Source organism: Arvicola amphibius, chromosome 12 (genome assembly GCF_903992535.2).
Source record: "Arvicola amphibius chromosome 12, mArvAmp1.2, whole genome shotgun sequence".
NCBI lineage: Eukaryota > Metazoa > Chordata > Mammalia > Rodentia > Cricetidae > Arvicola > Arvicola amphibius.
The window spans coordinates 84,788,439-84,858,810 of NC_052058.2; the positions used below are offsets into that span (position 1 = coordinate 84,788,439).

A 70,372-nucleotide genomic window follows, 5' to 3' on the forward strand; every position below is an offset into this window, starting at 1 on the left:
CTCATTGTCCTGAGTTCAGAGCTGCATTATGGTGGCATGCACTTGGTAGGACAGACAGGAGGATCTCCAGAGCTCTTGCCAGCTAGTCTAGCCAGCTGATGAGAGATCCTGCCTATAAAATAAAGAAGGCTAGATGGCTCAGCAGGGCACAATGCTAGCCAGGCAAATTTGAGAATCCTAGTTTGCTTCCTGCAACACATAAACCAGATATGCACATCTGATAGAACAGGAGAATCATCCAGATGCTCTCAGATCAGCTCGCCTGAAATCTGCAGTCTAATAAAGAACAAGAAGTGCTGTCTCAACAAGGTTGAAGCCAAGAGCCAAATCCCCAAAGAAATGGAGAGCAGTCGAGGGCCCCAGATGTCAACCTCTGGCATCACGTAACTGCACAAATGTACAGACAAAATGAAAGCAAACATTGTTTTCAGTCTGTCAAACCTGTCACATCAGATGGCATGGAGCAGATTTTCTGTGTTAACATGGGGGAACCCCATCTTACCCATGGTTAGTGACTGTTTCTGGCTCTCATAAGAGTTCAGCAATTCCACCCCACAACTCACACGGGAAGGAAACACAGGATTAATATTAGTTGGTGTTGAAATCTGATATCTTTGCAGTGGGGAGGGTATGCAGTTCTCTTGTCTCAGCCTCACAGTTGCTGGGATTATAGGTCTGAGCCACCTGATACTTGATAAATGTTGAGTTAAAATATAGACAGATATGTCACTAGAGTGAGAAAGTATGAAGCTTTTAGTAGATATTTCAGTCAACGATGTAATAATAAATCTCCATGTAAACTCCACACAGTATAAAAAATTAAATATTCTGGACTGGCAAAACAGCTCAGCAGGTAAGACCACTCTGCCTCCAAGCTTGATGACCAGAGTTTGATTCCTGAAACACACATGGTAAAAGGAAGGACCAGCGCCCATGGGTTGACCTTTGACCTCCGAACACATGCCCTACATACACACACAACAAACGAGTCAGTTTAAAACAAATTTTTAAAAATACATATTAGAGTTGAATTTTTTATGCATAGCTTCTGAGTTTTTTAAAAAATTTATCTTTCATTAAGGGTTAACTATTATTCTGAATTTGATGTTTATCACTCACATGTATTAATATTTTTGTCAACTTGACATAAGCTAGAGTCATCAGAGAGGAGGAAGCCATACTTGAGAAAATGCCTGGTTTTGGTAATTCAACAGGACACTTCTTAATTAGTGGTTTATGGAGGAGGTCCCAGGCCACTGAGGGTGGTGCCATCACCAGGCTGGTAGTCCTTGGTTCTATAAGAAAGCAGGCTGAGCAAGCCATGAGAACCAACCAGTAAGCAGCTCCTCTCCAGGTCCCTGCTCTTCTCAAGTTCCTGTCCCGACTTCCTTCAGTGATGAGCAGCGGAATGGAAGTGTGAGCCTAACAAACCCTTTCCTCCCCAGGTTGCTTTGGTCTTGGTGTTTCATCAGCAATAGAGACCCTGACTAAGACAGTTGGTTACCAAGATAGTGGGGTGTTGCTGTGACAAACCTGGCCATGTTGTTTTGGGGAGGATTGTGGAAGGACTTTGGGAGTTTGTGCTAGAGAAGACAGTAGTGCTCGAGGCTCGGTGAGCTGTAGGAGCTTGGACAATAAGAATGCTGAGGGCAACGCGGAGGATGGAGGTCTGGCTAGGGAAGTTTCAAGGCTTTATCAGGGCCATTTGTTGTTTTGAATCAAGAATGGATGAGTCAACAGACAGTGATGGTGCGCACACCTTTAATCCCAGCACTCAGAAGGCAGAGACAGGCAGATCTCTGTGAGTTCAAAACCAGCCTGGTCTACAACACAGTGAGTTCCAGGACAGCTAGGGCTACTAAGAAAAACCCTATCTTAAACCCCCCTCTTACAAAAAGATTCTGAGGTTCTGGTTCGCCGGGGCTGAAGAATCAGCTATGATGAACAAGACACCAGAGCTACTGAAATGAAGCCTTTGCTTTGCTGGGACATAGATGCTGGTTGCTGGAGCTGAGAAGTTAGTGGTGACTGAGAAGAGACCAGCAAGGTGGGCAATGGTGGTGCACGCCTTTAATCCCAGGATTCGGGAGGCAGAGGGGATCTCTGTGAGTGTGAGGCCAGTTTGGTCTACAGAATGAGTTCCAGGACAGGCACCAAAGCTACACAGAGAAATCCCGTCTCGAAAAAACCAAAAAGAAAAAAAAAAAAAAAAGACCAGCAAGCCAGGCATGTTGGAGCATACCTTTAATCCCATTACTTGGGAGGCAAAGGCAAATGGATCTCTAAATTTGAGGCCAACCTGGTCTACAGAGTGAGTTCCAGGATTACACAGGGAACCCTGTCTCAAAAAACAACAACAAAAAACAAAAACAAACAAAACAAAACAAAAACAACAGAGAGAGAAACCAGCGTTGTTGTCTTCTAGGAAGTGTTCCCTAAAAGAACACTGAAGCTGTTTTGCAGAGTGACCAAGGTTGTGCCTTGCAGCCAAACTTGGTAGTGCAGGAATCATCCAGGTGGTACTGGTTTTGAAGGTGTGATGGGGCCATGGAGCACAGCTGAGGCCTGGCACTGTGAGAGGCCAGGAGAGGCCATTGGTGAAGGGCCAGACTCAATGGCAATCGAAAGCCCAGGACTGAAGGGCTCATGCAGAGAAGAGGCTTGCTACCATGAGGAGAGCCTGGGAGAGGCCATTGGTGAAGGGCCAGACTCAATGGCAATCGAAAGCCCAGGACTGAAGGGCTCATGCAGAGAAGAGGCTTGCTACCATGAGGAGAGCCTGGGAGAGGCCATTGGTGAAGGGCCAGACTCAATGGCAATCGAAAGCCCAGGACTGAAGGGCTCATGCAGAGAAGAGGCTTGCTACCATGAGGAGAGCCTGGAAGAGCTATTGGTGAAAGCGCAGCCCAGTTGCAGCAGAAGCCCTTGGCATTTTGGAGATGCAGTACCACGGGATGACCACCACCAAGATCAGCAGCAGGAGTGGAGTGGCGCCTGCCGGAACTTAGATACAAGCTGTGTGTGCTGCAGAGGCTGGAGCTGAAGAAGTGACCCAAGCCCTTCGGAGGAGCCCAGAAGATCCCGAGTGAATCCCAGACATTGAATGTGGAGTTATTTGTACAATTGGAGCTTGTTTTGCTTCATTCAGGTTGTGACTCTGCTCCGGTTCTTCCCTCTTGAAGTGAGAAGGTGTTTAATTTATTTTTGATATTTACAGGAGCCCACAGCTGGAAGACTTGGAATGTTTTTCTTTTTAGACTTGGAACTTTTAATAGAGATTTTGTATTTTTAGAGAGATTGGATATTTTGAAGAGACTGAAGGGTTTTTTGTTTGTTTGTTTGTTTGTTTGTTTTAAGAAACTAATTTATTTCTCAGAATCTAAAACCCTCTTGAGCAGCTTCCCCAGTGTGCACTAAGGTCCAGCTTCTTAGACCTCAAATTCAAAGTACTGTGGGTCAAAGTCATGGATGCGGATGCGGTCATAGCCGTCTTCACCACCGCTCCTGTAGCTCTTGCCATCAGGATGGAAGGCAACACTGTTGATGGGTCCAAAGTGGCCCTTGACTCTCCCAAACTCCTCTTCAAAAGCCAGATGGAAGAAGCTGGCTTCAAACTTGCCAGTCCTGGTGGAGGTTGTGGTTACATCCATGGCTTCCTGGCTACCTCCCAGCACCACATGGTCATAGTTGGGAGAGAGGGCAGCTGAGTTGACAGGACTTTCTGTTCGGAAAGTCTTCTGATGTTCAAGACTCGCGGAGTCAAAGAGCTTAGCTGTGTTGTCCTTGGATGCAGTGACAAACATGGTCACGTCTCTAGACAACTGGATGTCATTGATCTGCCGGGAATGTTCCTTAACATTCACCAACACCTCCCCAGACTTGGCACTGTACTGATTGAGCTCTCTCCACTCTCATGGCCTACGACGGTGCACTCCCCCAAGGATCCCCAAACGGCACAGGTTATCTTGGAGTCATTGCAGGGGATCTTCATGTAGGGCTCATTGCTGTCGATCTGGCTTGGATCCCATAGATCAAAGAAGCTCATGACACACTGGTACCCCATCTGCTTGTCTGTGGAGAACATGATAATGTCGCCCCCAAAGTCAAAGCCACAGGTACGGACAGCTGAGTTGGTCTTCAGTAGAGCCAGCGGCTTCCCTGTTTCACAGTCCCAGAGACGCCAGCTGTTGCCAGCTGAGCCAGTACGGACATGCTTGGTGCCCCAGTGAGCATCCACACACCACATGGCTCCAGTATGGCCCGTGCAGGTGCCCAGCCTCTTGCCATTCACAGAGTACTACACAGTGACGATAGGGTCTTTGGCCACGGTGAAGAGGAGGTCTCCTTCGCGTGATTAGACTTGAGCAGCATGATGGACCGCTCATAGCCCTGCAGTAGAATGGGCTTCATCCCAGTCATGACGCAAGGAGAGGCAATGAGAGCAGGATCGGACCTGGACTCGAGACTGAAGTTTTAATGTGTTTGTGAGGACTGCGGTGTTTTTAAAGTTATTTATGTCTTATATTGTGATATTAATATCAATGTGCCATCTTGGAAATAAATGAGGAAGATTCTGATTAAGGAGTGATTTGTTTGTGTGTCACGTTGACAAGGGGTCAGTAGCTCTAAGAAAATAGTTTTGTTTTAGATAACTATAGACCTAAATGTTGTAAAGCTAAAAGTTTCTGGTTTATCTTTCATTCAAATTCAGTTATGTTAACATCTTATTTAACCATAAAGCTTCAAAACCAAAATTCACATTATAGTTATTAAACTATGGACTTTTTTATTTTTCGTAATATTTTTTCCTGTTTCAAAATTAAATGCAGGACCCCAAATTCCATTAATTCATGTCGTGGTCCCTTAGTCTGTTTCTTAGTCTTTCTTTGTCTTTTGTGACCTTGACGCCTTGAAAAAAAAGTTTTTAAAGACAAAGTTGTTTTATTTTACTTGTCTGGTTTGCCTGCACATATGTATGTGTTCCATGTACTTACCTAGTACCCTCAGAGGCCAGAAGAGGGTGTCATCTGTGACCCCTTAGAACAGGAGTTACACTTGTGAGCGACCATGTGGGTGCTGGGAACTGAACCTAGGCCCCCTGAAAAGACAATGGATGCTTATCCTCTGAGTTATCTCTCCAGTTCTGAGGCTTTAAAATTTTTTTTTAAAAAAATGTATGTGTGTGTGTGTGCTTGCTTGCATGTATGTCTATGCACCATGTGCGTGCCTGATGTCTGCAGAGGCCAGAAAAGGATCTTGGATCCCCTGGAACTGGAATTACCCAGTTATGACTCACCATGAGGGTGCTGGAAACCACACCTCGACCATCTGTTAAGACGAGCAAATGCTCTTAATCCGTGAAACATTTCCCCAGCCCTGACCTTTATGCTCGTTTTATGTATTTATGTATTTAGATTTATTTGTTTGCTTGTTTGGGCAGGGTCTCTCTCTATGTAATCCTGGCTGTTCTAGAACTCACTATGTAGACCAGGAACTCCTACCTCTGCCTCCCAAGTGCTTGGATTAAAAACATGTGGTACCTTGCCCAGCTGCTTTATGCTTTGGGATTTTTTTCTTAGATTTATGTGTGCGAATGTTTTGCCTAAGTATATGTGTGTGCGCTACTATCTAGTGCCATCAGGAGAAGAAGGCAGGGTGTTAGATCCCTCGGAACTGTAGTTACGGATGGTTGTGAAGTATACTGTGCTAGGAACCGTGCCCTCAGAAGTACAAGGACTCTTGACCACGGCACCATCTCTCCAGCCCTGAACTTTATGCTTTGGAAGAACAGTAATCTGTTGTTCCAGAGCAATCTCTGCTTGGATTTGATATGTTGTTCTCAAGTCACGGAAGGGCCGTGCAGAGATGACACTCCTTTTCTCAGTGCGTGCTGATGGCAGTGATACCTGTGTTAATTGTTTGGCATAAGTTCTGTCTTCTCCCTTATAACTAATGACCGTAAGATTATTTGAGATGTGAGTATATTGTTTTTAACTTTTGCCTGTTAACTTTGATATGTGCTGTTATAAATACAGTTTTCTATTTATTTCATTCCTTCTACATGCACTAATTAGAATTATCTTTTAAGGAAGAATTGGTACCCATTTACTTTCTCATTTTTACCTGTATAAACTCGTGGAGATTTATTTCACTTGGGGTCTATATTTCAATACTATCATTATTTATTTGTGCAGGTTGTTCTAACTTTGGCTGTCGGAAACTCCTTTTGGTTGACTCTTTTTGAGGGTTGCTTTTTTGCCGGGGGGGGGGGCATTGGTTTTGGTTTCTTGAGACAGGGTTCCTCAGTATAACAACCCTGGCTGTTCTAGAACTTACTTCATAGACCAGACTGACCTCATACTCAGATATCTGCCTACCTCTGACTCCCAGTTGCTGGGATTAAAGGTATGTGCCACCACCATCCGGCCTGGTTGACTCTTCTTAAAGCATTGTTAGAATTTTTTATGTGTAGGTTCTGGGCATAGGGGGTGAGGATGGAGGTCAGAGGACAACGTGAGAGAGTCAGTCTCTTCTGCTGCCAGGTGTATTCCTAGGACCAAAGTCAGGCTGTCAGACTCAGCAGCAATATCTGCCCCTGGCTGGCTCTTACAGCCTTTCATCGTGACTGCGTTTCTTCTGTTTTTTGAGAAAGTGTTTTTTAACAAAATCTCAATCATTTGATTTTACCAATAAAGACTTGGGGTAAAAACCTGCTAGCTCAGAGAGGAGAGAAAGCACCCAGCTGACCTCCCTCCTCTGCCATTGCCATTGTCCCCAAAGCCTCTCTTCTCTCCTGTCCCAACCAAACCAGTCTCCTCAAACTCAATGTCCCTCCCTTCTACTTCCTCTGTGTCTCTCTATCCATCCTTCTGATTCCTTCTTACGCTCTATGTTTTTTTCCTTAATAATCTTATGTTCATTTCCTGTCAGCTTGCTTGCTCTGTTGCTTGCTCTTCCTCTTGACCTATGGTTGACTTTATTTAACCCTGTTTACAGTATTGTATTACAATACAAGCTGAATATTTTTGGATTTAAAGGCCTATGCTATGATTGAGCCACACCACAACTAGAAACAGATTTTTTTTTCAGTAAATAATACAATCTCAGGATTCACAGTGTGATCAGATATCCTGCAACAAGAAAGGGTTTCTCTGTGTAGCCCTAGCTGTCCTGGGACTTGCTCTATAGCAGGCTGGTCTTAAACTCAGAGATCTACCTGCTTCTGCCTCCTGACAATACACCACCATGCCTGGTTTAACATAATTTTTCCCCCAGTGATGGGGCTTGAATTTAAGACTTCACGCATAAGTAGATAAGGACTCACCTAGCTGTATTCTCAGCCACTCTGCTATTTCTGTGAAGAAACACAGTGACCAAGGCAATTCTTTTAAGAAAAAAGCATTTAATTGGAGACCTGCTCACAGTTTCAGAGGTTTAGTTCATTATCAACATGGTGGGCAACATAGTGGATACATGACAATCATTGTGTTGGAGAAGTAGCCTAGAGTTCTGTAATGATTGTTCTGTCTCTTTAAGGGACAAGCCACGCCCACTCCCTCCGCATCATGGTGGGGAGCATGGTGGCACATGGCAGTCAAGGTGCTGGAGAAGCAGCTGAGAGTTCTACATCCTGATCCAGCAGAAAGGGACACACTGAGCTTGGCATGAGATTTTGAAATCTCAAAGCACAAACCAGCAACACACAACACACCCAATCCTTCTAATCCTTTCAAAGCATCCAAATATATGGGCCTGTGGGGGCCATTTTTATTCATACGGCCTCACCAGCCCTCAGTTTTTCCATTCTTTTGGTTTTTAGCTTTCTTACTTTCACAACCACAAGATGCTCTAGGACAGTGGTTCTCAACCATCCTAATGCTGTGGCCTTTTAATACAGTTCCTCATGTTGTGTGACCCCCAACCATAAAATTATTTCATTGCTATTTCATAACTATCTTGATACTGCTATTCATCATAATGTAACTGCGTTTTCTGCTGTTCTTAGGTGACCCCTGTGCAAAGGTCACTCAACCCTCAGAGGAGTCTCGACCCACAGGTTGAGAGCACTGCTCTAGGATCATTTTGTATATTCCCTGACCCAACCCCTAGAATCAGTCTCTAATAAAAGCACTAGGGCCTTTTATTGGGGGAATAAGTAACAGGATGCAACGTCTAGGTGCCTATTGTTCTATGCAGTCCGGAGAATCAGGGTGGCCATGCTCTGTTTCGGATGCATGAGTTTAGCAGGCATGCAGCAAGCAGAGTGAGAGAACCAATATCAGGGAGCAGATGGACAGCGGATCATCGTCAGATCGGGCACTTAGAAATCCGCCGCTGGAGTAGTGGGGTCGGAAAGCAGTGGTAACATCAAATGAGAGCTTACAGACACAGAGCAGGAGCTGACTGGGGAGGTCAGGAGTCAGCTGGAGTTCCTGACCTAGCTGCTTTTCCTGGATAAGTTTCACCACCCTTCCTTAGGAATTTTTATCAGATGGGATAAACAATAGTAATTTTTGTTGGAATAGCTTACCTTTAGGCTGTATAAGTACTTGGTGTTTTTAGTACCCTTAACTGCTTGCAGTTTTTCCTTCTCCCCTTTACTTAGTTAGGGATAGGGCGGGGCAGCGGCCGCCTGACCCAGGACAGGGGAAGTTTGGAGGACATTTTGAACATGTTTGGATTGGAGGTGGAGGGGCCATGTCTCCTGAGCCAGCTTCTTCTTGGTAAGCTTTACTGATAGCATAATACACAGGTGCTCTGTTGTCACTGGGAAGTCCCTGCTACTTGGGCCTTTCGCTACATTAAGTTAGGAAAAAGATCCCAGCATGTAAGACGTGAATCACGGCCATCAAGAGGCAGAGGCAGATGCATCTCTGAGCATGGCCTGCTGGTCCACATGGAGAGAGGTCTAGGTCAGCCAGGGCTGCATTAGTAAGACCTTGTCTCAAAGGAGGAAGGAGGGGGCTTGGGAGTATAGTTCAGTAGTAAATCATCTGCCTAGCACGTGTGAGTCTCTAGGTTCCATCTCAGGTGCCGGAGATAACTGACTTCCTAGCTATTGTTTTACTTTTCCTGCGGAGACACAGTAAGCGCACTGTGGACTGACCAAAGAAATTTACCCACAGCTCTACAGGAGTATCCTCTCCCTAACATGGTTACTGCTTCTTTTCTTTTTTATTTAATTAATTAATTTATTAATTATTGGTTTTTCAAGGCAGGATTTCTCTGTATAACAGCTCTGGCTGTCTTGGAACTCACTCTGTAGACCAGGTTGGCCTTGAACTCACAGAGATCTACCTGCCTCGACCTTCCTAGTGCTGGGATCAAAGTTGTGTGCCACTACCATCTGGCTCCTATTTTATAACCTTGTGAACCCTGCCAATTTGAGCTGTGGCACCTGCACCACATCGGGCAAGGGTCTGGGGATTAAAAAACACACAGAGACATGGGTCACTCTTGAAATAAGAATGCCAATTTTATTGTGTTCCAGGACATCTTATATAGAGCTCTCCTTGACTAATGGCCACACCCTAGCTCTTGGGATTTTTCAGACGCAAGCCCACCAAAAACCACTCCCCTGCCATCAGGAACTCCTGAGGGTCTCATGCTCAGAGCAGCTGCAAGCATGGGAAAATAAATTGTTTACTCCGGCAGGCAAGGGGTCATAGAAAATTCAGGGTCTGAGGGTCTGCAGGTCTGCAGGCTCTAACACCAAGCTACCTAAGTTGTATGACCTTCTCTCTTCCTCTATGCCCGAATGTTTCCATCTCTAGGGAATGGCTACACATCCCTTCCTCTGTGGCTTGTGAAGTGGTTCAGTCAATAAACTGACACACACAAGGAAAGTTCAAGTGACATCTAATGAGCTCCAAGCTTATAGTGCTTGGAGGATGAGAGCATAGCTCAATGTCAGCCTTCAATACATAAGACCCTGGATTTGATCCAACGTGGATAAATACATATTATCAAAGAGTGGTGTATTCCCAGAACTCCTCAGGCTGATGCAGTATTGCCAATTTGAGAACACCTTGGGCTACATAGTAAGATTTAAAAAAAAAAGTTACATATTATTTCAATAGCTAGTGAGACCTAACTAGCCAAGCCTTAATGAACTCATTTATATTTAAAAAAAAATAGAAACTTTAGGGGCTGGGGAGATGGCTCAGAGGTTAAGAGCACTGACTGCTCTTCCAGAAGACCTGAGTTTAATTCCCAAAACCACATGGTGGGTGGCTCACAACTATCTGTAATGAAATCGGGTGCCCTCTTCTGGCCTGTAGGTGCACATGCAGACAGAACTGTACACATAAATAATTTTTCTTAAATGAACTCATTTAAAAATAGAAACTTTAGGAACTGGAGAGATGAACTCAGTGGTTAAGAGCACTGGCTGTGCTTTCAGAGGGCCAGGGTTCAATTCCCAGCACCCACATGGCAGTTCACAACTGTCTGTAACAACTGTAACTCCAGTTCAGGCGTTCTGACACCAATGCACGTAAAGTTAAATACACACACACACACACACACACACACACACACACACACTCGAGGGTAAGGAGTGGTTAAGAGCACTTGGTGAGTATCTGGTTTGGTTCCCAGCACCCAAATGGCGATTTACAAGGCCTGTAACTCCAGTTCCAGGAGATCTGGCTCCCTCTTCTGGCCTCTGCAGGTACTAGGCACACATACACGCCGGCAAAACACCCAAAACATATAAAAACTTAAAAACAGTAACAAGCAAACCATAAAGTAGGTAGGAATATATAGATATAACAGAACAACAGAAAAGACCCTGCTCCAGGCACAAAACTAAAGATCAGCGTGTGTCAAATCACAGAGGAATGGGTGACTGTTTATTAGGCGACAGAGAAACCGCATTACAACTCCTGTATTACAGGCAATTTGTCCAAGATGTCACACATAGTCTAATAACTGGCCCAGTGGAGAGAGTGAGATTTCAGACACAGATCCTTCCAGTCCAGGTTCTGTCCCCTCATCCTGCTGACTGCTCAGAGGATGGGGAATCCACAAGAGGAACCTGGGCAAAGGGTGACCTACCACGCCACCGTCCTCGGTAGCCAGGAGGCTTAGGAACCCGTGTGAACGAGGGGACATGCGCTGTTAGGGAGGGGGACAGCCGGTGTGGCCCAGATTTGCTAGGGGCGGCGGCCGCCCGCAATCCTCGGGGGGCGGGGCCCACGGTGGCGCGTCGCCTCGAGGCGGAGCCTGCTGGGGCCCGCGGAGCCGCTCGTCTTCCCGGCGGGTGAGCAACTAACCGCTCAGGAGCCATGGAGAGCAGTGGGCCCGGCAGCCGCGGCGGCGTGGCCCGGCGGCCGCTGCACTCGGCGCAGGCGGTGGACGTGGCTTCGGCCTCCAGCTTCCGCGCCTTCGAGATCCTGCACCTGCACCTGGACCTGCGGGCCGAGTTCGGGCCTCCGGGCCCGGGCCCGGGCAGCCGCGGCTTGAACGGCACGGTGGTGCTGGAGCTGCGCTGCTTGCTGCCCGAGGGCGCCTCGGAGCTGCGGCTGGACTCACACAGCTGCCTGCTGGTGACGGCGGCGACGCTGCGGCGGGGGCAGCCGGGAGACCAGCAGCCGCTCGCGGAGCCCGTGCCGTTCCACACGCAGCCCTTCTCGCACTATGGTCAGGCTCTGTGCGTGGCCTTCCCGCAGCCCTGCCGCGCCGGCGAGCGCTTCCAGCTGGAGCTCACCTACCGCGTCGGGGAGGGACCCGGGGTGAGTGCGCGCCGTGCGCCAGGGCCACAGGCCTTTCCCAGCCCTCGAGCAGGACACCTGGCCCTGCTTCTGCAGCTTCCGCAGGAGATTCCCCAGGCGCCGACGCTGCTTCCTCCCCAGTGCCGGCTCTGGATTCTGCTCCCGGGTCCCCACTCTGGGCTGGGACCTCTCCATCTGGTGCTGTGTTCCTCCTGGTGCTCCTTCCTGCCTCCCCTGGTCTGTGGATTTGTCTTAGATTGCTCTGTCACACACGTGCTAAACCACTTCTCCGCTATCCTGCGTATCTTCTCTGGATGAGACACTTCATACACAAAATCTATGTTTGTTTTTTATATATAATTATCCTTGATGGCGTCTGGACAGTGTTGGTTAGTTAGCTAGCTGCTGACACAGTCCTTTTTTTATCCTGCCATTCTGGTTGCACAGGTTAAAACAACCCTGAAGCCTAGATCATTAATTTTGCTTCCTCCTTTGAAATCCTCCTTTTGAGCCGGGTGGTGGTTGTACCATGCCTTTAATCCCAGAACTCGAGCGGCAGAGGCAGGCAGATCTCTGTGAGTTCGTTGTCTAGGCTTTGTATAATTTGGTCTTCTCTGTTGATCAGTTAAGTCTTAAGGTTTTCAGAGTAAGACAAATATCGCAAATTAAGGGTACCACACGCAGCGAACATTTATGAGAGTGACAGCCTTAGGCTGGATTACAAGGTTCACCAAAGCTTCCTGTGACTATTGGAACTTGCTATCAGTTGTTCTTTGAGATGTCCCAAAGAGCAGTTCCTCTTCCTCCTTCTAAGGCTGAAGGAATAAATGAGTCTTGCAATAGAACTTGTTAGGGAAACTGAAAGTCAAAATCATAGGGTACAACCTAGCCCCAAAGGCAAAGGAAAGTCTTCTTCGGTGCCTGGAGGGAAGTTTGGCATCAGGAAATATCTTAGGGTCCTCTGCTACATCTTTTTTTCTTAAAAAAAAAAAAGATTTATTTATTATGTTCTGCCTGCTTGCAGGCCTGCACGGCAGAAGAGGGAACCCGATCTCATTTCAGATGGTTGTGAGCCACCATGTGGTTGTTGGGAATTGATCTCAGGACCTCTGTGCTCTAAACTCTGAGCCATCTCTCCAGCCCTCCATCTTTAGTTCCTCTGCTATATCTTAATTCCTAATTTTCAGTGGGAGCTAAAAATTAAGCAGGATGGGAAAACTGAACCCTTGCTAAATCAGGTGGCACCTAAAGCTAAACAGCCATCATGGATGAGGCTGCTCTTTGCCCTTTGGGCTGTGAAGGACTTCGCTAAGGCATTAGTGTGCTTTCCTGTCCTTTGCAACCATCCTGATGAGAGTTCTTAGCCAAGCACTGCAGCGCCTCCTCTCAGAATCCACATGGTCTGTAGTGCCCGTACTCTCAGGCTTCTTCATTGTATCATTCTGTTTTCTGATACCAGCCAGGCGGGATGGCACATGCCAGGAGTCCCAGTACTCGGAAAGCTGCGGCAGGAGGACTGCAAGTTCAAAATAGCAACGAAAGGCAGAGTAGCAGCGCACCTGAGCAGATAGCACCCATGCCCTGCAGTTTCCACACCCCCATTAGCTCAGTTGAGTCAGTACCCATGCGCACTAGCTGACGCTGCTACCATGGCAACACAGGCTTGGGGGGAGGAATCTAGGTTTTTTTTTTTAACCTATTTCTTTTTCTTCTTCCTGATCTCAGCCAAAGCAGCACATTGTAGCTAGTTGCACATCCTTTTTTGTTGTTGGGAGTGGGGGTTGACCAGTTTTGAGACAGTGTTTCTCTATTCTGGTCTCAAACTCAGATATCCACCTGCCTCTGTGTCCCGAGTGCTGTGATTAAAGGCGTGTCACTATGCTTGGCTAGCTGTGCATCTTTGGATTTCTCTGTGACAGTTTCTCAGACTTTGTTTTTGTTTTGTTTTGTTTTGTTGTTGTTTTTTAATAACTTAACGATTTGGAGGGGTGCTGTTCAGATGTATTATAGGCTGCCCTAAAAAAATACCCTTCTATTGGAATTTTTCAGACACTTTCCCCGTGAGTAGATGAGAACTGTGCACTGTAGAGGGGAGATTCAGAGGTAACGTGTCACTTTGATCACACTGTATTGAGTCTGTATTCATGTGCCTTCTGACTGTGTTGACCTCAGTCACCTACATTGGTATGTCAGCTTTTTCTACTGTGTCACCTCCGGCCTTCCACACCGCACTGTATTTATTGGAAGGCCAATTAGATTTTTTACACTTGGACAAAGAAACAAAAACGCAATGTCCAATGTGTCTTTCTTCTGCACCTTTAAAATGTCGCAGATCCTTATTTTCAAAGCCCTTTCTCCTGCCTGCTCAGACCCACCTCCTACCAGCCTATCCAGAGCCTATGCAGCTCCCAGAGCCTGCATCCAGGCCTGCCTCCCCACCCACCTGCTGGAGAAGGGCTTCTCTTCCCTTTCAACATCTGACTCTTGCTTGTCCTTAAAGGTCTAATCAGACTTTACTTCACTTGTGAAACCTCCCCGGAATAGTGTCACCCATTCAATCTCAAATGGACACACACACACAAACACACACGGACAGTTTTATCTATGTTGTATATAATTTCCTTTTGCTAGGGGCAAAAGTTAGGTTTGTCTCTTTTCATGACAAAGCCTCAGCTTTCCTAACTAAGAGACTGCCACATCCGTTATAAGCTTCGGTACTCAAAAAGGAGGTCTGGAGTAACCAAGGAAACTCATTTGTGCCTTGGAAACTGTCTCCTTATGGTCAGAATGCCAGTCTGTGATTGAATACCCTTGCGCTGCCGATGGGTTGTCCTGCTGTATCAGATGCTAAGGTACCCGGATGTCTTACCATGCCTGTACTAAGGAAAGTTTGCATCCCACTTCTGGGGTTTTCTAAAGGGGCACTGGAAGATTTCTTAAAGGGGAGAGCCAGTCTACCCAGATTTGGGGGCGAATCGGAGTTGCCTTACTACACGATGAGCTGCCTGCCTCAGAAGTATTCCTAGAAAAGAAAGCTGGGCATGGCGTGTGCTGCATGAAGACCCTGTCAGAACAAAAACAGAGGAGCTGCAACAAAAAAACAACCCCTGACTCCTACTGGTTCTGCTCTTCTGTCAGAACTGCAAAATACTGGTTAGATGGGAAACTCGTACAGTGAGAAGGGACACAGAGGAGGACGCAATCCAGTGAGAGGCCCTGATGGGATTCCTGAGATGCCACGGGGTACCCTGGGCAATGCAGTGTCCGCCCTGTGATGTGGGCATGAGACCATGGCTTATTCCAGGGTAGATTAAATACACAATAGGAAAGGACATTCCCATCAGGGACAGCGTGGCTGGCAGGAAGATCTTAAGGATTACCCGAAAATGTCTTGAGTTCAGCCCGCTCCTTTCTCTGTTCGTGATCTGTCTGTTCTGAAACGCCCCTCTCTTCTCTTAGGTTTGCTGGTTGGCTCCTGAGCAGACAGCAGGAAAGAAGAAACCTTTTGTGTACACCCAGGGTCAGGCGGTGTTAAACCGAGCCTTTTTCCCTTGCTTTGACACTCCTGCAGTGAAGTGCACGTATTCGGCTCTTGTTGAGGTAAGGTGACTTAGCTTAGTGTGTCCGCCCTTGTGCTTACTAATGAGAGACGGCTCAACAGTTAAGAGCACTTTCTGCTCCTCCAGAGGACTCTGGTTCCTTAGCACCAACATCCAGTGACTTACAACTGTATGATTCTGTTTCCAGGGGATCCAGTACCTCTGGCCTCCACGGGTACCTTCATCTATAAGCAGGTGCCCACATGCAGACACACACATACCTACGTATAATTAAAACATAATAAAATAGGGGCTAGAGAAATGGCTCAGTGGTTAAGAGCATTGGGTGTTTCCTCTAGAGAACCCAGGTTCATTTCCCAGCATCCACATGGTAGCTCACAACTGTCTGTAACTCCAGTTTCAAGGAATTCTTAGCACCAGGCATACACATGATGCACATATATATGCATGCAGGCAAAATACCCATACACTAAAATAAAACAAATAAATCTTTAAAAAAAAGGGGGGGGGGGCAACAAGGGCTGGGGCATTGGCTCAGAAGTTAAGAACACTGGCTGCTCTTCCAAGAGGTCCTGAGTTCAATTCCCTATAACCACATGGTGACTCACAACTGTCTGTAGTGAGATCTGGTGTCCTCTTCTGCATGTAGGCATACGTGCATACAGAACACTGTGTACATAATAAATAAATCTTTTAAACTAAACAACATAAGAAAATAAATGTTTTGGTTTTTTTATGTAAAAAAAAAAAAAAGGCCAGACATGGTAACACATGCCTGTAATCCCAGCCTTTGGGAGGCAAAGGCATAAGAATCATGAGTTCATGCCAGGTGGTGGTGGTGCACACCATTGATCCAAGCACTCGGAGGGAAAAGGCAAGCAGATCTCTTGTGAGCTCAAGGCTAGCCTGGTCTATGTAGTGAGGTCCAGCACAACCAGGACTACACAGAAAAACCCTGTCTCAAAAAGAAAAGCCATGAGTTCAATGTCAGCCTTGGCCACCTAGTCAGACCCTGTCTCAAAGAAAGAAAGAGACAGAGAATATAATTTTAGAAGTATCAGGGTCTCATTTTGGTTGATAAATTTTTACATTGATCCAATGTATCTGAAATTCAGAATCTGGAAAATTCTTCCCTGTGTAGCTTTCCATCTGCAGACTTTGTTGAGACAGCATCTTACCATGTATCCCTGTCTGGCCTGGGGTTCACTGTGTAGACCTGGTTGGCTCAGACCCGAGTGCTGGTATCAAAGCCATGTTCTACCACGCCTGGTTCATTGACAGAAATTCTGCACCGTCCAAATGCCATCAGTGTACGTTTTTCGCAGCTTTCCTGTTCTCCAGGATGAACTTGGAGATGTTACCATCACTATTCAGTTTCTGATTCTACTGTTCTTCAAGTCAGTCAAAAAGATATCTTTTTGGCCAGGCGGTGGTGGCGCACGCCTTTAATCCCAGCACTTGGGAGGCAGAGGCAGGTGGATCTCTGTGAGTTTGAGGCCAGCCTGATCTACAAGAGCTAGCTCCAGGACAGGCTCTAAAGCTACAGAGAAACCCTGTTTCATAAAAAAACAAAACAACAACAACAAAAAGATACCTTTTTGCCAGGCATGGTGGTACATATATGTAATTCAAACACTCAGAAGGTGTGTCGGGGTAGGACACAACACAACATGGGACACCATCAAACATTCCATGGCTTTGTAGCAAAAATTTGCCTTGAAAAGAGCAAAGCAGTAGACAAAGACTTTCCAAGTGAGGCTTCGTACACTTTCTCTGTCGCCAGGTCCCAGATGGCTTCACAGCTGTGATGAGTGCAAGCACTTGGGAGAAGAGAGATTCGAATAAGTTCTTCTTCCGGATGTGCCAGCCCATCCCCTCCTACCTGATAGCTCTGGCCATCGGAGATCTGGCTTCAGCTGAGGTTGGACCCAGGTAAGAAACACCTGATAGGCCACCTTGGATTTGACCCCAGGGGCAGTGCCGAATCCTGTCTCTGTTGTCTTCAGGTCCTAAGGAGGCTGGTGGAGGTTCTTGGTTTTCTCTCCTCTTCCTCCCCACCCCTCCTTTTCCCCTCCCTCCATGTCTAAGCCTGTTGTCTGCCCTGAGACCACCGGTCCTGCTAGTGTAGCAGCAGCTGCAGAAACTGCAGCTGAGGAGCATGGATGTAGGCAGCTGTTCAGCCAAGTGGTGCTAGTGCCCAGGTGGTAGTTCCAGAAGACTGATTTTGACTAGTACTTTAAGTGCTAAGTGCCCTTCTAGCCACTGTAGTAGATCCCTGCGTCAAAGCCCTCTTTTCTCTAGCACTGATTTCTAGAAGTAAACTTTGATCGATCTCTCTCTCTCTCTCTCTCTCTCTCTCTCTCTCTCTCTCTCTCTCTCTCTCTCTCTCTCTCTCTCTCTCTCTCTCTCGGTGTTTCAAATCCTGGAACGTGCTTTGTAGACCAGGCTGACCTCGAACTCACAGAGATCCACCTGCCTCTGCCTCCTGAGTGCTGGGATTAAAGGCATGTGCCACTACCCAGCTTTTGTAGTTTCTTGAGACAAGAACTTCAGCCATGAGCTGGGTATAGTGGCACAAACCTGTAATCTCAGTGATGCTGAGACAGAAAGTCTCAAGTTCAAAGCCAGCCAGGACCGTATAGAATACTATAGCCTGTCTAAAACCTAGAGAATAGCCGGGCAGCAGTGGTGCACGCCTTTCATCCCAGCACTCGGTTGGCAAAGGCAGGTGGATCTCTGTGAGTTCGATACCAGCCTGGTCTACAAGACCTAGTTCCAGGACAGACTCCAAAGTTGCAGAGAAACCCTGTCTCAACCCTCTTATCTCCCCCCCCCAAAAAACCCCTAGAGAATAGGTTTTTCTGCTTTTCATACCATCTGCCTCTGCAGCTTAATCCTGCTGTGAAAGGGTCAAAGGTAGGACTGCAAAGCACAGGCCCCTCTCTTGACTTTCTTGTTCCTTAGCTCTGAAGATCGTGGTGTCTTCCCTAAGATTCATTACGAGCCTCACGTTTTATAGCAAGGCTCTGCAGAACTAGTGGTATCGTGAATTACATCAGCTCCTAGCTGTCAGGTAGAATAATACGCAGGATTCCATTGGTACCTGCTTCCAGCACACACATTCAAAACAGTGCTAATCCTGATTGTTGTTTTGGTGTGCTGGGGGTCAAACCCAGCACCTTAAGCATGCTAGAGACGGGTACTCTACCCCTGAGCTAACCCCATTACTACAATGGCAGTCTCAAAAGACAAAGTATGTGGTTTGAGGATGTGTTTGCCCTAACAAATATTCTGTTTACCAAAGAACGAAGTAGGCAATTGTGAGTTTGAGGCCATCCAGACCTACACAATGAGACCCTATCTTAAAAAAAAAAAAAAAAAAAAAAAAAAAAAAAGAGGAACTGGGCGTGGGGTGCACGCCCTTAATCCTAACACTCCTTGTGGCACAGGTAGGAGGGTCTCTGAATTTCAAGACCAGCCTGGTCCAGAGAGCTAATTCCAGGATAACCAGAGCAACACAGAGAGACCCTGTCTCAAAAGAGAAACAAACAGAACAAAAAGGCATATGAATGACTTACAATGGCAATGGAAATATGACAGGCTCTAAGCATATTATATAAATAATGATTCTTTTGAACCCTTTGTAATAAATTGACCCAAAAGCATATATCAAACAAGGTAACATGATCCATTTAACTAGTGATGACGATGGTTTGGGGATGTAGCTCAGCTAATAAAATGCTTGCCTTGCCTGCGTGAAGCCCTGAGTTTGAACCCCAACACTGCACAAGCCAGGTGTGGTGGCACAGCCCTGTAGTCACAGCACTTTCGGGGTGGAAGCAAGAGGATCCAAAGTGCAAGGTCCTCCTCAGCCACACAGTGAGTTGGAGGGCAGCCTGGGCTACATGAACCCCGTCTCAAAAAAAAAAAAAAAAAAAACGAACAAAAAGAAGTAAATTAGTGTTGATGACATCTTCCTTCTCCTGTCAGATGGACAGCCCTTGTTCTCATCCTAGGGTCCCATGCTGTATATCAGACATGAGGGTCTTGTCATCACATTCCTCCTATCCTAGGCTGGACCCCAAGGGCCCCTTTGTGTATGATCCCTCCTAGTCTTTACCCTGACTCAGTGGGGTTGATGATATCTGTATCCGCTTGTGGGTAGTCAAACTGAGGCTATGACTAAAGACTTATGCAAGGTTGAGGCACAGGCCTTGGCTTCAGGAATACTGGAGTTATAAACGGTCTTGGCCTAAGCCCTGGCCATCTCAGCCTTGACTTTGTTTGACTGTCTTCTTACTGGTACTGGTGTTTCTCCCTCTTCTCCTGTTTTCCTGCCTTTATTCTTTGGTTGGTTGCTCGAGACAGGGTCTTCCTGCATAGCCCAGCCTGGCCTCCAACTCTCAATCCTCCTGTCTCAGCCTCCCAAATGCTGGGATTACAAGGGCCAGTAAGATAGCTCGTTGGGTAAAGGTGCTTGCCACCACACCTGATAATCTGAGTTCAACCCTTGGGACCTACCTATCTACCCAGTAGAACTAGAGGACTCCCCTACCCACATTGTGCCGCGCACATGTGTGCATGGCACATACATATCATACAGTCACATAAATAAACACAATAAAAATTTAAATGCTAGTAGTATAGATGTATACCACCTCACTCTCTATATCTTATTTTTTTATGAAAAATTTGAATTATAGAAAGTTGAAGGGACCATATGTTAAACATTGTAAACACACCTGTTTTGCCATACTAGTTTTATTTATTTATACATGGGCTTGTTTTTGCTTATCCTAGACTTTTTTTTTTTTTTTTTTTTTTTTTTTTGGTGAGATAGGTCCATTGTGTAGCCCTGGCTGGCTGGCTGGCTTCCCTGGAACTCTCTATGTAGATCATGTTGGCCTGGAATTCACAGAGGTCCACCTCCCTCTGTCTCCCAAGTGCTGGGATTGAAGGGGTGCACCACCACCACACCCAGCTATTATCAGAACTCATCTATCCTATATTTAGGAAGAAGGAAGTGTGTCACATTATGAAGGCCTCTTATATTCTGTGTTTTTTAGTTGCTACTGTTTTGTTTTGTTTTGAAATAGGGACTCTCAGCAATCCTCCTGCCTCAGCCTCTTCAGTGCTGAGATTTTGGGCCCGAGTCATATGTTCTGCAGCACTGAGTTCAGTGTGGAAGCCATGAATTTCAAGTCTTGTCTGGAGGAAATGACTTGTACCTCCTCAAGGCGAGCTTAGATTCTCATACCCAGCTGTGATGAGCAGCCCTTGGGGCTGAGCGAAGAGTGATCTTGCCTCTCCCGGCTGAGTGACTGGTCACGTAGCCACATTGCATTGGCTCAGATATGGGACCAAGGATGGTGTTCTACAGGTGGTTCATGTAGCTGCAGCAGCATTTTCTAAGCATTCTTCTGCCTCTCTTTGCTTAGGAGCCGGGTGTGGGCAGAGCCCTGCCTAATTGAAGCTGCCAAGGAAGAGTACAATGGGGTGATAGAAGAATTTCTGGCAACGGGAGAGAAGCTTTTCGGACCCTATGTTTGGGGAAGGTGTGGTATCAACTAAACGATGTGTCTTATGAAACTGAGTTTCCACCTTCCTGGCGCTGCTTCCCTCCTGTCTCTTAGAACAAAGCTTCCCTGTAGCAGAACCCTGGATGGGGGGGGAGGGGCCAAAGAGGAAGGGATGAGCCAGGCTCTGAGTGGCTGCTAACGGGATCTGGGAGGAATGGTTTTTGAAGTGCTGCCAAGCTAGAGGTATGGAGAATGGAGAAACCCAGGGCCTTTGTGAGCATAGCTTTCCTCTTTGTGGGGGTTACTTCAACATCATCGAGCTGCAGGCTTGAAGATGCAAGCTGGTCTTCAGGACAAACACAAAGGCAGGGGAGCTTCCTGGGAAGGACCCAGAGATCCAGGGGAGCTTCCTGGGGAAGAACCCAGGGATCCAGGGGAGCTTCCTAGGGGAAGGGCTTCATTTTCAGCCCTGAACCTGAGTTATTCTCTTTAGTGGCTGCAGCCCTGGCTCTGAAGAAGAAAGGGATGTGAGGTCTGCTCTGAAGTATCAGGGCCTCCTGTGACCCCCGGTTTCTTTTTTTTCTATTTATTTATTTATTTATTTATTTATTTATTTATTTATTTATTATGTATATAGTGTTCTGGGCGTGAGCCATCATGTGGTTGCTGGGAATTGAACTCAGGACCTCCGGAACAGCAGTCAGTTCTCTTAACCTCTGAGCCACCTCTCCAGCCCCTGACCTCCGGTTTCTTGACAGGTACGATTTGCTCTTCATGCCACCATCCTTTCCATTTGGAGGAATGGAGAATCCTTGTCTGACTTTTGTCACCCCCTGCCTATTGGCAGGGGACCGCTCCTTAGCCGATGTCATCATCCATGAGATCTCCCACAGCTGGTTTGGGAACTTGGTCACCAATGCCAACTGGGGGGAGTTCTGGCTCAACGAAGGCTTCACCATGTATGCCCAGAGGAGGATCTCTACCATCCTGTTCGGTAAGGTGCTCTCCTTCTAAAGCACCTGGCCCCATTCTTAGTGCCATCTGTGTTTCACGGTGTAGGTAGGCATTGAAGGGAGGAGGAACTTAAGGCACAAATCTCAGGTGAAGGACCTTCAAGGGCTAAACCTACTTGGAACTTTTTTGTTTTTTAATTAGTTAATTTAATTTAATTAATTTAATTAGTTTTTAATTAGTTAATGTGTGGTATATATGTATATGATATTTATATATTTATATATAGATATTTATATATGATGTTTATATATTTAATGTATATGCGTGATCGTATGGTATATGTGTATATGATATCTATATATAAATATATTAATATATAATATTTATGTGTTTAATGTGTATGAGTGATCATATGATATGTGAGTACAACTTTATGCCAGAAGAGGGCACCAAAGCTGGGCCCTCTTCAGTCCCAACACTTGGGAGGCAGAGGTAGGAGCATCTTTGTGAGTTCGAGGCCAGCCTGGTCTACAAGAGCTGTTCAAGGACAACTAGGCTGTTACACAGAGAAACTCTGTCTTAAAAAACTTAAAAACAAAACAAAACAAAAAAAGGCCAGGCAGTGGTGGCTCATGCCTTTAATCCTAGCACTTGGGAGGCAGAGGCAGGCAGATCTCTGTGAGTTCGAGACCAGCCTGGTCTACAAGAGCTAGTTCCAGGACAGGCTTCAAAGCTACAGAGAAACTGTCTCAAACAAACAAACAAATAAACAAACAAAAAACCCAAAAGCTTGGCTGCTGTCTCATTAGTGAATTAATAAGAGGCTGCTGTCTATTATATGTTTAAGTAGTGGAACAATTACTATTATTTTAAAACAAGATGTTTGGCAAATGTAGAAAAATATAAACTTGTAATTTCAGCATTCAATGTAATCAAAAATAGTCTATTTACTTTTTTCTTTTTGATTTTTTGAGGCAGGGTTTCTCTGTGTAACAGTCCTAGCTGTCCTGGAACTAACTCTTGTAGACCATGCTGGCCTTGAACTCACTGAGATACACCTGCCCCTGTTTTGCAAATGCTGGGATTAAAAGCGTGTGCCACCATTGCCCAGCTTTGTTTTCTTTCTTTTTTTTTTTTAAAGATTTATTTGTTTATTATGTATATAACATTCCTTCCATGTATGCTTGCATGCCAGAAGAGAGCACCAGATCTCATTACAGATGGCTGTGAGCCACCATGTGGTTGCTGGGAATTGAACTCAGGACCTCTGGAAGAGCAGTCAGAGCTCTTAACCTCTGAGCCATCTCTCCAGCCCCGCCCCCCCAGCTTTGTTTTCTTTATTTTCTTTTTTTCTTTACTTATGTTTTAAAAACTGTATGTAGGGCTGTGTCTGCTTGTGGGTCAGTGTACTCGAGAACAAGTGCCCTTGGAGGTCAGAGGTATCTGCAGTAGACTCAGTTTGAGCTGCCTGACATGGGTGCTGGAAGTCAAACTTGAGTCCTCTAAAAGACCGGAAATCATCTCTCAACCCTTTTAATTTTTGTTTTGTTTTTATTGGTTTTTGTTATTTAAGACAACTCTCGCAGGGCTGGCCTGGAACTCACTGTGTAGACCAAGCTGACCTTGAATTCACATAGACCACATCTCTACCTGCCTTTGCCTCCTGAGTGCTGAGATGAGAGGTCTGAGCCATGACACCCAGGGCTTGGGACATTTTTGAGTCAGTTCTTGGGCTGAGGATACAGTTCATTTGTTTAGTTGGGAAAGGGCTTGCCAGGCATGCACAAAGCCCTGGGTTCAGTCTCCAGAATTGGGGAGCAGAGATCGCAGGCAAGGTCTTGCTGTGTAAGGCTCTTCTGGTCTGGAACTCACTATGTAGAAGAGGACAGACTCAGCTCTCCTACCTCGACCTCCCAACTGCTGGGACACAGCTATGTGCCGTTATGCCCAGGTCCGTTTCCATATGTAAATATGAAAGATTGAACATCTATGGGTCTTGTTTGTTTCTATTTTGCATCCTTGACTGGCTTGGAACTCACATAGAACAGAGATTCACCTGCCTCCACCTTCTGAGGGCTGGAATGAAAGGCATATGCTATATTATTCCTGGCTTACACCTATGGCTTTAAACCATGATAATATTTTTTAAATAATTCATACTGGGCATGGTGGTTCACACCTTTCAACCCAGCACTTGGGAGGCAGAGGCAGGCAGATCTCTGTGAGTCTGAGTCCAGCCCGGTCCACAAAGCAAGTTCCAGGACAACCAGAGCTGTTACACAGAAAAATTCTGTCTCAGAATAAAACAAAAATATTTTTAATTCTCAAAGAAATAAAATAAACAATATAAAACTAAAATAAAATAAAGAAAAAATTTAAAACATTAGTTAAACTAGGTTTTAGGCTTGTAATATAGCCCATTTGGTAGAGTGATTGCCTAGCATGCACAAGGCCTTGGGTTTGGTCCTCAGCACTGAGAGCAGGGGACTAGATATTAATCAGGTTTAATAGCTCAGTGGCTGGGTGCTTGCCTAAAGGAGTCTCTAGGTTCTGTCCCAGGCATAAAACTAGGCATGATTGTACATGCCTGTAATCTCTAGAAGGTTCAGAAGTCCAAGGCTAGTGAGGCCAGCCTGGGCTACACAAGACTCTGTCTCAAAAGAAAGAACAAAGAAGTATTTTGACAACCATTTTTTAAAAAAAGATTTATTTATTATGTGTACAGTATTCTCAGTATTCTGTCTGCATGTCTGCCTGCAGGCCAGAAGAGGGCACCAGATCTCATTACAGATGGTTGTGAGCCACCCATGTGGTTGCTGGCAATTGAACTCATGACCTCTGGAAACCTCTGAGCCATCTCTCCAGCCCCAGACCATTGTTTACCTACACATGTCGGTGCTCACCTCAGATGATCTCAGTAAGGATGACTTTGTTAGAAACGCCACCTCTGGGTCTGAGCATGGCAAAGACTTCCATGTTCTTTGTGTGACAGCACCGGTCATCTCGGTCAGTTTTGTAGATCAGGCTAGCCCCAAACTCAGAGAGATCCACCTGACTCTGCCTCCCAAGTGCTAGAAGAAAAGGCATAAAGACTTTTAGTATGTTTTATCTTTTGCTTCCCAAAAGGTTTGAACAGAGTTGTACTCTTATTCAAAGTACAAAGAGCAAGATTTGTTTGTGAATGTCTTTTTCAGCCACTAAGAATCCTGTGGCAGAGCCGGGCGGTGGTGGCGCACGCCTTTAATCCCAGCACTCGGGAGGCAGAGGCAGGCGGATCTCTGTGAGTTCGAGGCCAGCCTGGTCTACAAGAGCTAGCTCCAGGATAGGCTCTAAAAAAAAAAAAGCTGCAGAGAAACCCTGTCTCGAAAAACCAAAAAAAGAATCCTGTGGCAGGGCTGGAGAGATGGCTCCGGGGGTTAAGAGCACTGGCTGCTCTTCCAGAGCTCCTGAGTTCTGTTCCCAGCACCCACATGGCGGCTCCCAGCTGTGTGATGCTCTCCTCTGCTGTGCAGATGGGCAGGCAAACAAAGTAGCCATATACTCTTTCCAAAAAGAAAGAGACAAGCAAAAACGATCTGGACGTGGTGTCAGGTCTCTGACCTCAAGGCCAGAGGGGACTACAGAGTGGGTTTCGATCACCAGAGCTAAAGTACTAGAAAATAAAAGCACAACTTTTATTTTCCCATTATGCAGAAGAAAAAAACCGAGGCTTGGGGAGGCTCACTTATGTGGTGAAGGACAGCTCTCGGGAGTTACTTCTCTATCATATGAATCTCGGTGATTGGTTGTAGGTAACAGGGCTTGGTGACAGGCCCCTTTACCCACTGAGCCAAGTTACTCCTGGAACTCACCCTGTACACCAGGCTGGCTCCAAACTCAGAGAGACCCACCTGCCTCTGCCTCCCAAGTGCTGGGGTTAAAGGTGTGCACCACCACCCCACACTCACACTTCTTTTCTCACGGTGTAACCCTGGGTGTCCTGGAACTCACTATATAGACCAGCCTGGCCTAAACTCGCAGAGAGCTACCTGCCTCTGTCTCCCTGGAACTGGGTGAGAAAAGGCTTATGCCACCACACCCAGTTTAGATTCTTAAAGTTTGTGAAGGTGACAGTTTCTTTTGTGAGACAGGATCATCAGAGAAAAATATTTTGAGTTTCATAGAAACCAAGTTGTTACCTAAAAATAAAAATGAACCAAACCAGACAGTCAGTAGTGGCGCACGCCTTTAATCCCAACACTCGGGAGGCAGAGCGAGCGGATCTCCATGAGTTCGAGGACAGCCTGGTCTACAAGAGCTAGTTCCAGGACAGGCCCCAAAACTACAGAGAAACCCTGTCTTGAAAAACAAAACAAACAAACAACAACAACAACAAAAAATACATTCCTGTTGGCAAAGAAAGGTTCCCTATCCTTATGGGTCAGGTTAGCCAAACCTCTATAGCCCTAAGAAGCCGAGAGCTAGGGGCAAGTCACTTTGCTCTGTGTCACCCTGAAACATAACATCTTGTGCCTCAGACCCCGAGGGGACAGCACAGTACCTCTGTCAGGAAAATGCTGACATGGCGAACTTGGGGTCTGTGGTTTGTTTTTGTCCAGGAGCTGCTTACACGTGCCTAGAGGCCGCAACAGGGCGGGCGCTGCTCCGGCAGCACATGGACGTCTCCGGAGAGGAGAACCCACTCAACAAGCTGCGGGTGAAGATCGAACCAGGTCCAGAAGGCTCCTCTGTCTCCCCCCTCCAGTAAATTACACTCGGAGCCCCAAGTTAGTCTGAGCCACGTGTCGGAATGCTTTCTTTGAGAAGTGGGCCACTGGAGTGCCCTGGCCTGCCCAGCCCTTTCAGCCACTAAGTTCTTACTGGCGGTCATTGAGCTTGTGCAGGCACTTTCGCTCCGTTTCTCACCATCTCCTGAGTGAGGCTTCTGAAGAGCTCTAGCCTCATCTTACAGAGGACACGCCCAGAACTGGGCAATCCCGTGTCTTGCCCGGGGTCGTGCACCCCTCAGCTCAGAATTTCCTGCTTCCTTGCCTTTTCCTTTAGTCCCATGTGTGACTAACCTAAAACCCTCTTGTACAGTCGGAGCTCGTGTTCTTTGGTGCTACTGGCTTTAAAGCTAATTCCTTGTACCCTGGTAATTAGCTTTAGTCCAGGACAGTTGTAAAAACAATGTGTGGGAGGTTAACTGTGTAGGTGGTGACCACAGGCCTTGAAAAGTCTCAGCATGTCCAGCCTACGAGTTAGCTGAAGGTCCTGCCCAGGGGAATGTGCTAGCCCCTTTGAACCACTGGACTCCCTGGCCTTTTCTTAGATCCTTAGTTACTGGCCCTTTGCCCTTACCTTTGAAGTGCTATGGGAGGCCAGCGGCGACCTAGAAACCTTGACTGTACCGCATGCCATGTGAGCAGTTCCGACAGTCAGCTTGTAATCTAAAGCCGAGGAGCACAGTAAAGATGGGCGCTTACAGTCTGCCTGCTCTCTCCTCTGCCAGGCGTTGACCCCGATGACACCTACAACGAGACCCCCTACGAGAAAGGTTACTGCTTTGTCTCATACCTGGCCCACCTGGTGGGTGATCAGGATCAGTTTGACGAGTTTCTCAAGGTACAGTCAACTCTCCGCGAGGGGAGAAGGACGAGGAACAGATAAAGCGGCTGCGCCAGAGTGCAGGGGTAGGGGCAGGGGGCACAAGAGGTAAGGGGTCAGAGAGGGCCGGAGAGATAGGGGTGGCGCTCTGCTCCCCAGGATGGCCCGAGAAGGCTCCAACCACGTCCCTCCTTACAGGCCTATGTGGAAGAGTTTAAATTCCAAAGTATCTTAGCCGAGGATTTTCTGGAATTCTACCTGGAGTATTTCCCCGAGCTGAAGAAGAAGAGAGTGGACGCCATTCCAGGTAAGCAGGGAAACTGGACTGCTGGTTTCCAAGGAGCAGCAGAGAACGAGCATGGTGAGATGGGAAAATATCAAGTCATAGGTTCCTGTTTGAGCAGCGTTTGGAAAGCCAGCCCAGGACCCCAAGCTGCGTTCCACAGAGTGACGCGGGGGGGGGGGGGGGGGGCTGGGGAGGAGTTTCACAGTAGCGCACTTGCCTAGTGTGCCCAAGGCCCTGGGCTCAATCCCCAGAAAGAAAGGGTTGGCGGGGACTCTGACTTCCTGGGTTGACAGTGTTTGTTGCTCAGTTGGTAGAGCACTTGCTTGTCATGTATTGCGACCTGGGTTTGACCCTCAGCTCCGAAATACAAAAGCAAATGAAAAGCTAGTTTTTAAATTGAACTTAGGCCCGAGGCAGCCGATAGGCATAACTTTAAGTCCTGGCTTCCACGGCAAGTTCAAGTCAAAGCATAAAAAAATCAGAACCTTTGGGCATGAGTATGACCCCAGCTCTTGGGAGCCTGGGGGCCAGAGGATCACCCTTGGCTACAGTGAGTTCAAGGCCAGTGTGAGCTACTCGAGACCTTGTCTCAGGAGCAAAGAAAAACAGAGATAGGCTGACTTCTTGGCCTTTTCTGGAAGATTGCTGTAACCTCTGCTGCCCAAATCAGAAGCAGGACAGAAAGAGGGGCCATCACCTCTGCCCTGAGCTCACAGTGAGATCTCCTTAAGCCCTGTGAGCAAAGAAATCCTGGCAACTGCTCTGATGTCAGCAAGGGAGGCACTGCTTCCTCAAAGAACAGAGAGGATGTCCCTGCTGTGACCCAGACAGGCCATTAGACACACCCCTTGTCGGGGATGTGAACTCTGAATCACTCTGGTTGGTTTGGTGAAGTCAGTTTCAGCCTTGGTCGTGACGTACAGTTGGTTGGAGGCCCAAATTTCAAGGTCATGAGACTGTAGCGAACAATAGTTAATAATTACTGAGTGCTTACTATGCACCAGGTAGTACACTAAGCTTTTAATGTGTATTTGCTCATTTAATCTTCACAACTGTCAACTAAGGTGGGGCCTAGCACCTCCATTTTACAAACAATTGAGGCGCCAAGAAGTAAAATAACATGCTCGTGGCCTCCCAGACAGTTACAGCAGAGCTAGGATGGGCAGCCAGGCTTGGGGCCCTGGTACTTATGCACAGGGCTGCCGTGATGGAGAGACATGAACTTGACTGCAGCTAGGAGCCATCTATCACCTGGACAGGATGTTAATTTTAAAGTAAAAACCAGTTTCACGTAGAAGCAGGCATAGCTCAGTTCACTGTGGCAGCCTTCAGATGCCATCCTAGCTAGGAGCCTGCTGGAGCAAGCAGCACCAAGTGTGGGATGGTTTGGAATGGGGAGAGTACCAGCCCGGGGAATTGCTTGGGCGTGATGACTGGTGGGAGAGTCCTGATCGTGTCTTCTTTTCTTTTACCTGGAAGGTTTTGAGTTTGATCGATGGCTGAACACCCCTGGCTGGCCCCCCTACCTCCCCGACCTCTCCCCTGGGGACTCACTCATGAAGCCAGCTGAAGAGCTGGCTGAGCTGTGGGTGACCTCAGAGCTAGACATGCAAGCCATTGAAGCTGTATCCATCTCTACCTGGAAGACCTACCAGCTCGTCTACTTCCTCGATAAGATCCTGCAGAAGTCCCCTCTCCCACCCGGTAAGGACCGTGGGTTACCTCCTTAACCATGCTGAATCCAGGCTTCTTGGGTGCAGAGCTTCATGTCAGAGGCCAGAGCAATTCAGAAGCGATCCTGCCTCTTAGAGACTCTGGTGTAGAAGGGAGACTGGTTCCTCAGAGGAATATGTCATCAGAGTGGTACAGGTTACATACACAAAGCCTGGCATTCATGAAGACCCAGGTTCTGCAGAGTGCTCCGTACGCTGTTTCTGTTAGACCATTTAATCCTCATGGTTACTCTGTGATGGAGACCCGGTGATCTTAATCCCCAGGTGATAGAAACTACATCAGAAAAGCACCGCTGACCCACGCAACTGATAAGTGGTTGGGCTAGGATTTGAGCCTAGTCATCCAAACTCTTTTTTTTTTTAATTTAAAAATTATCTTAAAGGTTTATTTTTAGTCAAGAGTGTGTGTGTATATCTGTCCCGTGTGTGTGAGTACGCACAAAGGCCAGAAGAGGGTGTTAGGTGCCCTGGAGCTGTGGTTACAGGTGGTTGTGAACCTTCTGATGTGGATGCTGGTAACTGTACTCAGGTCCCTGGAAAAGCAACAGGCACTCTTAACCGCTAAACCATCTCTCCTGCCCCAGCATCTTACCCACCGGTGCCTTGCTGTTGCTCAGTCAGAGATAACAGTCATCAGGTCCCTGTGAGAGTCACCTTTTAGCACACTGGGGTTTGCATCCTCAGAATAATTAACTGAACACGCCCAGGTTTCAAAGCTGGATCCAAATTTATTACGGTAATGGTAGGAGAGGTTGTGGGAAGAGCAGAAAGTCTAGAGTAACATTAAGGGGCATCTTATGGGAGAGCCTTAGAAATTAAGGACTAGAGCATCCCCGTGCCAGATACATAATCAGGATGAACGATAGTAAAGGTAAGGGAACCTCCTTGGTGTTCTGGCCAGTGCTTTTTGAGAGCACTAGGTTAGACATTTAGTGACAAGGAGCCTTCTGGGAGCTGGGCGGTGGTGGCGCACACCCTCAGGAGGCAGAGACAGGGTGGACCTTCGAGTTCGAGGCCAGCCTTCTGGGCTCCTCAGCTGGCCATTAACAACCCATTGCTTTCTCTTTTCTAGGGAATGTGAAAAAACTTGGAGAGACATACCCAAAGATTTCAAATGCCCGGAACGCTGAGTTACGGCTAAGATGGGGCCAAATCATCCTTAAAAATGACCACCAAGAAGAGTTCTGGAAAGTGAAGGAATTCCTGCAGAGCCAGGTGGGTGACTGCATCTCCGGTCCCCTCACAGACTGTGGACCTTGTTATCATACGTGAGGTCTTCCTGTGGGTGTATGAGAGCCCAGTTGGTCTGCACTTCAGAGGAAGTGGGGTCTGGCCTCTGAAGGGCCCTCCTAATCACTCTGGTGTGGTGTGATTCCCTGAGGCTTTGTCCTGGGGGAAGAGAAGTTTTCAGGCGTGGGGAGCTCTGTGGAGATGAGCTGGTGAAGCCAAAGGGAATGAAACTGGGCAAAGGGCAATGCAAAAGGACAAATTAGGTGAGTGAAGGGTGAGGTCTCTGCTCTCTGGAGGAGTTCTGGGACTAGGTTCAAACACTGTGGATTCCCATGAGAGACGCCCTTTAGGGCACTGAGCATCCTCTGACTCCAGAGCAAGGAGGGGCTGATTGGATCCAAAGCAATGCCCAGGTGGCTTCCTCTGTAGTTCAGGCTGGATGAAGGGGGGACTGCAAGTCCATGGGAGGTTCTTTGAGCGCTCTGGCCAGGTCTTAGAAGCTTGCCATGCAGCTGCCATATAGTTATGTGAGCTTGACTCAGGGTTTGGCTTCATTGTAAGGTAGATGGACCTTACATGGCTCTGGTTTTTGATAAATAACTGCCTCCAGCTTTTTGCAGTCTCTTTGTGTCAACCCCTTTCATGTGTTTGTACTTGTAGATGGTTCTTTGTTACCATGAGTTGGGGTTCATTTCTCTCCCTAGGATCATTCTCTACCCCCTAGAATATGCCAAAATCAGCGGTTCTGGTAGAGAAGCGCTTCGTTCCAGCCCTGACCCCACACTGAGGATAGGTGTCTGTGCTTCTTACAGGGAAAGCAGAAGTACACCCTCCCACTGTATCATGCCATGATGAGTGGCAGCGAGGTGGCCCAGACCCTCGCTAGGGACACCTTTGCAGCCACTGCTTCCCAGCTCCACAGCAACGTGGTCAACTACATCCGGCAGATCCTGGTGCCCAAGGGCAGTTAGAGGCTCCTGTCGGTGGTCTCCACCTCTTCGGCTTCACGTGTTTCCTGAAGAATTGTTCCTTCCCAAATTCAAGTTCTCAAGCCAGTGTCTTGAAGCTTCTGTTCTCTTTCATCGCCTGTGTGTTCTCTGGGCTTACGTGTCTGTGACGCTGGGGTCTCTGCCTTGGCGGAAACTTCTTTCTGGTCCAGAGTCCTGAGATTAGAAGGCCCTCCATGCTCCCCCTAGCCCAGGCTGCAGAGAGTAAATTTTCATTCTTTCAAATAAACATTTTTAAGCAAAAAGTAGATAAATTGGAGTTATAGACTGAGTCATTTATTTCTGTATTTTTTTTGGGGGGGGTTGTTTGTTTTGTTTTGGTTTTTTTTTGTTTTGTTTTTTTTTCAAGGTAGGATTTCTCTGTAGCTTTGGAGCCTGTCCTGGAACTAGCTCTTATAGACCAGGCTGGCCTCGAACTCACAGAGATCCGCCTGCCTCTGCCTCTTGAGTGCTGGGATTAAAGGCGTGCACCACCACTGCCCGGCCTGTCTAGTTTTTTTTGTTTTTTTTTTTTAAAGAGGTGTTCTGTGTGTGCGTGTGTGTGTATGTGTGTGCGTGCACATGTGCTGTGATACACATTAAGAGGTCAGAGGACAACTTGTGGAAGTTGCTTATCTTGTGCTACCAGGTGAGTTCCAGGGATCAAGCTGAGTGACAAGTACCTCTATCCACTGAACCATCTCTCCAGCCCTGGGTTTTGTGTTTTTGATCAAAAAAAAAAAAAAAAAAAGACAAACAAGAAAACTATGTAGTCCTTTCTGGTCTGGAATTCACTATCTAGACCAGACTCAAACTTGTGGGGGATCCTCCTACATACTGAGTGCTGGGATATGATAGGCAGGAGACAAAGTCACTGTTAAATTTCTCCTACTGGGGTCCCCTTTGTGTCATATGTGCATGGTTGCCTACAGGCATAAGGGTGTTCTCAGGCATCCTCTGTCTTCCATCAGTCCCTGGAGCTTTGTGAGTCTCCCCTACCCCAGCGCATCAATAACTATTGTAATGGTTGTGGTTGGCAGGGTCTGCTGATTTCCTGACTTCAACACAGAGGCTGAAGCAGTTAGTTAGCATCTTGGGCTTGCGAGTAGGATAACCAGAGGGTTTGAACAAACGCTGAGATATATTTGTCTCTGCTAAACACAGGGACCTTTGAACCTGTCTCCAGCTTTAGCTTTGCCTTCCCTATACCACGGTGGAGAAAGCCAGGTGGTAAACAGGACAGTGTTCCTGACTCAGTGTGTCCAGCCTCACCAACAGCGGCAGCTGTGAGCTACAGGACAGGGATTTGAGGGCCCAGAAGATCAAGTAACGGGGTACTGGCAATCACTTATAAGCTGTTGCTGATTTTAGGACTGTCCCATTGCCCCCCTGACCCTCATCTTTTACATCTGTCCTGTCAGCCCTGAGACCTGTCAATATCTTTGTTTGTTTTGTCTGTTTGTTTTTGAGACAGGGTTTCTCTGTGTAGCTCTGGCTGTCCTGAAACTCACCTGTCCACCAGACTGGCCTTGTACTCAGAGATCCACCTGCCTCTGCCTCCCATTGCCGGGACCAAAGGTGTGCACCACCACCGCCCAGCTTCCACTCACGTTTCGTAGCATGAGCGTCAGGAGTCGTGTGTCCTGCCTCACTCACGTCTTGGCTCTGCTGGAGACCTGTGGGGTCTGCTTGTGCTCTTGCAGGACAGCAATGCTCTGTTACCCTCCCCTCCTGAAGATGAAGTTATGCCACTGAGGCCATGTTCAGCATATAGGCAGGCTGCTGTGCAGGCCCATTGCCTCCCCTGCTCCGTAGTTCTCACCGTAGTCTGGGAACCTTCCAAAGCACTGCCCTTAAATCTAATTCTTTCTCACTTTTCTTCTCCATTTGGCCAGTGAAGGAATTAATGCTCAGAGGGATGGGCTAGCTATAAGGTTTCCATAGCTCTGTTTCTCTGGGTAGAGGCCCCATGAAGGCAGGGGGGCTAGCTGATGGCCTCATTCTCTGCGTCTTCCTCCCCACTTTGCTCTGGAGACCCAACCAGGTGTTCTTGGGTGAAGGAGCACATGAACAGCCCTGAGGCTAAGAACTGGTTCTCCCACATTCCAGGGTGCTTGACTGGGTAGAGGGTGTGTCTGCCTCAGGCTGCTTGGGGGAGGTCCCCTGAAGGGCCAGGGAAAATCCTACTTGGAGCCCCTGGCTGTCCAGCAGCCCTGACCTGGTGGAAAGGAGCCTGTAGTTTTAAAGATGGATACTGTGGGGATGGGAGTGGGCTGTGGTCCTTGGATAATGGGGCACCTAGAAGCAAAAGGAATCACCTTTTGTTTGAGGACCATCTAAGGGGTTGATTGTCCATAAACAAGAGTGGAGAGGGGAGAAGACAGACGCTACCGTGTGTGTGTGTGTGTGTGTGTGTGTGTGTGTGTGTGTGTGTGTGTGTGTGTGTGTGTTTCCAGACAGGGTCTCTGTATAGCCCTGGCTATCCTGGAACTCACTTTGTAGATCAGCCTGGCCTCGAACTCAGAGATCCCTCTGCCTCCCAAGGGCTGGGATTAAGGGCACCACCCCTTCCCACCAGATCCTGGATTTTAGATGCAGAAGAAAACTGATGGTCTAATGTGGAGAACTTGCTGAATTCAGTGTCCTAGGTTGGCTCCTCAGACAACAAAAAACAGCTGGAGCTGGAAGAGATCTAAGGGATTATAGAGTCCCATACCCTCATTCTTTGCTAGTTTCTGTTTTTGATTTTGAGACAGAGTCCACTGTAGCCTAAGATAGCCTCAAACTCCATATGTAGCTGAGGCTGACCCTGAGCACAGGAATTTCAGAGGCCACCATGTGTATCTCTGTGTGATGCTGTGATGCTGGAGGTTATACCAGGGCTCTGTGCAAGCTAGGCAAGCACATCCCCAGCCCTACCCCTTTAAAAATTAAAGTGTTATCATTATTAGTATTTATTATTATTGGGGCACATTCTGTGGAGGTCAGAGAATAGCAGTGGAATCATTTCTTTCCTGTCTTTACATGGAGTCTAGAGACTGGATTTTTAGCCCATCAGGTTTATGCTGCAAATGCTTCTAGCCATTGAGCCAGCTTGCCAGCCCTTTGTTTTTGAGATAGTATTTAGTCTTACTAAGTAGCCCAGGCTACTCTGAAACTCAGCACGCCTACCTCAGCATTTTGAGTAGATAGGATTCAAGCACATGCCTCTGGTTGGGGCCCCTCCCTTGTACGGACATGCAGAAATTGACATGCTCTCTGACCACCCACATGCAGATGCTGAAATATGAATCTCCTACCTCGTCCTTGCTCCGCTGGTACTTCTACTCAGGGATTGCTAGCAGGGTCTGCCAAGCCGGTCCTTTGTATTTAAGTCCCCCAAGAGCTATTGATTACACAGGACTCAAGTTGGTGGTCAGAGGTACTGCATGTCGGACAAAGGCCCCAGCAACATTGTCATTTCCCTAATCCAGTGGGCCTGAGCAAATTATTTACGAAGACAACTGTGCATCGTTGTTCTTTCTATTTATTTATTTATTTGTTTGTTTAATGTAGACCAGGCTTGGCCTCAAACTCACAAGGTTCACTAACGCCGGGAGTGCTGCGACTAAAGGCATGCACCACCACGCATGCATGCACCACCACGCATGCATGCACCACCACGCATGTCCAACACTGCTTCTAAATATTTTAAAAATCATATTTATAGCCAGGTGTGGTGGCACACGCCTTTAATCCCAGCACTGAGGAGACAGAAGCAGGTGGATCTCTGAGAGTTGGAAGCTTGCCTGGTCTACATAGTGAGTTCCAGGATAGCCAGGACGCCAGGACTATATAGAGAGACCCTGTCTCCATGCATGTGTGTGTGTGTGTGTGTGTGTGTGTGTGTGTGTGTGTGCGTGTGTGTGTGTAGAGGGACCCACTGCAGAAGTCAGTTCTCGCCCTTTATCATGAATAGGACACAGGTCATCAGGTTTGGCAACAGGCACCCTAACATTATTGGATGTTTTTGTATTAAAATTGTTATGTTTAATACATTCCAGTGCTAGTTAGGGCAGTTTACATCTTTAATTCCAGCGCTAGGGCCTATCTCTTGAGTTTGAAACCCTATGTATAGACTGTATGTATAGACTCCTGATACATAGTGAGACACCGTCTCAAAAAACAAACTATTCTGGGAATATAACCCATCTGTAGAATGCTTGCCTAGGAAGCTCCGGGTTCAACTTCCAGCATCTCTTTTTTTTTTTTTGTTTTCAAGACAGGATTTCTCTGTATAGCCCTGTCTTACTGTAGACCAGGCTGGCCTCAAACTCACAGAGTGGCCTGCCTCTGCCTCCCGAAAGCAGAGTTTAAAGTCTTATTCCACGGGGCCTCCGGCCCTTTCTTTTTTAAGTGCCTGGTAAACAGTATATTAACACACACCGTCTCTTTTTGTCACTAATGACGCAAGTGTTAGGCTTTTGACCACTAGAGGGCAGCAGGCAGATACTCATGGACTGCTTCGAGAAAGGTTAAGCCTTAGCCATGTGAACTCCAGCACCTCCAGCTGACCTTAGACAGGGAGAGAGCCACAGGCACCATGTTAGACCTTTGCAGGTCTAGGTGCCCGGTGTTTCCCGCCGCAGCTACCATCGTGCTCGAGAGGACTCCAGACAGGCAAAGTGCTACCCGACGTTCTGTGGCTGGTTAGACTGGCCGACTGAAACCACGCTGGAGCGTGAATGTGGCCCAGTGTGATGCCTAATCGCTTTCAGCACCCCAGTTTCTGGATGCTGTGGAGAAAATCCTTGAGCCTCTGTAACTTTTACTAGGCCCTTTTGTTCCCAGACCTCTAGAGAGTTAGATGCAACCGTTCTGACCCAGCCACCGGCTCAGATTCCTCACCTTGCTTTCTCCTTCCTAGTCCAGCCCTGGCCAGGTCCCTACGAAGAGTTTCCCCGCCTAGACGGAGGCCTAAAAAAACAGATGCCCACCCCAGCAATGTTCCCGCCACCTGCCCAGTCCAGTACCCAGGGCCCAACCCCAGAGGGTGCGGAATGACAGACTCTGACAATCATTAAACAAGCCAGGCCTGATTTCCCAGCACCGCCTGCTAGGATCTGGGCCAAGTGGCACGGAATATGCAAATCACCTGGGACCGGGAGCCCAGTCTGAAGGAAATCCCCTGCATCCAATAAGCCACCAGCTCAGGTTACAACTGGGGACGCACACTGAAGACCTGGCGGGGAGGAGCTAGGCGCCACTCTATTTAGTGAGGGTGGGGGAGCGCGCTGGCCACACTCATCACTGCTACCTGGCTGAGCCTTTCAGCCGCCTAGATTTCTTTTCTTCCCGTGGCCTCAGAAGCCGGCTCACCCGCCTGCCACATCGAACCCTGACTCTCGGTAGGGTCACATTCCCTAACTCTGGTCCCGGGATCCGTCCAGTGGATTTACAGTTCTGAACTTAATTACTCCAACTTGGAGCTTCCTAGCCTGAGTGTTTTGGGGCTGTGGGGGTGTTCCGGGACTGGTCAGAGACCAGGTCAGTATCTTGGTGGCTTCTTTGATTCAAGGGCCTAGGTGATTTGTGGAGGGAGCCCCAGCAGAGTTTGTCTCGTGGTTCCATCCTGCTTGAGATTATTTTTATTTTAATTTTTTGTTGTTGTTGTTGGAGCGGAATCTCCCAGTTTGGCGCCCGGCTGGCCTGGCGCTTCTAGGCTCAAGAGATCATCCAGCCTCAGCTTCTCAAGTAACTGTTTCTTCAGGGGCTTTTTGAAAAGAGAATATGACTGTCTACAGCAACACCGAACTCCTTCCTGCCTCTTGGCTGTTGCTGCCCAGGCTTGGCCGCAACAGAACTGAGTAATGGAAGTGCTCTGACCAACTTGTCTCCTCTTCCCAGGGGGCCTCATGGCAGCCACCTGTGAGATCAGCAACGTTTTCAGTAACTACTTCAACGCCATGTACAGTTCTGAAGACCCCACCCTGGCTCCCGCTCCTCCGTCGACTACCTTTGGCGCCGAGGACTTGATGTTGACACTGAGCAACCCCCAGATGTCGCTGGGAGGTCCAGGTGAGTGCTGTGCAGCGGGGTCTCTTGAGAGACAGCGCACTAGTCTAAGAGGCTCTTGGCTCAATGGGTAGGGAGGAAGATCTCCAAGGGAACTCCCAGGCTTGAGGCTGGGGAGGATTTATTTATTTATTTATTTATTTATTTATTTATTTATTTAAGCGGTGCTGGGGCAAGAATCCAAGCAAGACCTTCTGCATGCTAGACTGTGCTCCCAGCCCCTGTGAGAAGCCTGTAATGGCTGAGGTGGTGGGGGATAGAGGGACTGTCACAAACGACAGAGGAAACCATTGAAACCGGGGGTATCGCGACTGTGACTATTAACCCCCTCCTTACACCGCTATGGGAGGGGAGGACCCCAGACAAGATCCCAAAGGGACATCAAACTGTGGCCTGTGTTGACCCTCTGACTGCGCTCCTCCTTTCAGAGAAGGCGAGTTGGTCAGGGGAGCAGCCCCAGTTCTGGTCGAAGAGCCAGGTTTTGGACTGGATCAGCTACCAAGTGGAGAAGAACAAGTACGACGCCAGTTCCATCGACTTCTCGCGATGCGATATGGACGGGGCCACCCTCTGCAGCTGTGCCCTTGAGGAGCTAAGACTGGTCTTTGGGCCTCTGGGAGACCAACTCTACGCCCAGCTTCGGGACCTCAGTAAGTCCAGGCCAGGGCAGTGAACAGGGAGGATGGGCCTCGGGAAGGACGGGCTCCTGGCTGGAGGGCACAGCCAGGGAGCCCTTGCCCGAAGTGGTGAGTGACCCCTTCCTGCCTCCGCCAGCCTCCTCCAGCTCGTCAGATGAACTCAGCTGGATCATCGAGCTGCTGGAGAAAGACGGCATGGCCTTCCAAGAAGGTCTAGGAGACTCGGGCCCCTTTGGTGAGAACCAATTTTCTTTCTTTCTTTTCTTTCTTTCTTTTCTTTCTTTCTTTCTTTCTTTCTTTCTTTCTTTCTTTCTTTCTTTCTTTCTTTCTTTCTTTTCTCCAGCTTGTCTTGTCCTATCTGCAACCCTTCCAGCGAGCTAGATATACACTCTCTTCAACTAGAAAAAACCTCCATAGCCAGTTCTCGGGGCCCCTGGGTGGTCTCACTTGTCTTTGCTGGTCCCCTGGTCCTCTCTAAGCTCCAACTTCTTCTTCCCAGATCAGGGCAGCCCTTTCGCCCAGGAGCTGCTGGACGATGGCCGTCAGGCCAGCCCCTACTATGGCAGTAGCTATGGCCCTGGAACGCCCTCCCCTGGTAGCTCTGATGTCTCTACTGCAGGTGAGCGTACTGGCCATGCCTCAGTCTCCCTTCTCCAAATGTCCCAGAGTGCACCTAGTTCCCAGAACGATTCCCTGAATCTGCAGACAGGGTAAGCTGGTCCCAGCACTCAAGTTGACTTCTCCACCCCTAGGAACCGCTACTCCCCAGAGCTCCCACTCCTCTGACTCCGGTGGAAGTGACTTGGACCTGGATCTCACTGATAGCAAGGTCTTCCCTAGAGGTGAGTTGAGGGTTGATCTTGCGGGGGTCCTGTTCCACAGCGTCCAGCCACTCTTTCCCGTCTTCCTTTCTGCTCTACTGTGGTTTCTATAGAAAGGTTCCCCGTTGACAACTTGCCCTCACCTTCTTTTGACCTTCCAACCCCTTCCCATAGGTGACTTTCCTGACTATAAGAAGGGGGAACCCAAGCATGGGAAGAGGAAACGGGGGCGCCCCAGAAAGCTGAGCAAAGAGTACTGGGACTGCCTAGAGGGCAAGAAGAGCAAGCATGGTAAGTTATAGGGGCTGATGGGACTGTGGGCGGAGCTTCCTCCCTCACTTTCTTACAGTTGTGAACAGTTGGGAGGCTCCCTGGCGTTAGCGATCACCTCATTACAGAGGCCTGCTTGGACTTAGAGAAGGACCCTAGGGGGAAGCTCACAGAGAAAAATCCAGGCTTCCTACACACACCCCTTGCTAACTTTTTATACTTGGCCCCCGTCTTGCTTGACGGAGCTTTCTGGTGGTGAGGAGGCAGCTGGTGGGCTCTCAGGCCCGCTCAGTCCAGTGGACTGGGCTGGCTGGGTCTCCAGGCACAGCCTGCGAAGGGGCCTCAGGCTTTGTGTGTTCCAGCTGCTCTGAACCACCTGGAGGTCACCCCAAAGGTCTTTTTTGCCGCCTCCTTCACAGGCCTGCACGTACGCAGTCTTGGCCTGCTTTCATTCTTGTCCTGAGGGGATGGTTTTTTTTTTTTTCTCCAGGAAGCTGTTCCTTGGTCCTAGGCTATAGCCAGCTCTCTGTCACCATGTGTGCCAAGTTCCCACCAACGTTGGTCCCCATTGATCCATGAGCCACTCAGAAAGTAGTGTGCCTGTCCATCTTAGCCAGATGTTTGAGCCTTAGAGAATTGTGTACTCTGTGCAGTCTGCCTAGCACACGGCATTTTGGAGCAAAGAAGGCAGCAGCCACTACAGCGGTTCCCTAAGAGGACATTGCCAGGGGGTCTAAAGGGACTGTCCGTTTGGGCTCTTAGCATTGGGATAGGCGAGGCCAGATGATGTGGAGAGGAGAGGAGCACCCCGGACTGAGGAAATCTTCCCTTGTAGCCCCCAGAGGAACTCATTTGTGGGAGTTCATTCGAGACATCCTCATCCACCCTGAGCTCAACGAAGGCCTCATGAAATGGGAGAACCGGCATGAGGGTGTGTTCAAGTTCCTTCGCTCGGAGGCCGTGGCCCAACTCTGGGGCCAAAAGAAGAAGAACAGCAACATGACCTATGAGAAGCTGAGCCGGGCCATGAGGTAAGGGGGGGGGGGGGCTGTCACCTGTCATCTGTCAGGGACCTCTGTTTGGACTCTGCTGTCTTCTACTAGATTACCTGTGACAAGTGTGAGGGCCCACAGGACAGAGTTGGCTCATTGATCAATTGAAGCGTGAGGAAAGCATTAGCCAGGCTACTGAGCACGCTTAGCTTCAGCTAACATTTCTGTGTTCTCTGCAGATTTACTCTAAGAAAGACACTTGGAGGGTGATAGAAAGAGCAGTGTATCTGCAGTCCAGCCCCCTTGCCCCTTGTGCCAGGGTCAGCATCGCCAGTGGTGTCCCCTCCATCCCTGTGTTCTTGCACCTTCATGAAAAGCCCCAGGCCATAGCTGGAAGGCACAGAGAAGTTAATGCAGAAACAGGTGCAGGGCCATAATTACAAACCAGTGAGGCCACAGCAGGTGGGATGAAGGCAGGCTCAGGGCAGCAAAGCCAGGGGAAACCTCAGGCCTCCTCTGACCACCGTCTTCCCACCCAGGTACTACTACAAACGGGAGATCCTAGAACGGGTGGATGGCCGGCGACTCGTCTACAAGTTCGGCAAGAACTCTAGTGGCTGGAAGGAGGAAGAGGTCATAGAGAGTCGGAATTAACGGTCAGGACCTGGCTCAGACACAAACTCGAACTGAAGCCTTTCTGGAAGGACAGGCAGGCCGGAAGGCCCCCTCAATGTGGATGTGTTCCCTGTGTTGCTGTGGAGAGGAGGAACCCGGCGGGTGTGTTGTATCCTGAAGCGCCTGTGGCCTCTCCTCGCCCACCTTTTGGAATTACAAGCCTCAGGGTTTGAAGTGACCTAATCGCTGACAGCCATGACTCCAGCTCCTTCCAGTCTCAGCACTGACTGCAGAAGAGACCCACCTGCAGATGCCTGGGCTTGACTTAGGAGGCTGGGGAGACCGTGGGGGGAGAGTGCAGGGGCAGAAGGGACAGGGTTGTGTTCTCCAGCCTTCCTTCCTGGATTGACTTCCTCCTCTCGGCCCAGTACTCAGGCTCCACAGGCGGGGGTCCGAGCATCCCTAATTTATGTGCTATAAATATTCTGAGTGTACATAGAGAGCTATTTTTTCTAAAGCATTCCCCTCCCTGCTCTTCTCCCACTGAGCTGGGAGATTGATTGTTCTAGGTCTCCTAACTAGACAAGCATGAAGTGGGGGTGATGCCAGACCCCTCAAGATGGGGTTCCTGGATCCCTTTTCCTGTGAATGGAGGCTTAGACCTCCAATAAAGTGCCTTCTAGGCTTTTTCTAACCTTGGTCTGAACTGTGTATTGAAATTTGGGGCTATGGATTGGGTGAGGCGTGGAGATGGGAGGGAGAAGAGATAAACATACAGAAGATGTACGAGGAGGCGGGGTATGGGGTACAGCTCCTCTGTAGCTGGAGGGTTGATTGGAGGCTGAGAGGAAAGCTAAGAAAATGGGGGAGGCTGCTCCCTACTTCGAAAGCACTCAAGGCCCCACACAAGCAGGGACTAGGGCTCTCCTGTTGCCACCAACCACGTGCTCAGTGACCTTGGCCAAATCTGTCTTCTTCAGGGCTGCTTCCTCTAGTACAACAGAGTTTGGATCTGGTGTCTTCTCAGAAGTCTAGGATAGCAAGTTCAGCCTTGCGCGCAGGAGCCTTTGCGCTCCAGCCAATTTGGCTGCGTGCTGAAGATCTGTAATCTGAACCCTAACTTTTTGTGACTGACATGAAATCACAGATAGGATCTTGTAAAGAGAAAAAGCAAAACAAAATGGAGATGAGCGCTTGATGAGAGAGAATGGGAGCTGATCGCTGTTGATAGCCAAGTCTTTAGCCAGGCACCGACTGAGCACACCCCTCCCCTCCACCTAGTCTGATTTCATCCCCTCCCAGAAAGAGATTATCCCGGGTAGATGCAGAGACAAGATTCCATAGGTGTTCCTAGGCTCCGCCCTTTATCTGGGGCTTGGGAGCATCTCTAGCTTGGTTTTTGGTTGTTTTGTTCTTATTTGGAGATTTGAACTGTACTCAGAGGTCTGGCCATGCTGTTGTCTGTCTGGCCATGGTGTTAATAACCTTTACTAAACTACAGCACCAAGTGAAGCTGTAAGGCAGGCATGGTAGTTCAGTTGCTTGTAAGACCAGCACTGGGAGAACAGAAGCAGGAGGTTTGCTGTGAGGTTGTTTTGGGTTTTCGAGACAGGGTGTCTATGTATAATAGTCCTGGCTGTCCTTAAACTTTGTAAGAGGTTGGCCTCAAACTCATAATATCCACCTGCCTCTACTTCTCGAGTGCTGGGATTAAAGTTGTGTGCCATCTCTGCCCTGCCGCTGTGAGTGTTAAAGTCTGCCTGGTGACCAAAGTTCCAAGTCATGCAGAGAGACACTGTCTTAACACTCCTGTGCACCACCCCCATTTAAAAACTCACCGAACCATCTGTAAGTGAACTAATTAATGCCTAGTTGCCTTGGAAATGCCAGCTTATTCTATTCTCTGAGGAGCACAGATAAAGGAATCTTGAAGAGGAGCGTCTGCTCGTGTTCTGTCTGGAAATGGGGCTTGCTCTGGAGCAGCAATGAGTTCCTTAAAAGGATAGGGAGGTTGGTTGAAGAGACTAGTGAAGACCCTAGGGTCTTCTGAAGCCGTCTTGGAACAAGGCCTTACATCTTGGCAAGAACGGAGGTTCCGGCAGGCTAGGTTTCACGCTGTTGTGGTCACCTAGCTGGGGAAGCTCCCGGCTCCACTTGGCCAAACAATGACCTCATTTGTGTGTGCTGCACACTGCTAGCTTCTCTAAGGACCTGCCTCTGGAGTCCTTCCTTCCTTCTTTAAAGAGACAACCTCTTGCTGATGAAGATCCCTTAATCAAAAATAGTGGGCTGCAGGGAAGGGCATCCTTGCTCAGCTTCCCTAACTCACCAGTCTTCTCAGCTCCCAGGAGACCTCCAAGCCGAGTCTCATCCGTTAAGTGTGTGTGGGCCAAGAGGGCTGAGAAGCCTGCCGAGCCTCAATATTGCTGAGGCAACCACTCTCCAGACCTTTGTTCCACCCTCAACTGGCATGGTGCTTCCCTCATCCCACTAGCACAAGGGGTCCATATCACAACCGCCCAAGAAGACCAGACGTCCCAGTTCATTGTTGGGAGCGAAAGTTGGCCCAAGATTGCTGGTCAGGTGAGAGTAGGGACCAGAAACCCAGCATTCCTGCCTGGGCCTGGGCAGCCTTTTATGATACAGTGTCTCTATAATCAAACCTGTCTTGAATTCCATGCTGTAGCCCAGGAGAGCTAACACTGGTCTTCCTGCCTCAGCCTCCCAAGAGATGGAATTATTTGGGGTTTTTGTTGTTTTGCTTTTTTTTTTTTTTTTTTTTTTTTGAGATAGGATTTCACTCTAGACCAACAGACTAACAACTCAGAGTTCAATATGAAGGTAAGGCTGGCCTCAAACTTTTTGATCCACTTGCTTCAGCTGCCATGCTTAGCCTCTGGGGAGCATTGCTTACCCAGATCTTTCTCTCTCCCCTCCATCCAACAGGACATGTGTGTCCTGTAGATTGCTAGGCTGGCATTTCTCAGCTCTCTGGGGAAGTCAGATGGCTTACCCCAAGTCTCACCAGCCCAGAGAGACCATCCAGTCCTCTACTACCTGCCCTGGGTCCTCTAGGTGTGTCTTGGGTAGGGCTGTTTATGTGCTGCCCTGAGCTGGTCACCTCTTATCAACTTCTGGGTAGGTCAGAGAGAGGTCAACCCTCCAGGGCTTGGGTGTGCCCAATGGGCCTGAGGGGCTGGGCTGGCTGCCATGCTTCCCCTGAATGGCTCCCAGAAACCCACAACCCCACCCTTCCATTCTAGCTTTGCTGCAACCCCGGAGGGGGGTGAAGAAGTGGGAGCTTTTGGGGTTTTGTTTTTACATTAATTTAATGAAGGATGGCTATTTCATTGAGTCTTCATCACCGGAAGAGGGTTAATTTGCTGACTGCTATGCTGGGCCTTTTGGCTTCAGCCAACACTGTGCATTTCAATTCTCCCAAAGTAGGGACCTTTTTCTAGTTTATACTTCTGTCCCTTACCCCCAGCAGCAGCCCCTCAAAACAAGCTTACAGTGTCAGACCCTACAGAGAGGCACTTCACAGGCAACCATCAAATGGCCCTGTGATTGTCCCTGCCCTGGTAGCCCCTCATGAACACCACTCATACCACAGAGACAACACCAACACTCCACAATCACACAAACCACACACACACACACACACACACACAGATCAAATCCCACACACCACTCATACTGGCATATGGTCTCACCCTCAAACAATCCATCGTATGCATTTGCATGCGTTGCCGGCACTACGAACTCACACTCACAGAGGCCACAGAGTCACAGAGTCTGATACACGGAGGAATCACACATGAGCGTGCATGCACACACACGAACGCGCGCATATACACACACACACACACACCTTACTTACACAGCCACATGCACTCACAACCAGACCCGGGCCCCTGCTGTTGAGATCAGCCACCCAGACTGTCTACCTTTTGTATACTTTTGTATACACGGCTCCTGCCTCCCCTGGGCCAAATGGCCCCTTCTTTGAAGCACCTTCTGCTCTCCCTCTAAGTAGATTATCCTTTCCCTTCATTGAAAATGGAATTTTTTTAGTTTTAGTTTTGTTTTTTCCTGAATCAGGGTTTCTTTGTGTAGCCCTAGCTGTCCTGGAACTCACGCTGGAGACCAGACTGGCCTCAAACTCACAAAGATCCTCCTGTCTCTGCCTCCCAAGTGCTGGGATTAAAGGTGTGCACCACCGTTGCCCGGCCCAAAAATGGAATTTTTGAGTTTACAGACTTTACAGAGTTTAGGGCAAAGTGAAAACCTGGACCCTCCCTAGAAACTGGGCAAAGTGTCTCAGGCCTGTACTCCCAACTCATGGGACAATGGGGCAGTTAGGCTCAAAACAAACAAACAAATTATTAAAAAATGCAAAAGGTAAACAAACAAACAAACAAACAAACAAAAAAGCAAGAGCTTTATCTCAGACATGCATCCATCCTGCCCAGGTCTCCCTGCCCCTCTGTCCTGTTTGTGCTAAACCACCTGCCATGCCTTCTGCTACAGTTAAGTTTCAACAATCACTGAACACTGAGTAAGTTGTTAACTTTTTTAATGGGGGGGGGGTGTCAGAACAACAAGAACAAATTAAATCAATGCCTTCCCTTTAACAGTTCAGGAGATCCAGCAAGCCAAACCTCTGCAGCCAATGAACTACAATGTAGCCAAGTAGACTAAATCACGCTGAGCCAGGCAGAAGCTGGAGGACCAAAGATAGAAAGATCCTTTGAGTTATGTCCAGGCCTAGGTGGGTCAATAGAGCAGAGAGGCCCTGGTGCACACACAATCATGCTGCTCCCCAAGTCGTCAGCATCACTTGTGCACAGTACTTCCACAGCATGGGGACGTGACTGCTTTCCGCTTAGTTCTGCACTCTGGGGTTGTGCTTGATGCCCCTCTACCTGACAGAGCGATGGGTTTGTTGAGGACGTCATTAGGTACATGGATGACGGTGCTGAGGGCCAGAGATAGTTGTGTTTGTGAGTATGGAAAAGCAGACAGCTCTTTCTATTCTGAGTGTTTGAGATGGGAACCCAAAGACCCTTTTACGATGACTGGGAAGTATGACATTGTTCTTGTCTGCAAGATCATCTTGCTTGTTTGTTTGTTTTTAGACAAGTTCTCTCATCATAGTCCTGGCTATCCTGAAACTCACTGTGTAGACCAGGCTGGCCTTGAACTCACAGAGATCCACTGCTTCTGCCTCGAGAGGGCTGGAACTAAAGGAATGTACCCACTCAGCTCAGCATCATTTTTGAGTCAATGTAGTGTATAGCATATTATGGCTCCTCAGCACACTGAAGGAACTGTACAAGCAACAGCATCCAAAGACACCACCAGGGCCTTGCAGTCTTGCCTCTTCTTGCTGAGGGGAGGAGACTCAGTAGACTCATCCGACTATACAATAGCACTTCATATATCCTCCCTACTCATCTTTACATGGTAACTCCTTTAGAGAAGTAACCCAGGAAGAATAGAGGGCCGTGGGTGGAGCCCAGGGAACTTCAAAGTCATCTCCCTACCACTCGGAACAAGCGGGAACTGAGATGTCAGAGAGGTTTCCAAGCAACAGAGTTAGGAAGTTAGGGAACCAGGGCTTGAATCGTGTCCCAGTGACCTTCCCCCAGCTCCATAACTGACCGCTTTGGCAGGTGCTAAGCAACCCGAATAGTCACTGGTGCTCAGTTGCCCCAGTTCCACCGTTAGATACAAGATGGGCAGTCTGGGGGGATTGCTCTAGTGATAAACAAAAACGCCAGTTGTGGAGTAGGTTCAATCAAGGCAACTGTACAAGGACCCAAGGTCCCATGGGAAGGATAAGAAGAGAGCTCTGGTGAGATGCTTAAGGAGACCGATGCTGGGGAATGCTGCCTGCGTCTCACCCTACAGCCCTGCTGCTGGTGCCATGGCTACGTGCAGAGCTAGGCTAGGCAAGCAGCTAGGACAGCTCAGCTGCCCGTTACTGGAACCAGCATATGGTGCTGATCCAGGAAGCCACGCCCAGTGTCCCGCGTGACTCAGTCTCACCAGCCCACCTCCACACCTATGGCCTCGGTGACCCTCTCTACAGGGCTGACGGGGAAAGCCTGAACAAGGCATGCTGGGATTTAGAGTCCTTGCATCTCAAGCCAGGTTCTAAGAGCCCGTACAAGCATGGCCAAGGCAGTGGGCGGGGGAGTGTGGAGGGGGGAGGAGTAGAAAACAGCCATTACCATGGAGATTGCGGACTGGCATCTACTCTCTCCCCTTTAATAGCAGAAAGTGGAACATGACAGTAACTAAAAACTCTAGAAAATCAATCTCCTCCCTCCCTCCCCCTCCCTTCCCCCCCTCTCAGGGCGCTTTCCCCCAACTCCTCACAGTCTCGTGTAGCTGAGGTTAGTCTGGAACTCAGGATGTGGTCCCGTGGTCCTAGTGCCCTGAACACATCCTGATACTTTTGCCTCCAAGCTCTATGATTACAGGTGTGAGCGACCACACCCAGTCATATTGCTTTTCATATATCAAATTGGCAAAGAATAAAAAGAATGTTGACGTGGGTGTGGTGGCCCACATCTATAATTATAGCAGTCAGGAGGTAGCAATAAATTCAAGGCCAGCCTGATCTACAGGCAGGCCATCCACAGCTACCTAGTGAGACCCAGCCTCAAAAGATAAAATGAGCCGGGCGGTGGCGGCGCCTTTAATCCCAGCACTCGGGAGGCAGAGGTAGGCAGATCTCTGTGAGTTCGAGGCCAGCCTGGTCTACAAGAGCTAGTTCCAGGACAGGCTCCAAGGCTACAGAGAAACTCTGTCTCGAAAACCCAAAAAAGAAAAAAAAAAAGAAAAAATGAATAAATAAATAAAAACAATACAAAGTGAATGCTGCTGGGTGTGGTGAACATACTTGCAATCCCAGCTGGCACTCGAAGCTGGACATTCAGGGCCATCTTTGGATACCTAGTAAATTGCAGGCCAACATGGTCTTAGAGACTTTGGTTAAAAAAAAAAAAATTAGCATGATGGCACTCACCAGTAATACTATACTTGCAAGCAGAGGAGAAAATCGCTTCAAGTTGTAGATTGGCTGCCAGGCCTACATAGAGTTCCAAACTAGCCAGGGTTACACAGCTAGACCTTGGGGAGAGGGTGGGGAGAGGGAGGGAGGAGGAGGAAGAAGAGGAGGAGGAGAGAAGGGAAGAATGAGGGAGGACGGGGGAGGAAATCGGTATCTACAGGATTTGTGAGCCCTCATTTATTTGTCTCGGCATTTTGTGGAGTTTTCTGTTTTAATTATTGTTTGTTTGGTTTGGTTTTTTGAAAGACAGAAGAAAAAGAAACAGGGTGTCTCTGTGTAATAGTCTTGGTTGTCCTGAAACTCACTCTGTAGACCATGCTGACCTCGAACTCACAGAGATCCTCAAGCCTCTGTCTCCCAAATTAAAGGCATTAATTTGGGAATTAAAGGCATGTGTCACCACTGCCTGACCTATGTGTAGACACTGAGTGTCTTCTTTGGAGCTCCACTATACACACACACACACACACACACACACACACACATAATTTTTTGGACAGGGTCTTGACAAGCATTTTGGATTTTTGGATCCTGGTTGTGGGTTTCTCCATTGATGGCATAAGCCAAATCCAACCGAATTAATAAAACCAGATTTGATAAACAGAGCAAAGTGATGAAGCAGGAGAAAAATCGCGTGGCAGGCGAGGGGCTGGGTCTTAAACACCTTGTGGGCGTGGTCCTGAGCATGTCAGGGGAGGGACCACCATGTGGCAGGCTTCCTGAAGGTGGGATCTGGAGAAAGAGAGAGATGGGGCTGAAGAGGAGCTTCCACCTAAACAGGTCTCTATATTTAGTATTGGCTGTCCTAGAATTCACTCTGTAGACCAGGCTGGCCTCAAACTCACAGAGATCCCCTTGCCTCTGCCTCCTGCATGACATGATTAAAAGCCTGTACCACCGGCCTGTGCAACCAACTTATCTTTGGAAGCAGTGTTTCTCACTGAATTTGGAGCTTGGTGATTTGCCTAGACTAGCCAAAGTAGCAATGTTTCATGTCTTGGGCTCAGTTTTCTGCCTCTCCCACAGCACTGGAGACCCAGAAAGCAGGCCTTCTCAATCAATCAGGGCACTCTTGATATACCTGATTAGAAGAGTCTTTATTTATGGGGAAGGGGGCATGTGGTGTACTGGGCGTATAGTTTGAATGGCAGCATACTAGGCCTTTACTGTCAGAAGCCTCTGTACAGCAACTTCCAATCCCAGATAGTCAAACTGTCTCCAGCCATTGTCAAACATCCTCCAGGATGCAAGAGACTCTGCTCCCAGAACCACTGGTCTAAACAGAATCCCAAGAGAATGCAGGACTTTGCTGGTCCTCTCAGAGGCAGAAGATTCTGTTTTTCATTTTCTCACAAAAAGACAACTGCCCTTCAGAAGCTTCCCATGACATCCAACCTTTCCTTCCCTCCATTCCCCTCTTCTCCCCCATGCTCTTCCTCTTCTCCAGGGAGAGGGTCCAGGCAGGGCCTCGGGCCTTCCTTCGCATCCTCTTCTCCTCAAGACTGACTCATTCAGGGAGACTCCCTACAGCCTCCTGTCTTCCTCTGGAGCCCCCAGAGAGGCCTGTGGGGAAGAGGCCCATGAATGAGTTCCAGAGACTGTCTTCTGGCATAATAGCCCTCATTCAAGCCTTTAGCACTTTGTCAAAGATGCTAGCAAAATTCCTTCTGCCTGAGGGTGTTTTCCCCTTGCTCTGCTTGGAGAGCCTGTTGGCCTGGTCTCTCCTCGCAGGCGCCTGTCTTGCCTTGAGTTCTAGGTTACCCTGATGCACTGTGACCCCAGCTCTGACCTCTCTGACCGGTTCAAGAAGAGCTGTAATTTGTTATGAGCAACGCTCTTTTCAGCTTTCTGAATTCCGAACAGAAACACAGCTTTGGTTCACTCTTACTATGAGACAAGGTTGCCTTGACTGGTCTAGTACCCTAGCTGGCCTTGAACTCAAACCAGTCCTCCTGCCTATGCCTCCCGAATGGTGGTCTTGATTATAGGTATACACCATCGTGCACAATTTTTATGTGGTACCAGGCATTAACTATAGGGCTTTGTGCATATGACTCAAGCACCCTACCCACTGAATTCTACATATCTCTCCAGGAGACGGTTTTTCTGTTGCTGCTCTGATGAAACTATAAGAAAATAAAAATTATCAGGCTATCCTGGTTTGCAGTCTTATAAATTTGGCAGTCTTGTGTGTTTGCAGTCCAGAACCATGTATGGTGGTGCATGACTTTGATCCCAGAACTTGGAGGACAGAGGCAGGTAGATCTCTGAGTTCAAGACCAGCCTGGGCTACACTGTGAGTTCCAGACAACCACGGCTACACGGTAAGATCCTGTCTTGAGAAAAACCAACAAACAATAGCAGAATGGCTTCTGGGAGTTCGTAGCCACCCTGGGTAAGACAGTGACTTTCAGGCCAGCCTGGGCTACAGAGTGAGACTGTCTCAATATAAAAGTAATTGAGCTCAGTGTGGTAGTGAATATTTGTAATCCAGAATTCCAGAGGCTTAGGCAGGAAGACCACGAGTTAAAGTATTTGCTAGTAGAGGAGGAGGGATGATTAGGAGCCCAATATCACCCTTCACTAGCCACTAACTATATCGTGAGTTCAAGGCCAGCCTGAGATATCTAAGGAAACAAAATTGCATACCACTCTCAGTTAGGCTGGAAACAGGAAAAAGAATAATCAGTGTCAGTTCGGTGTGTAGAAACAAGCTCAAATCCTAGCCGTAGGAGGCTGAGGAGGCAAGAGAATGGCCTGCTTCAAGTTTATCTTCTTGGTTTTTTTTTTTTTTTTTTTTTTTGGTTTTTCGAGACAGGGTTTCTCTGTGGCTTTGGAGCCTGTCCTGGAGCTAGCTCTTGTAGACCAGGCTGGTCTCGAACTCACAGAGATCCGCCTGCCTCTGCCTCCCGAGTGCTGGGATTAAAGGCGTGCGCCACCACCGCCCGGCAAGTTTATCTTCTTGGGATATATAGTTCCACCCCGTGTCTCTAACTTGTGTGCTCGGGCTCGAGAAAACACACACACATACTGACACTTTCCTATTTCCCATACTAACCTAGGTTAACTAGGTTAGCCTCTTTGGAACACTTGAGAATTTAAGATATACATGGCTGCTGAGCAGTGGTGGTGCACACCTTTAATCCCAGCACTAGGGAGGCAGAGGAAGGCGGATCTCTGTGAGTTTGAGGCCAGCCAAAAAAAAACAAACAAACAAACAAAAAAACAAGATATATATGCCCTTTGACATAAGGACTTAATTTCTAATGATTTCGCCTTCAAAAAAAATTTTTTTCTGTTTGTTTGTTTGTCAAGAGAGGGTTTATCTGTGTAGCCCTGGCTGTCCTAGAACTCATTATGTAGACCAGGCCGACCTGCAGTTCACAGAGATCCGTCTGCCTCTGCTTCTTGAGTGCTGGGATTAAAGGTGTGCATTACCATGACCCAACTATTTTTTTTAAAAATTACTTATTAATCCACTCTAGCCAGCCTGTTTTCAAAATTAATTTATTTTTTATTTTATGTTCATTGGTGTTTTACTTGCATGTGTGTCTGTACTGTATGTATTTCTGTATGTCAGAAGCCCTGGAACTAGAGTCACAGACAGGTGTGAGCTGCCATGTGGATGCTGGGAATTGAACCCAGGTCCTCTGGAAGAGCAGCCAGTGTTCTTAACCACTGCACCATCTCTTCAGCCCCCCACTGCCTGACTATTACAGCTTTTTTTTCCCCCTTGGTTTTTAGAGACTGGATTTTTCTGTAGCTTCGGTGCCTGTCCTGTAGACCTGTCCTCTTGTAGACCAGGCTGGCTTCAGACTCACAGAGATCTGCCTGTTCCTGCCTACCGAGTGCTGGGATGAAAGGCAGGCGCTAACACTGCCTAGCCTGACTATTACAACTTTAAAAACATAAAATGGAAACATCAGAGCGCTGGCGTGATGGCAAGCGCCTTTAACCCTGTCACTTGGGAGATAGGGGCTGGCAGATCTCTTCTAGTTTGAGGTAAGCTTGGTCTATGAGGTCTATGAGGTCAGTTGGGACTACATGATGAGACCCTGTATCCAAACATCATCAAAAACAAGGGGGGGGGGGGGAAGGCGCAAGGCAGGGGGGATGTAAAGATGGTCCAGCGGCTGAGAGTGCGCACTGTTCCTGAAGAAGACCCCGGTTAGGGCTCCCCGCAGCTCCCACCCCTTGTAACTCCAGCTCAAGGGCATCCGGCGCCTCTGGCTGAGGGCGCTGTTCAGGTACGCACTTGTTTGCACGTACACCCAGACAAGTACGCACACATCACTAAAAATAAAAAAGTAATTGGGAAGGGGGCGGTTCCAAGACAGGGTTTCTATGTAGCCCTGGCTCTCGGCACTCACCCTCTAGACCAGGCTGACCTTGAACATCAGAGATCTGCCCGCCTCTCTGCCTTCAGAGTGCTGGAATTAATGGTGTGTCCCACACGTTTGGCTAACCATAAATCTTAAAAAAATATATATACCAGAAACAAAGTAAAACAAACAAAAACTGTGTAACTCTGGTTGGACTGGAACTCGATAGATTGATCTATATAAGCTGACTCTAAAACTCATGATCCCAATCCACATAATGAAAAGAGAATTGGAGGCTGGAAAGACAGCTCAGAGGTTAAGAGCAGTGACTGCTCTTCCAGAGGACCATGGTTCAATTCCCACAGCCACATGGCCTCTCACAACTGTCTATAAGAGTTTCAGGGGACCCAATACCCTCGAACAGACATACACGCAGGCAAAGAACCAATACATATAAAATTAAAGTAAGTAAATCATTAGAAGAGAGAGAGAGGGAGAGCCCATTGGTGGTAGTGCACAACCTTAATCCTAGCACTTGGATGGCAGAGGCGGGCAGATCTCTGAGTTTGAGGCCAGTCTGGTCTACAGAGTAAGTTCCAGGACAGCCAGGGATACACAGAGAAATCCTGTCTCAAAAAAAAGAGAGAGACAAAGAGAGAGAATGAACTTGCAAAAGTTGGTCTCTGACCTCCATACTTCTACCTATGCACACACACACACAAAATAAGCAAATAAAGAAATGTAGCAAAAATGTAAAAGTAAGCACATACCTTTGAACCCAGCACTCTGGAGGCAGAGTCAGAAGGCGCTCTGTGAGCTCAAGGACAGCCTGGTCTAGAGTGAATTCCACGACAACCAGGGCTATACAGAGAAACCCTGTCTCAAAAGACCAAACAAAAAACCTGAAAACTAAAATAATCCAAACATTGGTTCACTGAAAAATCTATACCAGGAATTGAAAATATGAAGGAAGCCAAGAAAAAGACTCTCTCCTTACAATGCCACAGGGATCGCAATATGCTGAAAGTGTCTACTTGGGTATATTGATACCCGCCTGTGATCTTAGCTACTGAGGAGGTAGAGACAGGAGAGTTGAAAGTTTGAATCTAGCCTGGGCTATATAGCAAATACATGTCTCAGGAAGTTAAAAAAAAAAACAAAAACAGTTGTAACAAGCAATAAAATACCTAAGAAGTGGCCAGGTGGTGGTGGTGCACACCTTTAACCCAGCACTTGGGAGGCAGAGGCAGGTGGATCTCCGTGAGTTCGAGGCCAGTCTGATCTATGAAGTGAATTCCAGGACAGCCAGAACTGTTACACAGAGAAACCCTGTCTAAGACCTAAGAGGTGATAGTGATACCACAGAACAGCGCACAGACTCTGGAGCCACGTGTAGGAAGGTTCTGGGTAAACAGGCAGACACTGGCCAGGGCAGCCAGGCAGAAAGAACATCAGATGCCGGGGGAGGCACATGAATGGTTCATAGATCATGAAATGTTCTGTTGGATCCTAAGGGGTCTATGGATCAGAGGAAAGATGGAAGGGTCTCTCCCCACTCTGGCTGAGATTCTTTAGCTGTTCACATTCCCTCGCTCCGCCCACTTGTTAAAACACGGACGGGGCCACTGGCTGTGCTGGCTCACGTCTGTCATTCCAGCACTCGGGAGGCAGACACAGGAAGAATGTGAGTTTAAGGCCAGCCTTTAATCCCAGCGCTGGACCAATTGAGCTAAAGCTGGAACAGCCTCCCCGCTACCCTTGCTCTCCCTCTGCTTTCCCTCTCTTCCTTGATGTGTTTTATTTCTTTCTTTTTTTAAAGATTTATTTATTTATTATGTGTACAGCATTCCTTCCATGTGTGCCCGCATGCCAGAAGGGGGTGCCAGGTCTCATAGATGACTGTGAGCCACCATGTGGTTGCTGGGAATTGAACTCAGGACCTCTGGAAGAGCAGTCAGTGCTCTTATCCACTGAACCATTTCTCCAGCCCCTATTTCTTTCTTCATTTTGTTCTGAGACAGGGTCTCACAGTGTATTTCTGGATGCCCTGTAACTCACTATGTAGACCAAATTGGCCTTAAATTCCCAGACATCCACCTGCCTCTGTTGGGATCAAAAGCATGAGTCATCATATCCAACGTGGTTGGTTTTTGTTTTGAGACAAGGTATCATAGCCTAGGCTAGCCTCTGATCCTTTATATAGCCCATGATGATTGTGACCCAGTCCTCTTGCTTCCTTCGTACAGCTGGGATTACAGGTATGCACGCCATGAAGGCAGAGGGTTTCCAGTTCTCATGGACAGGACTCACTCTGTGGACCAGACTGGCCTGGAACTCTCTATCTTCCGCAAGGCTCGGGTGACGGGTACATGGTACCGCATCAGGCTACAACCCTCTCCCTTGGCTTCCTTCCCCTCTTACCTACTGCCCACCCCCATGTTCCCTTTCTGCAAGTGTTTCTCAGACGTTTTGTTCAGTGTCTTCTACGTCCTATCACTGAAACTCAGGAGAACACAGTCCTTGTCTGTTGTCCTTACCAAGATCTGCCCTTAGCCCTGTGACATTAAATAGCATGGTAATCTGTGGGGTCTCCTGCCCCCCAGAGTCACTTGCCCACCTGCCTCCACGACTTGTGACTTCAGTGTGAAAAGTCCTCCGCAGGTCCCAGTGCTTGAATGTCTCATTTCCTTTGTGTCATTGCTGTGTGTCCGTCATTTTCTCTTCGAAGTCCCCTGATCGACCTGATTAAAACCGGAAGCCAGGCCTGGTGATGGTCCAGGCCTACTGTCCTACTCAGAGGCTGAGACAGGAGGATCACAAGTTTATGTCTACCAGAACCACTTAGGGAGATACTGTCTTGAGAGAAAAAGTACAAAATAAAGGACTGAGGACATAGCTCATGCATGAGCCATGCATGAGGCTCTAAATGCGATTGCATTTCCGAACAACACGTTGGAACCCTGTCCGTCACCTTGATGTGTTTTCTTTAGCTCATAGTGATAAGCAATACCAACAGATTTTTTTTAATTTATTTATTTATTATGTATACAACATTCTGTCTGTATGTATGCCTGCAGGCCAGAAGAGGATACCAGACCTCATTACAGATGGTTGTGAGCCACCATGTGGGTGCTGGGAATTGCACTCAGGACCTTTGGAAGAGCAGGCGATGCTCTTAACCGCTGAGCCATCTCTTCAGCCCCTCAACAGAATTTTTTAAGATTTATTTATTTCTTCTATATATATGAGTGCTCTGTCTTCATGTACATCAGAAGAGGGAATCAGATCCCATTACAGATGGTTGTGAGCCACCATGTGGATGCTGGGAATTGAACCCAGTTCCTCTGCAAGAGCAATAAGTGCTCTTAACCACTAAGTCATCTGTCTAGCCCCAAAGCTAACCCAAACTCAAGATCCTCCTGCCTCAAACTCCCAAAAGTGGGATTACGGGCATGTGTCACCATGCCCCGCTTAATTTTTTTGTTAATTGTCTTTTGGTCCCCACCACACTGTAAGCCCCACAAGTATGTGGCATCTTGCCTGTTTTGTTTACTTTGTCTTTCCCGTGGAATAATTCACCGATTTATACACAGCCATATCAGGATAGAAACTGATTTCATTGCCAGATTATTTTTTAAACATGTTTTCACTCCCATAATGAACAAATTGTCCTATTTAAGTTCTTTTTTATTTTTGAGACAGGGTTTCTCTGTGTAGCCATGGCTGTCCTGGAGCTAGTTCTGTAGGCCAACCAGGCTCCTCCCACCTCTGCCTCTGAGTTCTGGGATTAAAAGCATCTGCCACCACTGCCCAACTAATACTTGTTTTATTTATTTATTTTTTAAGATTTACTTTTATTTTATGTGCATTGGCGTCTCACCTGTCTGCACGTCTATGTGAGATTCCCTGGAACTGGAGTTATAGACAGTTGTACATTACCATGTGGTTGCTGGGAATTGAGCCTGTGTTTTCTGGAAGAAGGGCCAGTGCTCTTAGCCACTGAGCAGCCTCTCCAGTCCTAAAGTTTCCTTAAGGTGAGATTTGTTTCTTGCATTGATGAGTTGTCAAATGATTGGAATTATCTGTAAATGATCTAGTTCATACTCTTATTCTAAAGTCTACATTATTGTGACAAAAGAACAAACTTTTCAACTACTTATTTTTCACTTAAAGTTATAGTTGTTGTTGAGATAGGATCTCACTATGTAGCCCTAGATGGCTTGGAACTCCCTGTGCAGAACAGGCTGGCATCAAACTCACAGATAAACACACGATTCTGCCTCCTGAGTGCATAGAGTAAAGGCTTTTACTAACACGCCTGACTAACTTTTCAATTTTCAAAAATGTTTTTGGTTTTAAAAATGAGCATACAATGTGTTAATTAGATACCACTATGAAATATTTGAACAAAGTGTGTGTGTGTGTGTGTGTGTGTGTGTGTGTCTTTTTGATGTTGAGTCTTTCTATGTAGAGTAAATTCAACTCAAACTCAGAAATCCCCCTGTCTCTGCTTCCCTAGTCCTGGGATGAAAAGACTGTATACACTAGGGCAGAGTGTGTTTCCCGGTTCTCCTTCCCCCTCATCTCTGCTCCAACTCCCCCCACCCTTGGCCCTTCTCTTTAGTCCCCTCCCACTCTTTTGCTCTTTATTCTTTTTGTTTGTTTGTTATGATTTTTTTCAAGAGAAGGTTTCTCTGTGTAGCCCTGGCTGTCCTGGAACTCATTGTATAGACTGGGCTGCCCTCGAATTCAGAGATCTGCCTGCCTCTGTCTTTGGAACGCTGGAATTAAAGGTGTGCACCACTACCACCCAGCTCTTCTTTCTTGTTCTCTGAGTCTCCCCTCCCCCACTCTTCATTTTATCAGCCAAAACTGTCTTTTGGTCTCACGTCTAGGTTTTCAGACTTTGCCATAGTTGTTTACAAATATACATGCATACATATAGGCTAGGGTCTGTACATGAGAAGATCATTTTAAATCTTTTAATTTGTTTTAGTTTATTGATTCTCATGAAATCCAGGCTGGCTTTTAACTTGCTGTGTTGTATGGTTGAAGATGACCTTGAACTCCTCATCTTCCCAAGGATCTGTCACCAAGGAGCTGGGAACAAGATTTCACCACTGTGCCTAGCTTAAAAAAAATTGTGGACCGGGCCCTGGTCCTGGCACTCAGGAGGCAGAGGCAGGTGGAACTCCACGTTTGAGGCTAACCTGGTCTACAGAGCAAGTTCCAGGACAGCCAGCTACTCAGAAAAACCCTGTCTTAAACCACACCCTCCCAAAATGTGGAATTAATGAATGTGGCCACTTCATGCTTCATTAGGAAACCAGTAGCCTGCCAGGCAGTGGTGGTACACGCCTTTAATCCCAGTACTTGGGAGGCAGAGGCAGGAGGATCTCTGTGAGTTTGAAGCCAGCCTGGTCTACAAGAGCTAGTTCCAGGACGGGCTCCAAATCTACAGAGAAATCCTGTCTCGAAAAACAAAAACAAACAAACAAACAAACAAAAGAGAAACCAGTAGCCATTAATAATCATCTTTGAAAACCTAAGTGGTGACCTCCACCAAAGCCGGGGACCTTAAATTCTAACCAGCGGGTGAGGGTCATCTTTTGCTGAGATAGACTTGACTTCTTCGCTGACAGGAATGTAGAAGCACACAGAGACTCGGCTCTCCAAGAGTTGCCAGGGCTGTACTTTGGTGAGGAACTTGGTGTGAAAAAATAAAGGGAGAGAGGATGGTGGATGCAGAAGAAGTAGAGGAAGGTGACCGAAGAGGATAGTGGGGAATCCTAGGCAAGATGGTTCTGTGGTTCAAAGTCCTGGGCAGCCTGATTGTGCCAACGTCCACAGTGACCATGGGGATCACCCCCAGAAAGAGTTAGCTTTCCCCACTTCAGGATCCCCATCTCTGAAATGTGGCCAGTGAAGACCCTCTAAAAGAAGGTAGCTGAATGGTAGAGCGCTTGCCCAGCTTGCCCAAAGTCCTGGGTTCAAATCCCGAGCACCAGCCTCTGAAGATTAAATAAGATTATCCACATAAAGCTGGACATGGTGGTGGATACTTTAACCCTGGCACTCAGCAGGCAGAGGCAAGCAGATCGCCTGGTCCAGGATAGTCAGGGCTACACAGAGAAACCCTGTCTTGGGAAACATACAAACAAAAAAGATTATCCATGTGAAATCCTAGCTAGTACATGGTGAACACTTAAAGACAAAGAGATGCTGTGTGGTGTATGTGTGTGTGTGTGTGGTGTGTGTGTGTGTGTGTGTGTTGCCTACGATGTGTGCCAGCCTGCATCCCATCTAATATTGGAGAAAAACAAAACAAAACGGAGGGACCAAGGAATTTATTTTATGTCTATCTTTTTTTGTTTGTTTTTGTTTTTGTTTGTTTGTTTGTTTTGTTGTTTTTCAAGACAGGGTTTCTCTCTGTAGCTTTGGATCCTGTCCTGGAACTCACTCTGTAGACCAGGCTGGCCTCGAACTCACAGAGATCCACTTGCCTCTCTCTGCCTCCTGAGTGCTGGGATTAAAGGTGTGCACCACCCCCTACTCCCCGCCCAGCTACTTTATGTCAATCTTAATTAGCAGTGGGAACATTGACCAGCATGGAGTATAGGGCCAGCTCTGAGGTTACTGCAGTCCCTAATCTGACCCATCCCTTCTCCACGCGTTTCTCAGGTTCTCACCGTCTGCAGTTTCTTCTCTGCCCCACCCTCACCAGCACACATCCAAACCAGCTCGATAGACTCCTGGGCTCTCTCTGCCGGCCTGATGACCCAGGGAATATGGTTTAGCTGGATAGAGCTCCCAGATCCAGGGTCCTCAGCCATTCCCACTGGGGTCAGAGTGACCTCAGCCCTACTTTGCAGGCTGGGCAGGTTTCCCTGCAGGTTCCCTGGGGACCTGAATTATCTCACCCTGGGGCAGAGCCAATGGTTAACCAGCCTCCTTGCAATGGGTCTCAGAGGTCTGCCCTGGAGTGTACACCCACAGGGCAGGGAAGAGAGCAGATCTTGGCTAGGCTAGAATGAGTGGCAGCCCACCATCGCTTCCTGCCTCCTTCCCTTCATTATCACTTACAAATATGAAAAAATACAAAAAGAATTTGTCCATAGTATGAGTCATGCCTAGAACCCACACACTTGAGAGGTGAAGGGAGAATGATCAGAGATTAAGGTTACTCTTGGCTATATAGCAAATTCAAGGTCAGCCTGGGTTACATAAGAATAACTCAGAAATAAAGAAAACAAAACAAACAACAAAAAACATAGCACGAATAAATATGCACGTGCTATGAAGGCTTCCTGGTGGTAGGTGGTAGAGTCTTTGGTGGTATTTGGTTTTTAATGCCAGTTTGGAGGGCTTCTAGCAGTGTTCTAAAGTATAAAATTCTGTCACTACCAGGCATGGTAGGGCACATCTGTTTCTCTAGCATACCATGGGTGCAATCAGAAGAATCAAGAGAATTGGCTACATACCAAATTTAAGGCTATCCTGAGCTACATGAACCCTTGTCTTAAAAAAAAAAAAAAAAAAAAAAAAAAAAAAAAAAAACCAACAAGAAGTCCGAAAGCAGCCACTGTGATGGCCCACTCCACTCCTTTAATTCCAGAATTTGGGAGTCAGAGGCAGGTGGATTTCTGTGAGTTTGAAACCCAGTTGGCTCTGAAGAAAGAGACTCTGTGTCAAACAAAAACAAAACAAACCCCTAGTATTTCAAATATTAAATAATTATATTTAAATGCAACAGGCACACATACACAAAAACAAAAAGCTAAACTAAAAAAAAAAAACTAAAACAAACACCAAGTATTTTTTTTTTTCGAGGCAGGGTTTCCCTGTAGTTTCTAGAGCCTGTCCTGGAACTAGCTCTTGTAGACCAGGCTGGCCTCGAACACAGAGATCCGCCTGCCTCTGCCTCCCGAGTGCTGGGATTAAAGGCGTGCACCACCACTGCCCGGCCAAGTATGTTTTTTATTGTTGTTTGAGACAGGGTCTTACTACATAGCCCCAGCTGGACCAGAACTCCACATGTAGGCCGGGTGGACTCAAATTCACAGAAATGGCCTGCCTCTACCTCCCAAGTGTGACTACACCTAGCAAGAGTCTTTATTTTCATGAAATAAAGGCTCATGAATGGCTAGCTATGGTGGCTAATGCTTATATTATAAATCTAGTACTCGGGAATGAGGCTGAGGAAGAAGGGTTACCACGAGTTTGAGGTCATCTTAGCAAACACAGTGAGTTCCAGGCCAGTTAGAGCTACATAGCAAAACTGTCTCAAAAACAACAAGAACAACCCACTCGCCCCTAAAACAAAACAAAAACAAGAAACCAAGGAGCAGGAGAGGTTTGCTTGCTGCTGCAGAGGATCTGAGTTTGGTTCCCTGCACCCATGTCCAGTAGCTTCCAAACACGTGTAGCCTGCAGCTCCAGCGGCTCCAAGACATTAGAGGACCCCTTTGGGTCTCTAAGGGCATAGAATCACACACAGACACATACAAAAGTAAAATATTAAAAATGAAAACAAAAAGCCAGGACTGGCGAGATGGCTCAGCAGCTAAGAGCTTGACAGTATTGCTAGGGAACCAGAGTTTGGTTTCCAGCACCCCCATCAAACAGCTCACAGCTGACTGTACAACCTGCAGCTCTGGGAGACCCAGTGCTCTCTGGCCTCTGAGGGCCCCCAGACATGTGCATGCACATAAATAAAATGACAATAAATCTGTTTAAAAAATAGAGCTAACCAATAAGGGTTGGAGATGGTGGCCCTTGCCTGTAATCCCAGCATTCTGGAGGCCTAACTAGAGAGTGAGACCCAGCCAAAAAAAAAAAACTGGTTTTATCTGGCTGTGGCAGCGCTTGCCTTTAATTCCAGCACTCAGAAGGCAGAGGCGGGTGGATCTCTGAGTTTGAGGCCAGCCTTGGCTTCATAGTGAGTTCCAGGACAGCCAGGGCTAATTAGAGAAACCCAGTCTCGAAAACAAAACAGAAAAACAATGGTTTTTTCAGATTTGCTTTTCCCAGGCTCACTAGCCCACTCTGTCTCAGGACTGCCCTTCTTTTCTCTTTTGAGACCGAGTCTCACTTTGTAGTTCCGAATGTCCTGGAACTCACTATGTACGCCAGGCTGGCCTGAAACTCAGGGGTCTGCCTGCCTGTACCTTCTGAGTGCTGGGGTGTGTACTACCATGCCTGACTGCTCTTCTTTCTTAATAATATGCCCCTATTTTTTATTAAAAATAAATAAATAAGAGGGGGTAGGGATATAGCTTTGTTTGTAGAGTGCTTTCCTATCCTGCAAGAAGCTCTGGATTTGAACCTCAGCATGGCACAAAACTGGGTTCAGTGGGTTCAGGACTTAAGGAGGCAGAGGCAAGGGAGTTAGAAGTCCAAGGTCATTCTTGGCGGTAGACAGTTTGAGGCCACCCTGTCTCAAAGCAAACACCATCCACCCTGTGTAGAAAACTAAACCGTAGCTCCAGGACAGGTTCCAAAGCTACAGAGAAATCCTGTCTCCAAAAAACAAAAAACAAAAACAAAACCAACCAAATAAAAACCTAAACCAAAGCAAAAAGAGACACACATGCTCTTGCGAAAGCACCCCCACGATATTTCAGGCTCTTGGGCTAAGAGACCACTGTGCTGTAGCTAACCAGCTCGTCCTTAAGTTCAGAGTCCAGGTTCTTTCTCTGGACCCCAGGCCCCAGGGAAGAACTGGCCCTCCCACTCTGCAAACACCTATCATTTAGCCCCAGAAGCCCTGGTCTCTGGAGGTTTCCCAACACGTCTTCTATCTGCTCAGATCCTGCCCTGTGTATTATCTCACCTGTTGACTCAGAGCCTTGAGATATGGGCCAGGCTGTCATTGGTCTCAGAGCAGATCTGTGCCGGCAACAGTACGAAGTCCCTTGGATACTTTCCTTGGGTATTGCCCAAACAGTTTCGAGAAAACGGCCCCAGAGGCTTGCTGTGGAACCAGACTCCTTTCTGCAGGCATAGCCCACAGGCAGCACCATCTTGCAGCAGCCCATCGGCATTTACAGTGTGGACAGCAGGCGAGAGAGCGCCCAGGGCACAGGAATACAGACCCTGAAATAGCTCCTTCGTGACACCTAGCTCACTTTCTGGACCCGGAGCTTTCATTCCGGTCCCCTCCTCTCCTTCACAGCCTTCCTCTCCCCTGCTCCCAACACGTGCTCCTCCTGCATTTAGGAAGATCTAGTGTTGGGTTTGTCCTTGGACACCAGATGAAGGAAGAATGGCTCTGCTCTTACAATTGTCCATTTTAAGATTATCGATTAACTTATTTAGAAAAAACAGTCTTGCAACTCATTCTGTCAACGTCAAACCCTCAGAGATCTGCCCCCCCCCCCCTATATTGGGACTAAAGGCATGCTTCTCGGAGCCGGGCCACAGCTGTGGGATTTTCCACCACTGGTCACCCCAGGCCATTGCAACCACTTAGACTATTGTTGTAGTGTTTTCTCTTTAAATAGGCTCCCTTGTACATTGTGACTCAAAAAAGCAAGCAGTGTGTGAATCCTCTAGAAAAGGTAAACTCGTAGAGACAGACAACAGGATGGTATTTGCTCCCTAGCAACTTCCTAGGGGTGTGGAATACTGCCTAACAGATTATTTCAGGATAGGATCACGGAAAGTTCTGGAGGTGGGATGTGGAGATTGTGAACCGGTGTGACTGTGGATGACAGAACAGAGCTATGCACCTCCGACACAGCTACAATGTTAACATCTGTGTCAATTTTACTACAACTTTAAAAGTTAGGGGGCCTGGTGGCGGTGGCGCACGCCTTTAATCCCAGCACTCGGGAGGCAGAGACAGAAGAATCTCTGTGAGTTCGAAGCCAGCCTGGTCTACAAGAGCTAGTTCCAGGACAGACTCCAAAGCTACAGAGAAACCCTGTCTCAGAAAAACCAAAAATAAATAAATAAAACATAAAAGTTAGGGGTTGGAAGAAAAGGTTTAATGGGCAAAAGGGCTTGCTGGGCAAGCATGAAGACCTGAGTTCGAATCTTCAGCACCCATGTGAGAATCTGGGCATGGTTACAGGTGAGCCCCAGCATTGTGGGGAGCAGAGAGAGGCAGATTGCTGGAGCTTGCTCGCCACCAGCCTAGCTCCAGGCTCAGTGAGAGATGCTGTCTCAGAGGAAGAAGACAGAGAGGGGAAGATCTGAACAGCCAGCCTCTGGTCTCAGTACGTGTACTTGCACACATATATGTGTATCACAGACACATCATGCAGGCAGGCACGCATGCACGTAAAAGCTGAGCATTGTGGGTACAGGACTATAATTCCTGAAGAGTAAGAAACAGGAAGAAGCTAAGGCAGGAAGATTTTTGAGTTTGGGCCAGGCTGTGTCTATACAAAAGACTTTGTTTCAAACAAATGAAAGCCCAGGTAATAAAAATAAATTTTTAATCCCAGCACTCCATAGGCAGGCATATCCCTGTGAGTTTGAGGCTACATATCAAATCTACATAACAAGTTTCATAGCCAGCAAGGGCTAAAATAATACCTTATCTTATCACAAGACCAAAACAAATCATTTTGTTGTGATACTTTGAAAAGTCAATTAGAAGCAGTTTGAAATTCTCAGCTGGGTGTGGTATTGACTATCAGTAGCCCCAGGTATTAAAAAGACCGAGGCAGGAGAATCCTGTTCTAACCCATTTGAGGCCAGCCTGAGCAACATAGCAAGATGCCATCTCAATAGTTTTTTTAAAATTATTTAATTTTCTGGGTGGTGGTAGTGCACACCTTTAATCCCAGCACTTGAGAGATCAGGAGGATCTCTGTGAGTTAGAGGCCAGCCTGGTCTACAAAGCTAGTTCCAAGCTAGTCAGGTCTCTGAGTTCCAGGACAGCCAAGGCTGTGCAGAGAAACCTTGTATAAAAAAATCAAAACAAAAAATATATTATTTAATTTAAAAAGACTCCCCTGTCAGGCATCTTGGCTCATGTTTTTGATCCCAACACTTGAGACGCAGAGGAAGGCAGATCTCTGTGAGTTCAAAGCCAGTCCAGTCTGGCTGCATATGCCACGGCTGCATAATAAGACCCTGTCTCTAAATAAACACATAACTAAGTAGACTCTTCTTTGAATATAATTAAAATTAATCTATTTCTATGTCCCTGCAAGGATTTGGTAGTCTACTTATAATTTTCTTTTAAAATTTGTGTGTGTGTGTGTGTGTGTGTGTGTGTGTGTGTGTATGTATGTATTTCCTTAAGCAGGATCCTACCATGTAGTCCAGGCTGGCCTCCAGTCATGGTCATCCTGCCTTTGCCTTCTGAGCTTCTGAGCCCTGGAGTCATAGGCTGGCACGACCACATATGCCTTTTAGTTTCCTATTAGTGTTAATCACTTGCTGCCATGCGTCACATCAATGCTTAACCTCAGAACATGGGCCATGGAAGTAGAAGTTCAAGACCAACTACAGACCCAGGAAGCTCAAGGTTAACCTGGGCTATGAGACCCTGTCTCAAAAAAAATAATAAGAATAAAAGGATAAGAATGATAAACCAAGTGGTGGCGGCGCACGCCTTTAATCCCAGCACTTGGGAGGCAGAATCAGGAGGATCTCTGTGAGTTTGAGGTCAGCCTGGTCTACAGAGAGAGTTCCAGAACAGCCAGGGCTGTTACACAGAGAAATCCTGTCTTAAAAACCAACAAATAAACAAAAATAAGAATGATAAACAGTTCCACAAAGACCAGCTGACTTTGGAGCTGAGGATGACTTTAAACTTCTGATCCCCTGGCCTCCACTTTGTGAGCACAGGGATTGTATGTACGCCTACAATCCTGGGCTTTTATATTGTTCTAGAGAGCCAGCCTGGGACTCTGCGCACAACAGGCAAGTGCTTTCCCAACTGAGCTATGCTCCAGCCTCAGTGAATCTTTTAGAAGTGTTTAACCACCTATCACTTAAACTTATCCTGTGAATGATCTCAAACCACCCTACTCAAACCTGGGTAACCCCTAAAGACTAGAGAAATTAGTGACCCTTGGGTCCCATCCTGGAATTGCCTCACGGGAGCTGAATAAATGGCTGAACTTCTTTGAGTTTGTTCCTCAGCTGAAAGCTGAGGTTGTAAGGTCACTAAAGGATGACTATCATCATCAGTTCATGCATGTGAGGCACACATGGCATCTGTCCCCTAGTGCTGCCACTGCTGCTGTTACTGCGCAGAGTGAGGGACATCCCCTGGTCCGGACAGTCTTCACCGACATCCTCGCTTTTCCGTTAAGGAAACAATCGCAGAGAAGTTCAGCTCATTGCTGTAGAGATGAGGGTGACCTTGAACTTCTGATCCTCCAGCCTCTACTTTCAACTGCTAGGGCTACAGGCCTGTGTTACCATGTCTAGTTTATACACTTCTAGGGACCAAACCCATGTGCATGCTAGGCAAGCCCTCTGCCAACTGAGCACATGCCTAGCGCCACCAAGTTAGCTCTTTATGTGACAGTCTGGAAGCAGTCAGAGCAAAGTATTATCCCCACTTTACAATGAGAGGAGAGAAAAACCTCAGTGAAGTGAGCCGGAAGCCAGAAAGGCGCATGCTGCAAGGTTCACTTCCAGCTGAACATGGTGGCGCACTCCGTGAATGCAAACACTGCAGAGGCAGAAGCAGGAGGATGCCTGCAAGTTTGAAGTCAGCGTGATCTACATAGCAAGAGAGACCTACTTCTATGAGGGACCTAGAATACAGAAAGCTGAAAGGTGTTTTCGAGGAACTGAGCATGGAAGGCAGAATGGAAGCATCGTCCAATAAACACAATTTCAGTTTGAGATGATAGAAAATTCTGGAAATAGATGGTGATAGTGGATGAGCAACAGTGTTCACTATACTCAATACCACTGAACTAACTGTACGCTTGGATTTAGACTTGATGATCACTTTTTCTACATTTTATAGCAATTTAAAACTAATAGCAAATATTTAGTAGTATCTAGCCGGGCACCAACCGTTGCGCTTGCAGCACAAATGAGTCCCCTCTGCTTCTCCTCACTATCGTGAGCACTAAAAGTAACAGGCAGAGACGGGGAATTACTTGCTAGCAGTCATGAATCCTAGGGTTTGAGTACCAGCACATAAAAAAGAAAAGAGTTCAGAAAGGCATTTTCTTGGTATGTCTGTCATCCTAGTATTTGGGGAGCTGAGGCGGACAGATTGTGACTTGAGGTCAGCCTAGGTAATATAATAAGCCTGGTCTACAGAGTAAGATCCTATCTCAAAAGACAAAAAAAAGAAAGAAAGAAAGAAAGAGAGAGAGAGAGAGAGAGAGGAGGGAAAGAAGGAAGGAAGGAAGAAAAAGAAAGAGAAAGAAAGGTCAATTGTGGTGGTGCACAACAGTAGGATTTGCTGAAGGAAGTGAAGGCCAGAGGACCACAAGTTCTAGGCCAGCCTGGGCTACAGAGTGAATTCCAGGACAGCCAGGGGCACACAGAGAGACCCTGTAAAAACTTGGGGCTGGGGGAACAAAGCCCACAGATCTGCAGCTAGCTAGCTTCTGGAGCCCTGGGTTCATGCTTTCAATGCCAGGCCCCAGTCACAGTCTATGCCCTGCCCAGAATGTCCCTCCCCTGGTCTTTCCCAGGCTTTCTCCAGTCTTCAGGCTTTTACTGAATACCCTGGGCAAGAGTACAATCCCTGGGGCCTCCTTGCTCTCTCCACAAACATTGTTCAACGTCTAATCCATGGTCCACTTGCGTGTATATCTTGGCTGATGCCTGGTGCCCCTCCGGAATGGAGGCTGGGTGGGCTGGCAGGTCACTTTGCTTTCTTCTCTGGTGTAATCCCATACCCACCCACCCAGAAGGATGCCTGGAATCTGGTGGCTAGCCAAGAAGTATCTGTTGACCCGGTGGAAGGTTTTGAACTTCTGTAGTCTAAGTATTGGAAGTCTTCTGCACAGGTAAACCCTGAGAGCCCGTAGCATATTTTCACTTTACCCAGTTCCCCTGACTGGTGGCTGAGGCCCTGTCGTAGGACAAGGGCCTGCTGCCCTCTACCACTTCAGACACCTTGAAGTGGGAAAATGAAACCTAAGTGCCCTGCCCTTCTGAGCAGCCGCTCGGCAGACTCTAGCCAATGACAGCACCTCCAGCTCTCCAGTTGAGCCCTGGTCCTGGACTGAGCAGGCTAGGTGTTGGTTACGACCATAAGACCGGGACCATGGCTGGGAGGGAGGGCAAGTAGACCAAGCAAAGCCCTGCCAGCAGCTGACAGGGGGTGGAGGAGTCTTGGAAGGCTAATGGGGCTCTTTGCACTGTGCACCGGCCCCCTCTGCAGCGCGATGTGAACAGACTCTGAGCCCAGTGAGGTGCAAACAAAAGACCTGTTGCCTTTGTCCTCCTCCTGCCCCTTGTCCTCTGTTTACATCCTCCCTTCCCGTAAATGAGTTGGGCACTGGGCCCTGGTGGCCAAGAGCCAGACACACCTGTAGGACAGGTTGGACTGAGATCTTGTGGGTGGAGAGTGGGTGGCAGTACTGGCAGGTGGTTCAGGCCCTTGGGGTGCAAGCTGTTCCTTCCCATGGCAGCCAGGCCTTGCTGCTGCCGTAAGCCAGGGATTCTTGGCCCGTTTGAAAATGACAGGATGCTTCCTGGGAGCTCCCTCCTCTAGAGAAAGCCAGGAAGTTCTGTACCAGTGAATAAGAGGTGGGTGGACCAAAGGTTCATTGTCCTCGGTGGGCATTTCCTAGAGGAGAATGAAGGCCTGGAGAAGGACAGAGTGGCACTCAGATCCCATGCTTGATTGCCTGGCTCCTTGAAGTGAGACCAGACAGTGCCCTAGGCAGATCTGGCTGCCCTGGAGTGAGGCGCTATCCTGCTTGGTAACTGAGGTATCCTCCGGGGCTCTTCCCTGCTCTGGGCCCAGAGTGGAGGAGTTGAATAAGTGAGAATGACCCTATCACATGTCTCTGGAAGAGACCAGGGGAGAAGGGGTCCAGAAGAGCTGTAAGGGCCAGGGCAGAGCCTCTACCCTAGAGAAGTGTTAATGTCTGCAGCCAGGGCATCTGCCACCCTCAGGTTTACTTCAAGGGGGGTCACAATCCAGAACCAGGTGAGGGTAGGAAGCATGGGACATGGGATACGTGTGACTCAGTCTGAAAAAGAGGTTTCTGCCCCTGCCAGAGGATTAACTGACCAGCTTACGTCAGATTGTTTTCCACCTGCCTTTTCTCTCTCTCTCTCTCGACCACGATGACAGGTCACTCTGTCACCAAGTATGTACTGACTGCCTACTGTGTGCCCAGCCCTTAGGTAAATGCTCAGATCATGGCTGTCTGTGTTCACTGGTGACTACTAGCACTTGGCATTTGTGAGGGCTGTCTGGGTCAGCTCTGTCCCCGCCCCCATCACACCCCATCTCTCTCCTCCTGCCTCTGCATCTTCACATCCTAATGGACTCTCACCAATGACCTTGCAGAACACACCTGCTGCTACCTATTTTTTTTCCCTCCAAGAAGTGTGCTAACCCTCACCTCAGCTGGGGAGGGGGACCCTTCCTTGCTCAGCTCCTGCGGACAGTCAGTCAGCATACAGGCTCAGCTATGAGACTACCCGAGGGCCACCTTTAAGGGGCTCTACTGGCTTTGTTCATCCTCTCCCAGTTTCCCCGAGAGGCCTCTTTGAGGCCTAACAGCTGCTATGTCAATCCTGAGTGTCCCGGGACACAGGACTTCACTTGTTCCTTGCTGTAGACCCACACAGGTCGCGATACGGTGGGTTTCCTAAGCAGCTGTCTGGAAGGACTTTTCCTAACAGGAATGCTGGGTGATGGGCAGTTGGGTCAGTAGTTTTCTAGGCAACCCCAGGGAAGGGTTTCTACCCCCAGGTTGTGTGAGGGTCACATACCCTAGACAGAGAGCCTACTGTCTGTTGAGGATCCTTGCTCCTTGGGTCTCTCTCTGAACCTTTTAAGTTATTGTTATTATTTATTTTATTATTTTAGGTGTATGAGTGTTTGCATGAATGTATGTGCACCACATGCATGCCTGGTGCTCCTGAAGGTCAGAAGAGGAAACTGGTTCCCCTGGGAGTTACAGAGCTTTGTAGCTGCCAGGTAGGTGCTGGGACTTGAACCTAAGTTCTCTGCAAGAGTCACAAGTACCAGTACCCCCACCCCTTTTTTTGGTTTTTCAAGATAGGGTGTCTCTGTGGCTTTGGAGCCTGTCCTGGAACTAGCTCTTGTAGACCAGGCTGGCCTTGAACTCACAGATATGCACCTGCCTCTGAGGTTCTACAGGGAACCTCAGGTACTGACTGCTGACAGAGGCCTAGGCTGAGTCAAAGAGAGCAGGCAGGATCTCTGCCTTCAAGGAGCTCATTAAGATAAGGGGAGCAGCTGCAAGGCCTCTTCTCTGCCCTGTATGTTCCTGGAGACCATACAGTAAACTGATAAAGGCAGACAGACTATCAGACAGAAGAAAGGCATTACACTTTAATTGATGTTTTAAACTTTATGTACACGAGTGCCCAACCAGGTAGGGTGATTCGTGCCTCCAATCCCAGACCTCAGGAGGTTGGAGCAGAAGAAGCATCATAAATCTGAAACCAGTCTGGATTATATAGCAGGATGGGAAAACAGCCAGGGCTACAAAGCCAAAGTCTATCAAAGGAAGAGGAGGAGGCGGTGGCAGCTGCAAAGAAACCATTAGTCTCAGAGGCTTATATACACCAAGTTAACAAAAGGCAATGAAGGGTGGGGGTTGGGAAGCTAGCACCGTGGTAGAATGTCTGGCTAGCAGTCAGAGTCCTAGGTCAGGTCCCCTGTACCAGGGAGAAGAGGAAGGAGGTGAGGTAGAGGTAGATGGATCTGTGAGTTCAAGGCCAGCCTGGTCTACAAGAGCTAGTTCCAGGACAGGCTCCAAAGCTACAGAGAAACCCCGTCTGGGGAAAGAAAGGAAGGAAGGAAGGAAGGAAGGAAGGAAGGAAGGAAGGAAGGAAGGAAGGAAGGAGTGCTCCTCGTTCTTTGTGGT

At 47.9% G+C, this 70,372-nt stretch overlaps 2 protein-coding genes and 1 pseudogene across 2 annotated transcripts; 2 read left to right on the plus strand and 1 right to left on the minus strand.

Annotated features, from left to right (window-relative positions):
• Positions 1-3,428: 3,428 nt before the first annotated feature.
• On the minus strand, positions 3,429-4,410 carry LOC119827151 (annotated as a pseudogene).
• Positions 4,411-11,250: 6,840 nt separating this feature from the next.
• LOC119828066 (arginyl aminopeptidase) lies at positions 11,251-31,837 on the plus strand. The gene is made up of 11 exons (XM_038350095.2): positions 11,251-11,735; positions 15,174-15,314; positions 17,058-17,206; positions 20,713-20,829; positions 21,552-21,787; positions 26,346-26,459; positions 27,239-27,351; positions 27,532-27,640; positions 29,099-29,323; positions 30,425-30,567; positions 31,395-31,837. The coding sequence occupies exons 1-11, from the start codon at positions 11,289-11,291 to the stop codon at positions 31,551-31,553; spliced, it is 1,953 nt and encodes a 650-aa protein (XP_038206023.1). The 5' UTR covers positions 11,251-11,288; the 3' UTR covers positions 31,554-31,837.
• Positions 31,838-36,845: 5,008 nt separating this feature from the next.
• On the plus strand, positions 36,846-41,652 carry Elf3 (E74 like ETS transcription factor 3). Its single transcript, XM_038349713.1, has 9 exons — positions 36,846-36,955; positions 37,455-37,625; positions 38,051-38,272; positions 38,397-38,495; positions 38,760-38,879; positions 39,013-39,102; positions 39,256-39,372; positions 40,187-40,382; positions 40,883-41,652. Exons 2-9 carry the CDS (start codon positions 37,463-37,465, stop codon positions 40,995-40,997), a joined length of 1,122 nt encoding a protein of 373 aa, XP_038205641.1. The 5' UTR covers positions 36,846-36,955; positions 37,455-37,462; the 3' UTR covers positions 40,998-41,652.
• Positions 41,653-70,372: the final 28,720 nt, after the last annotated feature.

Excerpts from the sequence above, each read along its gene's own strand:
- LOC119828066 (XM_038350095.2), top strand. The coding sequence starts at position 11,289 with ATGGAGAGCAGTGGGCCCGGCAGCCGCGGCGGCGTGGCCCGGCGGCCG. Across the intron at positions 26,460-27,238 it reads GCGGGTGAAGATCGAACCAG|GCGTTGACCCCGATGACACC; the intron begins GTCCAGAAGGCT and ends CTCCTCTGCCAG. Across the intron at positions 29,324-30,424 it reads GAAGTCCCCTCTCCCACCCG|GGAATGTGAAAAAACTTGGA; the intron begins GTAAGGACCGTG and ends TCTCTTTTCTAG.
- Elf3 (XM_038349713.1), top strand. The coding sequence starts at position 37,463 with ATGGCAGCCACCTGTGAGATCAGCAACGTTTTCAGTAACTACTTCAAC. Across the intron at positions 37,626-38,050 it reads GATGTCGCTGGGAGGTCCAG|AGAAGGCGAGTTGGTCAGGG; the intron begins GTGAGTGCTGTG and ends TCCTCCTTTCAG. Across the intron at positions 40,383-40,882 it reads AAGCTGAGCCGGGCCATGAG|GTACTACTACAAACGGGAGA; the intron begins GTAAGGGGGGGG and ends CTTCCCACCCAG.